Below are 52,340 nucleotides of genomic sequence, written 5' to 3' on the forward strand. Positions count from 1 at the left end.
GCAAATCTTAGAACCAAGGAAACCATCTTAAGGGCAGTTAGGGGGAAGAGATTCCTTACGTACAGAGGGAGGAACATCAGAATAACGTCAGACCTATCCACAGAGACCTGGCAAGCCAGAAAGGCCTGGCAAGACATATTCAGGGTACTAAATGAGAAGAACATGCAGCCAAGAATACTTTATCTGGTAAGGCTTTCATTTAGAATGGATGGAGAGATGCAGAGCTTCTACAACCGGCAGAAACTGAAAGAATATGTGACCACTAAGCTGGCCCTGCAAGAAATATTAAGGGGGGTTCTATAAAAGGAGAAAGACCCCAAGAGTGACATACAGCAGAAATTTACAGGGATAATCTATAAAAACAACGTCTTCACAGGCAACATGATGACAATTAATTCATCTCTTTCAATAATCACTCTCAACGTGAATGGCCTAAATGCTCCCATAAAAGAGCACAGGGTTGCAGATTGGACAAAAAAACAGGACCCATCCATATGCTGCCTACAAGAGACTCATTCTGAACCTACAGATACATCCAGACTGAAAGTGAAGGGATGCAGATCCATCTTCCAGGCCAGCGGACCTCAAAAGGAAGCTGGGGTAGCAATTCTTATATCAGACAAATTAGATTTTAAACTAAAGTCTGTAATTAGAGACACAGAAGGACACTATATCATTCTTAAAGGGTCTATCCAACAAGAAGATCTAACAATTGTAAATATCTATGCCCCCAACATGGGAGCAGCCATCTACATAAGCCAACTGTTAACCAAAATAAAGAGTCATATTGATAATGATACGTTAATTGTAGGAGACCTCAATACTCCACTCTCAGCAATGGACAGATCATCTAAGCAGAAAATCAACAAGGAAACAAGAGCTTTGAATGATACATTGGACCAGATGGACCTTAGATATTTACAGAACATTCCACCCTAAAACAACAGAATACTCATTCTTCTTGAGCACACATGGAACTTTCTTCAGAATAGCCCACATACTGGGTCACAAATCAGGTCTCAACTGATACCAGAAGATTGAGATTATTCCCTGCATATTCTCAAACCACAATGCTTTAAAACTGGAGCTCAATCACAAGAAAAAAATTGGCAGAAATTCAAACACTTGGAAGCTAAAGACCATTCTGCTCAAGAATGTTTGGGTCAACCAGGAAATCAAAGAAGAACTTAAACAATTCATGGAAATCAATGAGAACGAAAACACATCGGTCCAAAACCTATGGGATACTGCAAAGGCAGTCCTAAGGGGGAAATACATAGCCATCCAAGCCTCACTCAAAAAAATAGAAAAATCCCAAATTCACCAACTAACTCTACACCTTAAAGAACTAGGGAAAAAGCAACAAACGATGCCTAAGCCATGCATTAGAAGAGAAATAATTAAAATTAAAGCAGAGATCAATGAATTAGAAACCAGAAACACAGTAGATCAGATTAACGAAACTACAGGTTGGTTCTTTGAAAGAAGTAATAAGATCGATAAACCACTGGCCAGACTTATCCAAAAGAAAAGAGAAAGGACCCAAATTAATAAAATTATGGATGAAAGGGGAGAGACCACGACTAACCCCAAGGAAATAGAAACAACTATTGGAAATTATTATCAACAACTATATGCCAAGAAACTGAGCAACCTGGATGAAATGGAGGCCTTCCTGGAAACCTATAAGCTGCCAAGAGTGAAACAGGAAGAAATTGACAACCTGAATAGGCCAATAACCAGTAACGAGATTGAAGCAGTGATCCAAAACCTCCCAAAAAACAAGAGTCCAGGGCCTGATGGATTCCCTGGGGAATTCTACCAAACATTCACAGAAGAAATAATACCTATTCTACTGAAGTTGTTTCAAAAAATAGAAACAGAAGGAAAACTTCCAAACTCATTCTATGAGGCCAGCATTACCTTAATCCCCAAACCAGGCAAAGACCCCATCAAAAAGGAGAATTTCAGACTGATATCCCTGATGAATATGGATTCCAAAATCCTCAACAAAATCCTAGCTAATAGGATCCAACAATACATTAAAAGGATCATCCACCATGACCAAGTGAGATTTATCCCCGGGATGCAAGGGTGGTTCAACATTCGCAAATCAATCAGTGTGATAGAACACATTAATAAGAGGAGGGAGAAGAACCATATGGTCCTCTCAATTGATGCAGAAAAAGCATTTGACAAAATACAACATCCTTTCCTGATTAAAACTCCTCAGAGTATAGGGATAGAGGGAACATTCCTCAAGTTCATAAAATCCATCTATGAAAAACACACAGTGAATATCATCCTCAATGGGGAAAAGCTGAGAGCCTTTCCCTTAAGATCAGGAACACGTCAAGGATGCCCACTCTCGCCACTATTGTTCAACATAGTGCTAGAAGTCCTAGCAACAGCAATCAGACAACAAAAAGAAATAAAAGGTATTCAAATTGGCAAAAAAGAAGTCAAATTCTCTCTTTTCGCAGATGACATGATACTTTATGTGGAAAACCCAAAAGACTCCACCCCCAAATTACTAGCACTCATACAGCAATTCAATAATGTGGCAGATACAAAATCAATGCACAGAAATCAGTTGCTCTCTTATACACTAACAATGCAACTGTAGAAAGAGAAATTAGAGAAACGATTCCATTTACAAAAGCACCAAAAACCATAAGATACCTCGGAATAGAGGTAAAGGATCTATACTCTAGGAAGTACAAAAGACTCATGAAAGAAATTGAAGAAGACACAAAAAGATGGAAAAATATTCCATGCTCATGGATCGGAAGAATAAACATTGTTAAAATGTCTATGCTACCCAGAGCAATCTATACCTTCAATGCCATCCCGATCAAAATTCCAATGACATTTTTCAAAGTGCTGGAACAAACAATCCTAAAATTTGTATGGAATCAGAAAAGACCCCGAATCGCCAAGGAGATGTTGAAAAAGAAAAACAAAGCTGGGGGCATCATGTTGCCCAATTTCAAGCTATATTACAAAGCTGTGATCACCAAGACAGCATGGTACTGGCACAAAAACAGACATATAGACCAATGGACCAGACTAGAGAGCCCAGATATGGACCCTCAACTCTATGGTCAAATAATCTTTGACAAAACAGGAAGAAACATGCAATGGAAAAAAGACAGTCTCTTCAATAAATGGTGCTGGGAAAATTGGACAGCCACATGCAGAAGAATGAAACTCGACCATTCCCTAACTCCATTCACAAAGATAAACTCAAAGTGGATGAAAGACCTCAATGTGAGACAGGACTCCATCAAAATCCTAGAGGAGAACATAGGCAGTAACCTCTTTGACATCGCCCACAGCAACTTCTTTCATGATACCTCTCCAAAAGCTAGTGAAACAAAAGCAAAAATGAACTTTGGGACTTCATCAAGATAAAAAGTTTCTGCACAGCAAAGGAAACAGTCAACAAAACAAAGAGGAAACCCACAGAATGGGAGAAGATATTTGCAAATGACACCACAGATAAAGGGCTGGTATCCAAGATCTATAAAGAACTTCTCAAACTCAACACCCAAAAAACAAATAATCAAGTCAGAAAGTGGGCAGAAGATATGAAAAGACACTTCTCTGAAGAAGACATACAAATGGCTAACAGACACATGAAAAAATGTTCATCATCATTAGCCATCAGGGAAATCCAAATCAAAACCACATTGAGATACCACCTCATACCAGTTAGAATGGCCAAAATGGACAGGGAAAGAAACAACAAATGTTGGAGAGGTTGTGGAGAAAGGGGAACCCTCTTACACTGTTGGTGGGAATGCAAGTTGGTATAGCCACTTTGGAAAACATTGTGGAGGTTCCTCAAAAATTTAAAAATAGAGCTACCCTATGACCCAGCAATTGCACTCCTGGGTATTTACCCCAAAGACACAGATGTAGTGAAAAGAAGGGCCATATGCACCCCAATGTTCATAGCAGCAATGTCTGCAATAGCCAAACTGTGGAAAGAGCCGAGATGCCCTCCAACAGATGAATGGATAAAGAAGGTGTGGTCCATATATACAATGGAATATTACTCAGCCATCAGAAAGGATGAATACCCAACTTTTACATCAACATGGATGGGACTGGAGGAGATTATGCTAAGTGAAAGAAGTCAAGCAGAGAAAGTCAATCATCATATGGTTTCACTTATTTGTGGAACATAAGGAATAGCGTGGAGGACATTAGGAGAAGGAAGGGAAAAATGAAGGGGGGGGAATCGGAGGGGGAGACGAACCATGAGAGACTATGGACTCTGAGAAGCAAACAGGGTTTTAGAGGGGAGGGGGGAGGGGGGATTGGTTAGCTCGGTGATGGGTATTAAGGAGGGCACGTAGTGCATGGAGCACTGGGTGTTATACGAAAACAATGGATCGTGGATCACCACATCAAAAACCAATGATGTATTGTATGGTGACTAACATAACATAATAAAATTAAAAAAAAAAAAAAGGAGAAGAAGATGCTTTGGAAATTTCTTACAAAACAAAACATACCCTTACCTTTGATCCAGAAATCACAGCCCTAGGTATTTACCCAAATGAAATGAAAACTTATGTTCAAGCAAAAACTTGCAGATGAGTGTTTTTAGCAGATTTATTCATAATTGTCAAAAAGTGGAAGTAACCAAAATGTGCTTCGATTGGTGACTGGATAAACAAAGTGGTACATCTATAAAATGGTATTTAGCAATAAAAAGAAATGAGCTATCAAGCCATGAAAAACATGTGGAAACCTTAATAATACATAGCATTAGGTGAAAGAAGCATACAATAAAGTCTACAGACTGTGTGAGTCTAACTATAGGATGTCCTGGAAAAGGCAAAACTATAGAGACAATAAAAAGATGAATGATTGCCATAGGTCTCTGATGAGAGGAGGGATAAATAAGTAGAACACTGGGACTTTTTAGACAGTGAAATTATCCCATATGATACTGTAGTGGTGGATTCATTACATGCAGGTGTCAAAACCCATAGAACTATATGACAAAGAATGAACTCTAATGTAAACTACCAGCTTCAGTTAATACCGTGTCAATATTATTTCATCACTTGTAACAAATGTACCACAGTAATGCAAGAATGTAAGGGGAAATTGTGTGAGGGAGAACATGGTGCCTATGAATTCATTTATTAATTTACCTGTAAACTCAAATTGTTCTTTAAAAATAATGTTTATTGATAATAATGATAATAAAAAAGAAAGGATGCGACCCTGTCAAATCAAAGTGTTCCTGGCATGCTGTAATGATGTGGTTAATTACTGAGCATTGAGGTTCACTAACCTAGAGTCTGACCAGTTGGCGATTTTGATGCCTGTGCCTTCAGCCTCTGGCCCCCGCAGTTCTCCTGGAATCCAGATGTCAGATCAGATAGGTCAAGGTGGCCTTTGTGCTCTAGATGGCGCAGAGGGACCAGCGGCATCTGATAAGGATGGAGAGAAACCATCGGACAGGGCAGAACTAGGTGAATTCAGAGACTCCCCTGCCGCCTCCCTCGCACCCGCAAATCAAAATGCGGGGGAGGTGGGGGGACTGAGCAGCTGGGTGAGATCTCGGCCTGAAAGATAAAAGCTGCCGGAGAAGCTTTGCTCAATTTTGAGAATCTGAAAGCCAGAAAATGTGTTTAAGTAAAGACTAGAACTTCGGACGATGGGCTTGAACCATAATCTTTCCACTGACAGCCATAGGCGTTGATGACACGACTGAGACCAGGTTATTACAAAATCTCAGTGTTGCCGTGGGTGAGAACCTCCTGCCCAACCCCTGCATCCTCTGCTTAAAACACATTCAAAACCCGCTGGCGCTGGAGACATTGAGTCTTTTCTTTTTTTAATATTTTATTTATTTATTTGACAGAGAGAGAACACAAGCAGGGGGGGGTGGGGGAGGGAGAAGCAGGCTTCCCGCTGAGCGGGGAACCCAATGCGGGGCTCGATCCCAGGTCCCCGGGATCATGACCTGAGCCGAAGGCAGCCGCTTAACCGACTGAGCCACCCAGGCGCCCCTGGAGACATTGAGTCTTGATGTTGGGCACAGTTTGGGGCATCGATACTAGCAAGTGAGCACTTGATGCCCCATGACAGGCCCAGGGGCCTCCCCTCACAGCCTCCCCGCTCTAGGTGACGACCACAGGCTCATAGGCTGAAGTCATCCATTTGCCATTCTTCCCTGAGCGGCACCCGTCCCGCTCACCGCGAATTCCACAGCCAGGATGGGCGCCGTGGGAAGGACACGAACCGGCTGTGTCCCCCAACTGCTGCCTGCTCTCGGTGCCTCCAGAGGAGGGCTCCACCAGGCAGGACCTGGGGTCTACTCACCATGCAGCCCCTGTGCACAGCAGGGCCTAGCACCCAGTAGGCACCCAGTAGATGCTCGGTGAAGGATGCATTCCGCTGCATGGTGCTGGGAGGGACCAAAAATTTCACTGTGGCCTATTAGATTTTAGTCCTAGAAAAACCCCAGAATGGGAGGATGTGAAACTTTCAAAACTGGTTGTTTTTTAAAATTGGCAGTTGAATCACGTTAATGTCCCGATTGTGGAAACGTCTAGAGGGCACCACCTGGAATTGCACTGAGCTCTCCACCCAGGACCTTGCGGCAGCCTCAGCCTGTGGGGACGCCAGCGGGCGAAAGGGTGGAGAGAAAGGTGAGGGTGGGACAACCAGGTGAGAAGAGAAAAAACGAGAGAGAGAGAGAGAGAGATGCAGATACAGCCACCGAGGAAAAACCCCAGGAGAAAATGCTGTCACCTACTTACACCTGACCACACCACCGCAGGTCCTGGGTGGCGAGCCTTGCTCATGGGGTGGGGTATAGGGGCCGTGACAGCTTCCGTTCGAATCCGATTCATAATAGGGAGAGGACTCTCTGTCCTGGATTGAAGCCGGCAAGGCCGTCTGATTTTACTCTTCGGACCGGGAGCTCTCCCTGGGGCGAGGCTGCGTTGGACGCACCTAAAAAGGACGATGAAGTGTGGCGAGGCGCTGAGACTCAGCCCGAAATCCTCGCATAGGGACTCGGCAGCGCCCCTAAGAAGGAGGCGCAGAGGGCGCGGCTCCCGGGCTCCCGACAGCGCCAGGAGGACAGGCGGGACAATTTCTTCGTAAGCGCCTGGGTTCGAGTGGACCTTCGTCTAACTGGGAAGTTGGATTGGTTTTCTGAGGACACGACTTTGCAGCATCCTAGGTGATGCGGACGCCAAGACGCCGTCCCTGAGGGGACCACAAGGAGGCGCCGTGGTCCTTCCACTTAAAAACGCCTTGCAAAGGACGAGATAGCCCGCGGGTCTCAATTCCGAGGGCCTTTGCCGGTCAGATTTAGCTTGCGGAACGCGACGTAACCTGTTTTGGGTCGCCCCAGGGACCGAGTCGCCTTGGAGCAGCCCGTCCTGCCCAGACCTTGGGGACTGGATGTGGACCCTCAGCCATTCCGCTGGGGCCACCTCACTCCGCCTCCTCAGCATGGACCCCCAAAGTGTCCTGACCAGAGAGAAACGTCTTCCGATGATCGTCCTCTCGGACTGGGTAGCCCATTCCTCCGCTGGCCTGGAGAGCGGTGGTTTGAAGAACCGGGAGCGAAGAGAAGGAAAAGGAGCAGTAGCCACGAAGGAAGGAAAGGAAGAGATTCAGGGAGCTAGAAAAAATGGGGGGTGAGGAAGACAGCAAGAAAGACGGGAAGGAAATAGGATCCGGGAATGGAATGGGAGGGGGTGGAATCCCGGCAAGTCCCAAGTCCCGTTCTGAGGATCACCGGAGCTCCCAGGGCAGTGGGAAGAGGACAGGTGCGAAGGGAAGGAAGGAACACTTGTTTGGGGTTGGTTGGTTGGTTCTGGCAGGAATTCTACCGCGGGGCAGGAAACTAGTCATCCAGGCAGAGCAGGTACACCTGGGGGAGGCCTAAAAAGCCCGTCCCTGTGGCTAACCCGCAAACGGACTTGATCTCGTTCCCCGACACGCGAGCCCAGCGAGCGGCAGGGAGAACGTGAGGCCCGGCGACTCCTGGCGGGTGGAGGAGCCGAGCTCCAACCCCGGAGGCGAGAAGAACCCGGCGGGAGGCGCGTCCCGGGCACGTCCGGCGGAGGAGGGCGGTGTGTGCACACCTCCGAGAGTCAGGGCGCCCTGCCCCGGGTGGTTCCATGGTGTAATGGTGAGCACTCTGGACTCTGAATCCAGCGATCCGAGTTCAAGTCTCGGTGGAACCTTCCCCTGTGGGCCAAGCCGCAGCCACCTTTTACTCTCCTTTCCAATACCCAGCGAGTGGCACGTGCCTTCCCGCTCCCGCTGGTCCCCGTCCCGGGGAGGGAAACTCCGGGGGCGTCGCGCGCCCCTCCCGCCCCCCGGTGGGCGCCTCGCAGCCGCGTCCCCCGCGCTCCGCCGCCGCCTCCTCCTCAGGAACCGGGGAACGAGAAGCCCGCGTGTCAGAGTGGCGGCCCCCCTCCCCGGCCCCGACACTGCGGCCACAGCCGGGGCACCGGGCCAGTGCCGCCGCTCGTCGGGGTCCCCCTCGGGCCTCGGGGTGAGAGGCGGCGGCTGCGGCCACTACATCCTGCACCGCGAGGGGCGTCCCGCCGCGCGTCCTGTAACTGCACGCATCAGCCTGCACGGGTAGAAAACGCTGTCAATGCGAAACAGCGTTTCGTACCTCCGTCGTGCGGCGGCGAGACTGACGTTTCGGGTCCTGGGTCCAAGCACAAGGTTGGGTGCCTTTCATTTCATTTTCCTCGGATCCTTTCCCACCAGCTGTCAGAAGAATCCCGAGTCTCTGTTCAGGCCAGTAGGGGTCGCAGTTGTCCTAAACTTTGTACTTCAGTGTGGGGCGTCTCGGGAAACGCTAAACCGCGGGAAAGAGAGATTCTGGCTGGGGATTCTCTGGGCCTCAACTGCGGCCGCCCTCGGGGCTCCTCCCGGGGCGAAGGTGACACGAGCCAGGGTAGCTCCGAGTCCTGAACCGCGCCCCCACCCCCACCCCTTCCCGGCGAAGCCGCCTTAGGACCGGACATGATGGAAACACGCTCGGGAGAAAAATTTGGTCACAAGTTCTGAAGGACCGCATAGCCAGTGAAAATGTTCGCCGCCAAATCTCTCTTAGTTTTGGAACTTCCACCGGTTTACAAAGGACTGTAAACTACAACTGGTTTTCAAGGGCTCCCTTTGAGGTTCTGAAAAGCAAGCGGGTGAGGGCCCGAAGGCGGGAGGGGAGAAACGGGAAAGCGGAGACTGGAGGAGAAAGGAGATGGGAAGGGGAAGGGGCGGGATCCGACGGCGGGGAGCCGGGCGTTCGCCGCTCCGGGTCAGTTGCCGCTTCTGGCTCACTCTGGAGCGCTCCTGCGTTTGGATTGAATCTCGTTGATCTCACCCCACCCCACCCCCCGAGAACTTTGAAGAACGTGTGTGCCTGGCGTTTTCAGTAATTGTGGAATCGGAGTAGGAGGGTAAATAGACCTGCAAGTTATTGGGAACCAAGTTAGGACCTTGTTGAATTCCTTGGCGTTAACTGGCAAGTAGCCTTTCCCTCCCTTCTCTCCCCTTGCAAGACGACTGCCGGCAGGACAGGCTTGGAGAGGGTCGAGGCACCTAGGACCATGAAGATTGCCAGGGACTAGTTCTTTGCTGGACATGTAGTGGCTGAGCAGACTGTGCCCTTCCAGAGCGTGGAGTCTGGGGGTCTGGCCAGGAGACTGAGCAAGGGGACCAGTCAGGGTTAATCAATAGGCTTTCTGCAAAGCATCGCAGACATTCCTTTTTGACCTCCGCCTTCTTTACTGGAGCGATTCTTTTAATGGAACTGCATTTATCCATAGATTTTAGTACCCTTATCTGGCCAACTATAGCCTCCTCACTCCCTACCAAGACCTGAGCTCCAGACTTTGCTTCAAGGAAAAGATACCCTTCTTTTATTTTCCCACCTGAACTGCTCTAGTTCAAGCCCACTGTCTGCCTGGTGACCAGGACAGTCCCTCACTGGTCCCCTCAGGTTAGGAAGGGCAGATGCTCCTCCACTCCCAGCCCCTCTGCAGCCCCATAGATATGTATGGCTTCAACCCATACAAGCATATCCAAGGCCTACATCTCTCAAAACTCCTTTCCCCTCACCCTGGATCCATACTCTACTACATACATCCATTGCAGAGTGATATAGTTTTCTTCTTGTCCTTCTTGTTGCTTCCTAGCACCCCAGCATTTTTCTTTTTTCTTTTTGGAATTATTGCTCCTTTCTTGGATAATGTCTTCTTTGTACTGTTCATGAAGGTGCTCTGCCCTCATTTGATCAAGGAGAGGGCATTGACCCAAGCTCAACCAATCACATCCAGTACTTCCCTGGAATATGAAAATAGAGGAGGGGGGATGACCAAAGAGTAAATAAACCTCAGATTTATCCACTTGAAAAAAGAGTCCCTGAAAACACTGGTCTTTTGTTCCTGCTATTTGTAACCTGTGTGGCCCAACTGTGAATATAGAGCTTACATCCTTAAAATAATATAACAATTGACCCATGCAATTATGATACAAATATACTGGAGGATAAAGCAAGAGGAGGTGTGTTTGGGTGTGGGGGTGATAATAGAGGAGTATGTGAGAATAATGCCTACAATTTGAAAATCAAGGAGTAGTAAAGGGGGGGTTGCTGTTTTCCTAAATAAACTTATGAGTATATATAACTTTGATAAAAATTTGTCCCAAATACAAAATAATTCCTTTGCATATATGTACATATTATAAATTTAAAGTTTATTGTTTGTATATTGAATATAAATTTTTATGTAGTCATATTATTGGCTCTTTTCATGGAAGAATTCTGGGTTTGGTGTCTTGCACAGAACATTTTCCCACTGTAGTTCTATAAAAATGTTAGCAAAAATAGGTTCAAACGAAATGGTAGGGAAGTACTATCCAATTTTGGCAAAACATTGGAGAAAAGAAGATTCTCATAAAATGCGGGGAATACGACCTGCTACATTTTCTTTTCAGGGTAATTAGGCAGGAATTAGCAAAATTTGATCTGACAATTCCATTTTCAGGACTCTGGAGAGGAGACGAGTGATGACAGATATCTGTATAAGGCTGTTCCCTGCAGTAGTATGTGTGATAATAAATACTGGAGCCAACTGCATGACCATCAATTAGAGACTGTTTGAATAATGACTCATGTATATCAAGAAGGATCTTAACTAAAAATAACAAAGCAGGTAATGAAAATGCTGATGGCAATGGACTGGTAAGAGCTAATGTGTATTGAACATTTGCTTTGTGAGAGTCATTGGCTACATGCTTTCCCTACACATCTCATTTAAACTTTGGACAACCCAAATACTCCATTTTACTAATCTTACATATAAAATTGGAAGAAAAGTCTATAACTTTTTCGGACTGATTAAGTTTCCCACCCAGAGCCTGTGCCTTCATCGTGGGCGTGACCGGGGTTCTCTTGTTTTCCATTTTAGGGATTTACAATGTTCCGAATTCGCTAAACTGTAAACCAGCCTCTGAAAAGTAGGGGAAGATGTAAGGGCGGGTGTAGATTAGGTATGCTCTGGAGCTCCAAAACTTTTTCCTCAAAAGGGCACTCGATGCTGGTGGTGCCTGGGAAATAAAAGCATAAATTTGGTATTCCAAAGAGATATAGACTTTGAAAGCCAGCTTTGCCAGAAAAACAAGCGTCCCTGGGTGGGCTTGAACCACCAACCTTTCGGTTAACAGCCGAACGCGCTAACCGATTGCGCCACAGAGACACTCGGCAAAGCAGTCTGTAAGCTGTTGGTCAATTGTATTATATACGTAATGGTTTCATGTTCCTCAAAATCTAGTTATAATAGAAATGAATACTGGGGATATAAGGCACAACATGAGGGCTATAGTTAACCCTGCTGTATATATACTATATACTATAGTATATTTAAAAGTTGTTAGGTAGTTGTTATGAGTCATCAAAAGGAAAAAATACATTTTAAAATGTTTTTATCTATATGAGGTGATGGATGTTCACCAAACTTGTGGTAATCATTTCACAATGTATGTAAGTCAAGTCATTACGCTGTGTATCTTATATAACGTTATAACTTATAAAGTTAAAACTTATTTCAATCTCAATAAAACTGGGGGTGGGGGAAGTATATTATACATAATGGTCTCATTGTACAGAGGTACAGAGAAGTGTTCTTTGTGCCCAAGCTAGGCACCCTCAACTCTTCTGTTTTGCCTAACCTCCCTCCCCGCTCCAGAAGCCTGAAGGCGCGGGAGACATTTGAGGCCAAGAGTCGTGTGGTTACCTAAATTTGGGCGATGACTTGGAGCCCGAATAAGCGGAGAACTCCCAGGATCAAACATCAGGTGCCCGGGTGACAACCGCAGCCTCTCGGTTTGAAGTCATCCATTTCCAGTTCTTTGCTCCACTTCCCCTGTCCTGCTCCTCGCGAGTCCCTCCAGATCTCGGGGCGGGCGGCCGGGCTGGCGCGCGCGCGCGTGAAGAACCAGAATCAGCTGTGCCTCCACCGCGCTAACCCCCTGGATGCCTCTAGATGTGATAACTCCATGGGGTCAGGGACCTTGGGTTTCCTCACAATGCAGCTCCCTCGCTTACAATATTGCCTGGCACTTAGTAGGCTCCCAATAAATGCTCCGTGAAGGAGTCCATTCCGCCGCAAGGGCCTGGAGGGGACAGGAAAGGCACCAAGAATTTCACCTTGAACTATTAATTTTAGTTCTGGAGAATCCCCTGAATGGGAAAACGTGAAAGCCGGCCATTTCTAAATATCTTTATACTGGAAACTGATTTAGAACCAGGTCAAGGTCCGGATCGTGGAAACATCTAGAGGACAGACACCACTTAGAACGTCACTGAGCTCCCCACCCAGGACAGTGAGGCGGCCTCAGCGTAGGGGACGCGGGTGGGCGCAGGGAGAAAGGTGACGAGGAGAGCTGAAGAGGAGAAGGAAGTGGGTGGGAGTGAGGGCATTCTGGAGTATGAGAAAGAAAGAGCAAAGGGAGGAGGAGTGAAAAGAAAGCTGAGAGACACCAACACTAACCACTGAAAGAAAAAACAGTTAAAAACGTTGAGGCTATTTAGGTCAGTTAATAGGTCTCAACCACAGCGCAGCAGGTTGTGGTTGGCCTGCGGTGATGGTACAGTGGTTAGTAGTCCGCGTTGCGACCCTAGTAACCTTGGCCTTAATACGACTTATGACGTTATCCAACTCGCTATTTTTCTCTTTAAACAACCCCCGACCCCAGTAAAGCCGGCGGTATGGTGCGATTTCCCGCTATGAAACTGGAGACTGCGAACAGTTGAATCAGGCTCTCGAGCTTCCACGTGGCGGAACTCCCAGCTTCAGCTCACGACAGGCAGCAGAGGCCTGCCTAACTTGGGGGAAAGGCCGAAATTCGCCCTGAGGCTAGGTCTGCTGCGCACGCAGTGCCCACCCTCACCCCCGCCCCGAGAGGCGAGGCAGACCCGCTTTGAGGAAGGAAAGAGCGTACACCCGGAACCACTCACTTTAATTTATGGGTAAGACTGAAGAAAAGCACCCAGCATTGTCTTGGAAAGCTATTAGGTAGAAGACAAAAATCCCAGCTTTCACATCTAGCTTGTTCAGTCTGTAGTGTATGACTTCCGCTGATGTCTTAATTATCGTAGTGAAATGGACCTTTTCTTTTGGTACAAATTTTCCATAAATTTTAACGTATATGTAGATTTGTGTAGTCACCACCATAATTAGAATACATACAGTTTCATCTCACCAAAAACTTCTTTGTGCTATCTTGTTACTGTTAGAACTCGCAGCAAACATAAGCCCTTGCAATCACTGATCTGTTCACTATCTGAGAATGTCACAAGAAGCATATAGTAGGCAGCCTTTTCAGACTGGCTTCTTTTACTCCGAATGGTGAAGCTGGGATTCCTTTAAGTTGTTGTGTACATCAACAGTTCCTTTTTATTGCAGAGTATTCCATCCAGTGGGTATACCACTGTTTTGTCTATCAGTTAACCCTTTGAACCATATTTGATGATTGTAGCTTCTGCTCTTACAAATATAGCAGCTATGAACATTCCTGTAGAGATTTTTGTATGAACATTAGTTTTCATTTCTTTAAGGCAAATTCCTGGCAACCCAAGTATGCTAGATCATATAGTACTTGTATGCTTAACTTTATGAGAAACTGCCTGGTTACTCCTTATCCCAGACACTTGGTACTGTCATTCTAGTAGGTGTGTAATGGTATTTCATTATGGTTTCAATTTGCATTTCCCTAATGTCTAATGATGTTCATATGCTTATATCCTCTAGGGAAGTCTGTTCATGTCTTTTGTCTATTTTTTCATTATTGTTTGTTTCTTTATTGTTAATTTGAGATTTCTTTATATATTCTTGTCACCAGCCTTTTGTCATATTTGTGATTTGTTCATTTTTTTCTCAATCTGTAACTTTTCATTCTCTTAGCTGTTTTTTTGAAAACATTTTTAATTTCAATGAAGTATAATTTATTTATTTATTTTTCTTTTTTTCTGGGTAGAACTTTTGGTGACTTACCTAAGAACACTGCCTAACCCCATGTCATGAAGATTTTCTTCTATAAAACATTTAGTCTGTGCTCCATTTTGAGTTCATTTTTGTATAAACTGTATGGTTTAGGTGAAATTTTTCCTCACGTAGATGTCCAATTATGCCAACACAATTTGTTGAAAAGAAAAAAGTCTTTCTTCACTGAATTGCTTTTACACCTTTATCAATTATCAATTGGACATATTTCTGTAGTCCGATTTCTGGACCCTCTGCTCTGTTTCATTGGTTTGTGTGTCTATCCCTTTGCTTATCCACAATATCTTGTTATCTGAAGCTTTATAGTAAGTCTTAAAAATGGGTAGTCTTATTCCTCTAACTTCATGGTACTTATACAAAGTATATTTAGTTCTTTTTAGGTCTCTATCTTTCTGCCATTCCAGACCAACAAAATGAGAATATGCTTTTATCTACAAACACTTGAAAATTATAAAGACTCTGTGAATAGAAGGAAAAATCATGGTCTTCTTTTCCTATGGTGCCTTCTTGGAGTAGATCCAGGCAGGAAGAAGGGGGAGCCCCGAGGGCGGCCGCAGTTGAGGCCCAGAGAATCCCCAGCCAGAATCTCTCTTTCCCGCGGTTTAGCGTTTCCCGAGACGCCCCACACTGAAGTACAAAGTTTAGGACAACTGCGACCCCTACTGGCCTGAACAGAGACTCGGGATTCTTCTGACAGCTGGTGGGAAAGGATCCGAGGAAAATGAAATGAAAGGCACCCAACCTTGTGCTTGGACCCAGGACCCGAAACGTCAGTCTCGCCGCCGCACGACGGAGGTACGAAACGCTGTTTCGCATTGACAGCGTTTTCTACCCGTGCAGGCTGATGCGTGCAGTTACAGGACGCGCGGCGGGACGCCCCTCGCGGTGCAGGATGTAGTGGCCGCAGCCGCCGCCTCTCACCCCGAGGCCCGAGGGGGACCCCGACGAGCGGCGGCACTGGCCCGGTGCCCCGGCTGTGGCCGCAGTGTCGGGGCCGGGGAGGGGGGCCGCCACTCTGACACGCGGGCTTCTCGTTCCCCGGTTCCTGAGGAGGAGGCGGCGGCGGAGCGCGGGGGACGCGGCTGCGAGGCGCCCACCGGGGGGCGGGAGGGGCGCGCGACGCCCCCGGAGTTTCCCTCCCCGGGACGGGGACCAGCGGGAGCGGGAAGGCACGTGCCACTCGCTGGGTATTGGAAAGGAGAGTAAAAGGTGGCTGCGGCTTGGCCCACAGGGGAAGGTTCCACCGAGACTTGAACTCGGATCGCTGGATTCAGAGTCCAGAGTGCTCACCATTACACCATGGAACCACCCGGGGCAGGGCGCCCTGACTCTCGGAGGTGTGCACACACCGCCCTCCTCCGCCGGACGTGCCCGGGACGCGCCTCCCGCCGGGTTCTTCTCGCCTCCGGGGTTGGAGCTCGGCTCCTCCACCCGCCAGGAGTCGCCGGGCCTCACGTTCTCCCTGCCGCTCGCTGGGCTCGCGTGTCGGGGAACGAGATCAAGTCCGTTTGCGGGTTAGCCACAGGGACGGGCTTTTTAGGCCTCCCCCAGGTGTACCTGCTCTGCCTGGATGACTAGTTTCCTGCCCCGCGGTAGAATTCCTGCCAGAACCAACCAACCAACCCCAAACAAGTGTTCCTTCCTTCCCTTCGCACCTGTCCTCTTCCCACTGCCCTGGGAGCTCCGGTGATCCTCAGAACGGGACTTGGGACTTGCCGGGATTCCACCCCCTCCCATTCCATTCCCGGATCCTATTTCCTTCCCGTCTTTCTTGCTGTCTTCCTCACCCCCCATTTTCTCTAGCTGCGCGGGCCTTCAGTCGGCTCAGGACCATCCCGGGGCTGGGGCGACTCCAAAGTAGAGAACCGGGTTTGGCGCAGCTCAAGGCTGGCTGATCACATCCCGCCAAATTGAACCTCTAGCCAGGTTCTCTACTACCGGTGTGGGGGAATGCGATGCCTCCCGTTATCGCCCCCGCGTGGCCACGCCGCGTACAGCGCACAGAGCTCCGCGCAGGGCCGGAAGCTGCGGGGGCCAGAGATGCCAGAAAATTCACAGAACGCTGCACCATACTTAGGACCTTGAAATTAAAAGTCCGACAAACCACCGACTAAAACAGATGCATGGAAAAGAAAAAAGGTATGCTCCTGTCTCCTGGCTACGAGCGGGGGTTGGAAAAGCAATTGATATAGTGTTTTGGGATTCAGACTGGATAGTCTCCCAAATGTGAACCTGGGGATCTTTGCCAGGCAGAAGACTGAGTCATACATAGAACCCCAGCCTTCTGCAGCCAACTCTCTACTTTTTAAATTTCCAGTGACACAGAGAAGGCGAAAGCTGTCCTGCCACTATGTTTGCACAACCCAACATCTGAGCACCTGGACATTCCTAACTCTTGAGCGGCGAGGCAGGCGGGGCGGGGAGGTCTTGGACTCTTGGTGTGAGAAAGGAGGGAAAAGGTTTCGCCCCTTAGACTGAAAGAATTATGCTAGTCGGATTCAATAGGAAATTATCAATGACCCAGAGCTGTGGTTTATATCCTGTTAACAATGGTTACTCCTATGGAAATTAGTGTGGAGGAGAGGAATTTTCCCCCTATGCATTCTTTTATCATGTAACGTACAAAGAGAATATATCGATGTGTTCCTTAGGTTTAAAAAAAAAAAGGATGAAAATAAGAAAAAATGAAAGAAAGATGCTTTAGATGCCAGTGCGGAGGCAATTTAATTGGGGAGGGGAAAAGGAGAGCTTCTTTGGGGAGAGAACTCTGAGTGGGCGCCAGAGTTCTGAGAAGATCCTAGGGGACAAAGCTGGAGCTTCACTCTAGCCAGTTGGGGCAGAGGAAGGAGGTTGGCTGTTGGATTGAGCAGCATTCTCCTACAGGTGGGTTATTTGGGGATCTATCCCCAGCCTCTTACAGTCTGGGGGCGCCTGGGTGGCTCAGTTGGTTGAGTGTCTGGCTCTTGGTTTTGGCCATGATCTCAAGGGTCGTGAGATGGAGCCCCGTGTCAGGCACTGCTCTCAGTGGGGAGCCTGCTTGAAGATTCTCTCCCTCTGCCTTTCCCTCTACTCACTCTCTCTCTCTCAAATAAGTACATGAATCTTAAAAAAAAAAAAAAGAATACTAGATATAGTCTGTTACTGAGGTTCTTGATGTTTCTTTCAGAAGTCTCAATTTCTAGTTTGTAGAAGGGCCTTGTGTAAGGGAAACGCAGAATCACTGTGTAGGATAAGACTGAATGGCTCTGGATAATTCTCCATCATAACCAACAACCTCAGCATGGTCAAGAAATATCCACAAAACAGGGGCACCTGGATGGCTCAGTCAGTTAAGTGTCTGACTCTTGGTTTGAGTTCAGGTTATAATCTCAGAGTTGAGAGATCGAGCCCCTCTCTGGCCTCTCTGCTCAGCGGGGAGTCGGCTTGAGATTCTCTCTCTTCCCCTCCCTCTCCTTCACTTGTGTGCTCTCTCTCTCAAAGAAATGAATCTTAAAAGAAAAAGAAAAAGAAAAAAGAAATAGGGGCACCTGGATGGCTCAGTCAGTTAAGTGTCTGCCTTTGGATCAGGTCATGATCCCAGGGTCCTGGGATTGAGGCCCTCGTCGGGCTCCCTGCTCGGCTGGGAGTCTGCTTTTCCCTCTCCCTCTGCCCCTTCCCCTTGCCCTGCTGAGGCACTCTCTCTCACTCACTCTCTCTCAAATAAATAAAATTGTTTAAAAAAAGAAGTAAACACAAAACAAATGAATTTGATTAGTGATTACCCTGAGACTTTTTACCAGTTAAGCCATTAAGTTATAAGTCGTCCTTGCTAACATAGGGAGTTTGAAAGCATTCATCCTTGGGGTCACACAGATAAAATGGCATTAAATCATTTAGTGTCTCTCTCTCCCTCTTTCCCCACCCTTCTCTCTCATACCACACACACACACACACACACACGCGCGCGCGCGCGCAGGCCTGCACACACACAACTGCCTCATTGGCAGAGATTTAGTATAAATAGCATTAGGCATTTAGTAAGTTACAGGCCAATAAACTCCCACTAAGCAGTTGTCAAATCTAATGTGCACTAGCTTTTGAAACCTTAAGAATGAGTGATCCACAATGTTTCCAACATATCTTCAACTGGTTAAAGAGAGTACAGTTGATCCTTGAACAACACAGGTTTGAATTGCGTGGGTCCACTTATGTGTGATTTTTTTCAATACATACAGTACTATAAATGTATTTCCTTTTCCTTAAAAGAGTTTCTTAATAACATTTTATTTTCTCTAGCTTATTTTATTGTAAGACTACAGTATATACTACATTTAACATACAAAATATGTGTTACTTGACTATGTTACTGGTAAGGCTTTCCAGCCAATAGTCAGCCATTGGAAGTTAAGTTTTGGGGAGTCAAAGATTATATGCAGATTTTTGACTATGTGTGTGTGGCGGGGAGTCAATGCCCTAACCCCTGAGTTGTTCAAGAGTCAGCTGTATTTGATTTCCTTCTTATTTCAACCCTCACACTGATAAACTCTGTTATTTGATTAGCTGTTTAATGAACATATTTCATGTCATTCTTCTCCACTTTGTTCTTGCTTTGGGATCAGAAGCAATGTGATTTGCGTACACTTAAGCCCAAACAAAGTTTTCACATTTCTGTTGAATAGTTTCAATGCCTGTGCAAAATACTTCCCTGAAAGGTCAAGATTTTCTACTCTACCTTGGTTATATTTAACGTCAGTGTCCTGCTGACAACATCCCTAGATCTGACAGGGTAAGTGTTGGGTGAACTTGACACCATGAGGTCCTCTAAACAAAAGCTTGTCTGCATAGTTGTGTTCATTGATATACAGTTTTGCAAGTTCATGCCATGCTCCTTGGTTACCAAAAATTTGTTCTAAATACTCATTCATGGTAATCTTGAACAGCTTCTGTATTTCTTCTAGGGCTTTTTGAGTATCAATTTTGTGTTTTCTTGGCAGTAATTGGATCTTCTTATATTAGTTGGATCTTCTTATAAAATTGGGTTACATGGCTGTAGTATAACATCATTATATCTTTCCATGGCTTCAGATTTCGCTTATCTCTGTGACTGCCAGGAAAATTCAACACCTGAAGGTCAAAACAATGCCAAGCAGTATCTTGGGCTGCAATCATCACCTGTTCACATATAATCCAAATATCATCTCCAAGCTTAGAATCATAGTCATGGATTAACTCTTCAAATTCTACCATTGGAACATTGTTTTCAATAATTTTCTTCTCTTTTGCATTTTAGCTCACATTTCTTCCCAAGTGACATCATAAAGTTCTGAGACCTTTGCTGTCTTTCTAGAACCCAGAGGCAGCCAGGTGAGAGGATGAGGCAATTCATTTGTTCTTTCAGTGCTAGGGGCCAGATATTGAAAATTTAATCATTATGAAGATGACTTTTTGTTGGCACACAGCATTGGAGGTGCTCTAACCTCCACTTCATGCTCTCTTGTCTCACTGCCTGACATAAATTGTCTAAACTTCATCAAACCACAGGATAATTCTGGGTTAAAAGAAACTTAGAGGTCATCTACTTACTATCCTCTTTTTACAGCTGAGAAAATTGAAGTAAAGTGACTTCATCAAATTTGCACAATATTCTATGGCAGAAATAATGCTAGAACCCTGGATGCTCAGAGCACAAAGCTGACATCCCTTTCCCCTGTACCATGTGTTTTCTCTAGAGAATTTTAGAAATTATAATTTTGTGATCATTTTTTTCATGTCATAATTCCTAATGCCAGTCCTTTTATCCTGAATCGTCACAAAACGGCTTGCCTGGTGTAAGCTCTCAATAAACTTAGGTGTGTGATATTTTGGACAAGTAAAACACAGATTTGTTCCCACATTCAAACCTACAATTGAACCATAGCAAGATATTATTGTGGATTATTTTCTTTATTTTCCAGAGTTACTGACCTGAAGTGCCAATTAGTTTAATCTTTCCCATGGCCTTGAGAATCTCTGATAATGCAAAAGATAGAATCTTCCTAATGTACAGCCCTACCTGTCAAGGAGTTACTACTGAACCTTTCTTTTTATAGCCTGTGTCATGAAAATAGTGAGTTTTTTCCCCCTAAACTTAAAATTGTAATAATGAATATCCTTTCTCAAACAATACATGTACCTCTTTCTCTCCCTCCCCAATCCCCATATTATTTCAACAACTGTCCTTTTTTCTGTCTTACTGAGAAACCCTGTCCTAGTTATTCTCTTCCCCATTCTCATCTTCAAAGTATTTTTCCTTGATGTCGAAAATGGATTCACTGATCATCCAGGATGTGATTCTTCAGATTTTCAACTACCTATTTACTTCTTCAGTGACTGTATAAGAGTTACCTAGGAAATTTGTGTGGTGGGGGGTGGGGAGGGAAGGGGGATTCCTTTGCTTTATCCCTAAGCCCAGAGATTCTTAACAAGTTCTTCATGTGATTTTGGTGTAAGTGATCCCTAGATTTGAAGCCAATTGGAGAATGAGGGATTCACATTAATTGAGTGACTTCTCAGACACTGAAGTTAATCTCTCTCACACACACATAGACACACGCACACGCACACACACACGCACACACACACAAAGTCATCCAAAAGCTCTATATGTAATGTTATATTCTCCATTTTGTAAAATAAGATAATGAGGCTTCAAGAGATTAAAAAAGTTGTCTAGTGTTCCACATTAAGTAATTGGTGGATCTGGTATTCAAATCCAATAATGTCCTTTCCCAGGCCATGGTTTTATTGCTTCACTCCAGCCCCAGTAGAGGATTGAGTGGGGAATACACTTAGAATTAAGGAATATTGGTAAAAATTAGTTGTTTATAATGACTTCATTTATTTAACAAATATTTATTGACTATGTGGTGGGGACTTGTGTAGCGGGGGGACAAGACAGGTCCTACTCACATGAAGATTATCTTCCAGCAGCCAAACATTATACAGATCGTTACTAAAAACATTGTAATTGTGATGAATGTTAATTATTACTTATGTGTTCCTTGGTCCAATTTCATTAGCTAAGGATTGAAAGCTGACTGAGCATTAAAAGTAGACCTATAGAGTCCATGAGAAATATTTTTCCTGGGCAAGAATCTACTGATTTATTTGTCTTAAATGTGAGAAAACATTGTTTATTTCAGAGGCCTCTGACATTCTCATATGAAGTTGTGTGGCATGGTGCAGAGAACACTGGCCTGGGAGTCTTGAAGCTCCTGGGTTTATAAAGGTAGCTCTGCCACCAGCAAGCTATGGGAGCTCTTTGCAAGTGTCAGTTTGTTAATCTTTGCAAGTGTCAGTCAGTTTGTTAATCTTTGCAAGTGTCAGTTTTTTCACGTACAAAATTAGGTTAGTGTCCTTTATTTTTCTAGTTTTCCAAGTTTCTTATAGAGGAACAGCCCCACCCTGGAGACCTTGTGTGTATTCACATAGCCACACAGGCAAAGGCTTGAATTGCAGTTAATCTAAGTCTTGGTAGACTATCTCTTCATCCACTAGAACATGAGAGGATGGGAGGCTTGTAAGAAGTTACCCTGAAGATTCCACTCACCTCCCTGTTTCCCCTGATAGGCTATCAATACCTACCAAGTTTTGGTGAGATATGATGCTTTTTGCCTGCCCCCCTCAAGGTACAGTTGAGACTATAAAACCATTTAGCTGCAATCCAGAACTGCTTCCCTAGCCATGGGTATTCTGCAGCTCACACTGTCGTTATCAGCCCCTTTTGTTTTAGTGTTATATGTTTTGGTGTATAGGACAGTGGGCCAGGAAGCTGGCACATTTGGCTATTCTTCCTTTCACTATCTATGTAAGTAATAAACTGGATCTAAAAATGTCATTATATTTTTGTCAGCTGTATCAGTCAGGCCTTGGCCTCATCTTATGTGCTTGACAGTTCCTTTCTGCTCCAGTGTCCTCTGTGTCTATGATGAACTAAGGTGAATGTTAAAAAAGTCATTAGGAACTGCAACCAAGACCAGGCCATAGCCCCTGGTGTATGTATTTGCTGAATAAATGCTGTGCTTAGCCTATGCCCTGAGAACACAGAGCTGAAAGAGTAGTTAGAAGAAAGAGTATCTATAGGTTTAGAGAATGAGAACAGCATGCAGAAGGATGAGCTAATGGTGGTGTCTTGATAGTCAAAGGGGATAGGAATGAGGGCAGTCTTCAGGCTAGGATCAGAAAGCTTGAGGAGAAACTAAGGAATGCCTACAATAACATCCAGTACCTTAAGGAGGAGCCTGGGCTGAGCAGTGAGGACTGGAAGAGTAACTCACCCCACATTGAACTATGTACCTGGCCAAGGAGAACCACAGGTGGACTCAGGGTTCATCTAAACTGTTGGGAATAATCAACTCCAAGGGGAGGAGGATGTAACCATGAGACTCTGCTACATACCCTAGGACTTGACCTTTGAGCTGTCCTCACAGTGGATGCCCACCAAATAACTGTTGGATTAGCAGGAATGAAATGCTTGAAGAAGTGTTGGAGAATTTTATCTTAATGGTTCTTCTTTTTGGGATCAGGAGTGGCTAAGGAAAAAGGACCATTGCATGCAAATAAATAGTAATAATTATACTTTTCTGTACTTTCAGTTTACAAACGGTTTTATACACATTACATCATGGATATTTATTGAGTAATTACTTTTCCTGACACCATGCTGAGCCCTGGAGGCAAAGAGGTCAGTCACATTCTCTTTGAGGACTTCCAATTGGTAGGAAATAAATACTCCAAAACAGATAGTTTTATCAGAATGTGGCAACTGTCTTAACCTTTGGATATTATAACAGCATAGAAGAGGGGCATGTAGTTCAGGACCAGGACATCTCTTGCTAATGAGAAGGTGAAACAGTGAGAATTTTCAAGGACTGCCCCATTCTCATCAGAGCTCACCACAGGAGACTGTCCCAAAGAATAGATGGTATAAGGCAGGGTCTTCTATAAAGAAGGGTCTTTGCTGCCTCTTTGGAGAGATTCTTGGAATAAGAATGCAGGTAGCTAAAAGACATCCAAATTAGAAAGGAAGAATTAAAATTATCTCTGCTCACAAATGTCATGATCTTATATGTAGAAAACTCTAAAGATTTCACACAAAAAAGTCTGGTAGGACTAATAAATGAATTCAGCAAAGTAGCAGGATACAAAATCAATACACAAAAATCATTTGTGTTTCTATACCCTAACAATGAACAGTTGAAAAAGGAAATGAGGAAAACGATTCCATTTGCCTTGGAAAGAATAAAATACTTGGGAATTAACCAAGGAGGTGAAAGACTTGTACAGTGAAAACCACAAAACACTGCTGAAAGAAATTAAAGAAGACATAAATAAATAGAAAGACAGCTTGTGTTCATGGACTGGAAGACTTAATATTGCTAAGATGTCCATACTCTTCAAAATGATCTACAGATCCAACACAATCCCTATCAAAATCTCAAGAACACTTTTTGCAAAAATAGAAAAACACATCCTTAAATTCATATGGAATCTCAAGGGACCCCAAATAGCCAAAACAATCTTGGAAAAGAACAAAGCTGGAAGACTCCTCATGTTTTCTGCTTTCAAAACTTACTGCAAAGCTACAGTAATCAAACACGGTGTAGTACTGGCATAAAGACAGATATATAGACTGGTGGAATAGAATAGGGAACCCAGAAATAAACCCTCACATATATCGTCAAGCAATTTTCAGTAAGGGTGCCAAGACCATTCAGTGGATGAAAGGACAGTCTTTTCAACAAATGGTTCTAGGAAAAAATGGCTAGTCACCTGCAATAGAATGAAGTTGGACCCTTATTTAACACCATATACAAAAGGTAACTCAAAATGGATCAGAGACCTAAATGTAAGATGTGAAACTATAAAACTCCTAGAACAAAACATGGCAGGGGAAAGCTTCATGGGATATGACACCAAAGGCACAGTCAACAAAAGAATAAATAGATAAATTAGACTTCATCAAAATGAAAAACTTTGTGAATCAAAGGACTGTGTCATCAGAGTAAAAAGGGAACACAGAGGAAAGGAGGAAGTATTTGTAAATCATATATCTAATAAGGAATTAATATTCAGAAAATATAGAGAACTAAAACACGATAACAAAAAAAACCCACCCCATTTAAAAAATGGACAAAGGAGTTGAATAGACATTTCTCCAAAGAAGATATGGCCAATAAGCACATGAAAAGATGCTCAACATGACTGATCTTTAGGAAAATATAAATCAAAACCACAATGAGACACCACTTCTCACTCATTAGGCTGGCTATTATAAAAAATGTAAAACCTCCAAAACAAAAAACAAAACAGAAAATTCCCAGAAAATTACAAGTATTGATGAAGATGTGGAAAAATTGGAACCCTTGTGTGCTGTTGGTGGAAATCTAGAACAGTGTAGTCACTATGAAAAATAGTATGGGAGTTCTTCAAAAATTAAAAACAATTACAGTATAGTCCAGCAATTCCACTTCTGGGTATATACCTAAAAGAATCAAAAGCAGGAACACAAACAGATATTTGTACATCCATTTCTAGAGCAGCAATATACAGAATAGCCAAAAGACGGAAGCAACCTCAGTGCCCATTGATGGATGAGTGGATAAACGAAATATGGTATATACATACAATGGAAAATTATTCATCTTTAAAAAGTACATGTTATGTAAGATTCTATTTATACAAAGTTCAAATGCAGGAAGAAGTAATTTATGATGCCAAATGTTACCATAATGATTACCCTTGAAGAGGGGATAATGTCTGAAAGGGGACACCAGGGGCTCTTCTGAACTGCTATTAATGGTCTATTTGTTGGTGTGGGTAGTGTATTCCCTTTGTGAAAATTCATCAAGCTGCACACTGATAATTTGTGTAATTTCTTATCCAGGTTATTCTTTATTTTAAAAGAAATTTTTAAAGCTAGTCTCCTGGGGCGCCTGGGTGGCTCAGGCGGTTAGGCGGCTGCCTTCAGCTCAGATCATGATCCCAGGGTCCTGGGATTGAGCCCTGCCTCAGGCTCCCTGCTCAGCGGGGAGCCTGTTTCTCCCTCTCCTCCTCCCCGCCCCCTCCCCCGCTCATGCTCTCTCTCTCTCTCTCAAATAAATAAATAAAATCTCAAACAAATAAATAAGTAAAGCTAGTCTCCTAAGCAAATAAATAAATAAAATAAAAAGGAACAAAATTCTGATACATGCTACAATGTAGGTGAATATTGAAGACATTATGCTAAGTGAAATAAGCCAGTCACAAAGTACAAATACTGTATGATTCCACTTGTATGATGTATCTAGAGCAGTGAAATTCATAGAGAAGAGAATGGTGGTTAGGGGGTGGGGAAGGGGAGTTGGGGGAGGGGAAAATGAAGAGTTGCTTAATGGGAACGGAGTTTCAGTTTTGCAAGGTGAAAAAAGTTCTGGAGATGGATGGGGGTGATGATTGCACAACAGTGTGAATGTACTTTATGCCACTGAACTGTATGCTTAAAAATCATTAAAATGGTCAATTTTATGTTATGTGTAGTTGTTTAAGTGAATAATTTTAAAAAGTGGGGGGAAGTGAGTTATACCTTTCAAAATAAAACAAAAACAGGCATCTTTCCAGCTCTTGAGGCACCCTTTGTCTTGGAGTCATTATTTACCAAATAGCATGCGAAATGCTGTTACAGGAATGTGAATTAAAAAAAAAAAATGCAAAGTTTGAAAGAAGTGCCGAATGGGGGATGACATTTTTGACTCTCCTAATCTCTGTACCTGCTTCTTCTAACAGCTGAATGACTTGTCTCAGGCCAGGGACTCTGGGTCTCAGGCAGATTTCAGCCTCTCCAGATTCCCCCAACACCTGAGCTCCTGGCTGGCTCAGTGCAGACAGGACTGCCAAGATCTCCAGAAACTGCTGATATCAGAAGCTAATGTATCTGCCTTAGCCAATCAGCTGGAGGAAAAAAAAGAGGCATATTTAATTGAGTCATGTAATTTGAGCATTCCCAGGGTGATGAGTGATAATGTATCTTCTTCCTGAGAAACTAACTGCTTTCCAGATTTCACTCTGATATTCCCATCATCAAAGTAAATGCAGTCTTCATCATTTTCCTAAGACAGACCTCAGTTTTCAGTTTGAAAAAAAAGCCAGGGTTTGCAACAACGTGGATGGAGCTAGAGGGTATAATAATGCTAGGCAAAATAAGTCAGTCAGGGAAAGATGAATACCATATGATCTCACTCATATGTGGAATTTAAGAAACAAAACAAATGAGCAAAGGAAAAAAAAAAGAGAGAGAGACAAACCAAGACACAGACTCATAACTATAGAGAACTAATGGTTACCAGAGGGAGGGGGGCTAAGGGGTGGGTAAATAAGGGATGGGGATTAAAGAATACAATTATCAGGGTGCCTGGGTGGCTCAGTTGTTAAGCATCTGCCTTCGGCTCAGGTTGTGATCGCAGGGTCCTGGGATCGGGTCCTGGGATCGGGTCCTGGGATCGGGTCCCACATCAGGCTCCTCGCTCTGCACCTTCCCCTGCTCTTATTTCCTCCCTAGCTGTGTCTCTTTCTGTCAAATAAATAAATAAAATCTTTTTTAAAAAAATAAAGAATACAATTATCATGATGAAAAATAAAAATGAAATGAAAAGGAATAACAGTTAAACAATATTTTTTAAAAAGCCTGAGGTACGGGGGCACCTGGGTGGCTCAGTCGTTAAGCGTCTGCCTTTGGCTCAGGTCATGGTCCCAGGGTCCTGGGATCAAGCCCCATATCGGGCTCCCTGCTTGGCAGGAAGCCTGCTTCTCCCACTCCCACTCTCCCTGCTTGTGTCCCTCTCTCACTGTGCCTCTCTCTGTCAGATAAATAAATGAAATCTTAAAAATAAATAAAATAAAAAGCCTAAGGTACAGAGGAATAAAGTACTGTAGGGTAAAACAGGTCAAAATCCAAGGTTATTGATTTCTACTACAGACACTCAATAGCCTTGCCTCTCTAAGGAATTCGATAATCACTCTTCTTTCTGTTCTTCTATTTACTGCATCTGATTCTGCAAACAGCATCTTTGCTGGTCTAGGTATCTTGGGACTCTAACTTAGAACTCAATTCAGGCATTTACCGAGATCCAGTGGGTAAAGTGCTGTTCTAGTTACATTGGGGGACACAGAGGTGACCTTACACAATGTGTGACTTAAAGGACCTTAAAAGTGTTTTCAACTGAGTCTACCTGTTTATGAGAACAGCAGTATCAGGCAGAGATGGACTTATTCTGCTGGAGGGAAAACAAGATATCTGGAGAAAATTATCTCTTCTCTCACATAAATCCAGAATCTAACACTCTCTGTGTCTGACACTCACCTGTGTCCCAAATGGATCAGGATATGTGCTTCTGAGCTTGAGAATGTTGCTGGGAAAATCCAATACTCCATAATACCCCTTCTATCTCTTCCTGAGCATGTACGTGAAGCTATTTTCTTATAGAAGAGCCTTCAAATTAAACAAAAATCCTTATATTCTCAAGAACAGGGTTTTTTCTCAAGGACAGGGGTTTTTCTTACCTACTCTGCCAATCTTAATATTTTACTTGAAGTATTTTAGTTCGTTGAAATTGAATGTAATTACTGGCTCATGTGGTTATGGAAGCCAAGCAGAGTTTATAGCTACCACTTTATTACTTAGTTTGTCTATATACCATCTATTTTATGTTACCCTTTCTCTTCTTTCTTTGCTTTTTTTTGGGTTAGACAAATATTTTATGTTTTTCTATTAACTTGTTAATAGGAACATTTACCATTCTTTGAGACTTTACTTTAGAAATATCAACATGTATCCTTGATTTATTACATATATCTTTTTAAAGATTTATTTATTTATTTGAGAGAGAAAGAGCATGAGCAGGAGTGGCAAAGGGAGAGAGAAGTAGACTCCACACTGAATGTAGAGCCCAACACAGGGCTTGATCCCACGACCCTGAGATCATGACCTGAGCCGAAATCAAAAATTGAATGCTTAACCAACTGAGCCCCCCAGGTGCCCCGATTTATTATATTTTTATACAAATGATTACTTTCACAATACTGCTAGAATCCTAGAAAACTATAACTCCCTTTACCCACTTCTATCTTTTGCACTATTGTTAACAAACTATTGTTGTCAATTCCTGAAGTCATTAAATTTTTAATACCCATGTATCTACCTTTTCCAATATTATTCATTCCATTCTACATTGCTGTGTTTCCAAGTAGGATTTCATCTTTTCATTCATTCATAAAAATTACTTTTAATATATTTGTAACATCCTGTGCTGGTACTGAATTTCCTCAGTTTTTGTTTGTCTAAAAACATTATTTCACCATCATTTTTTGACTTTTTAACTTTTTTTCCACTTTATTGAGGTATAATTGACATATAATTAACTACATATATTTAAAGTACATACTTGATGTTTTGATGTATGTATATATATCTGTGAAGCATCACCATAATCAAGATAATGAACATAACTGTCTTCCTCCAAAGTTTCCTCTTGCTCTTTTGTACTCTCTCTCTCCTGTCTCTACCATTCACACCTTCTTCCCCAGGTAATCACTGATCTGATTTCTGGATCATAGGGTATATGCTCTTTTTCTGTTTGGCTTCTTTTGCTCAGCATAATGATTTTGAGATTTAACCATGTTATTATGTTGTGGTGGTTAATTTTATGTGTCAACTTGACTGGGCTAATGGATGCCCAAATAGCTGGTAAAACATTATTTTTGTGTGCGTCTGTGAGGGTCTTAGGGAAGAGATTATCATTTGATTCGGTAGACTGAGTAAAGACATCCACCCTCACCAATGTGGGTGGGTATCATCCAATCTTTTGATTGCCCAAATGGAACAAAAAGGCAAAAGAAGGGAGAATTCACTCTCTTCTTGGGCTAGGACATCCATCTTTTCCTGTCCTCAGGCATTGGAGCTCCTGGTTCTTGGGCATTTGGACTTGGACTGAATTATATCACTGGCTTTCCTGGCTTGGCTCTCCATCAAGCAGAGGGCATATTGTGGCACTTCTTGGCTTCCATAACCACATGAGCCAATTCCCATTTTATGTACATGTGTTTGTATACACACACACATATTTACGTTTACATTTATATTTCCTATTGGTTCCGTCTTTCTGGAGAATCCTGATTAATACCTGTATGTGTCAGAAGTTGTTTCTTTTTATTGCTGAGTAGTATTTCATTCTATGGATATGCCACAATTTTTTAATTCATTTACTTGTTGAGGGACATTTGATTTTTTTTCTGTTTGTAGCTATTACCAAAAAAGTTGCTGTGTATAAGTTTTTGTGTGAATATATGCTTTCATTTATCTTGAGTAAATAGGGAGTAGAGTAGCTGGCTCATATAATAGTTGAAATTTTAAAGAAATTACCAAACTGTTTTTCCAAAGTACGTATATCTATTACATTCTCACTAGCAGTATGTAAGAGTTCTAGTTGCTCCACATCCTCATCAGCACTTGATATGGTCATGTTTTTAAAATTTCAGCCATTCTAGTGGGCATGTACTGGTATGTCATTATGGTTCTAACTTCCATTTTCTTAATGACTAGTGATATTTAGCATCTTTCCACATACTTATTTCCCATTAATATACTTTCTTTGGTGAAACATTTGTTCAAATGTTTTGCCCTTTTTGTCTGTGTTATTTACATTATATTTTTTTAAAGATTATTTATATGAGAGGGAGAGAGAGAGAGAGAGCATGCGAGCAAGCAGGGGAAGGGCAGAGGGAAAGAAAGAATCTCTAGCAGACTCTGTGCTAAGCGCAGAGCCTGACTCGGGGCTCAATCCCACAAGCCCAAGATCATGACTTGAACCAAAATGAAGAGTTGGATGCTTAACTGACTGAGCCACCCAGGCACCCCATATTCCTGTAGGTATTCTTGAGTTTTATTTTCATATGCAGTTATTTGGAAACCACTTGACCCTTCAAGAGTTTTTATTATAGTTCTTTTGTGTCCCACCTCCACATCACTCCAATACTTGACAAATGTTTTGGGACCATGTGCTTCAGTAAAGCCCCCTTGCTATAATTTGTCTTTATCACCCCAGCACCATCAGACTTTGGGAGATTTCACTCTACCATTTATAAGCCTTTTGTGCTAGGTCTTAAGCATTCCATGCAAGTTCAGACCTCAGTAAGTATCCTTTGGGGAAAACTAACCATGCATCTGAAGCCCCTCAAGTTTTCAAGCCCTCCCTTTATCACCACGTGTCACCAAGAGCTTTGTTGGTGTTACTTTACCCCCTCAGATACCCTCTGCCTGGGCAAAGCTCAGTCTTCATTCCATGCACAGAATCAGCAAATGGCTACAGGAAATAAAATGACTAGTGATCTCTGTTCACTTGGACAGTTCTACCTTATTTTATGAACCTGAGTTCATCTAGACCTGGTTGCTGCTACAGTTCTCTATTATAGCTAAAAATTCTGAGCTCAGACTGGCTCTTTATCTGGTAGATCCCTGGATTGTCAAATTCCTCTACTCTGTCTGCAGATATCCTAACTCTAGGTCCTCTTCTAGACGACCTGTGAACCAAATCTGCTAATTGGGGGAGAAAAAGGAATTACCATCTTCGGGTTGGCAGAAATGTTTCCATTTGTGGATAAAACAGTGTCTGGGTGGGCTAGAAATCAAAAATATTTTCTGAGATCCAATTGAATGCAACATCCATCCCACTCCCTATCTCAACACCTAACTTCTAATTGTGACCCAGAACTATTGTAATCTATAACAAAGATCCCTGAAAACAAGAACTAAGCTAGGGTATAGGTCATGGTTTTGAGAAACAGCCTGGGGTTAAGACTTCCCCCAAGATCCAGATACACAGGTCTGCAGTAATCTTGATGGCTCTTTCAGGTGCTCAGTATTCTTACCTGATGTTTTTATCATAATCTATCACTAGCAGGTGGGCTTTGGAAGCTGCAGTGAAGGGAATCTAGTTCATAAGTAGTAGAGAAGTTTGTGAAAACCTACTTTTGGTTTAAACATATCATACATCATATGGACCTTAGGTCTTCTGACCTCTGACAAGGAAACTTGCCCTCCTCCCTAGGAAGTCAATGAAAAGAGAAAACTCTCAAGACGGAAGTCTCCTTTGGAGCACAACTGAATGCCTGAAAGAATTCTAACTGGTAGGAGAGCATGGAGAAATTCATCTTTAGCCAGTGTAAGAGCACTGGAGCCAAGGAATGGGTTTAGGAAGAGGAGGTACTCCAGACTTGCAAATGTGCTGCTGGATGAACACTGGCCACGTAAGCCGGGGGGGAGGGGAGGGAAGAGGACAGATTCATGATGTCTTTGAACAATAATGTGTTATGAGTAACTGTTGGTGCAGAGGATGAGAGGGCTCTGGAAGGAATACAAGATCCCCAGACAGGTGGGCCAGAGAGAAATGCTTTAGGAAGCACACACCAATGCAAGTTTGGGCCTTGATAGAATTCTGGTGCCATGCTGTTTTAGCGACCATGGAGCATGATGTTGAGGAGAGCATTCTGTCAGAGGCTGAGTCCACATCAAATCTGACACTGTGCCTTGTCTGCAGTTAGTCTCTTGACCTGCTACTGGGGGTTGAGGTTAACTTTTGTTCTGTTTCTGCAATTACTGGTCTTCATCACCTGCCCCACTTCACCCCTTCACTTCTCTCATCACCTCCCCTACTCTTTTCACCCTCTCTCCCAGTCACTCCCAGTGTCATTCTCTTGTTTCCCTTAAGGAAATTTAACTCACTTTAGGTGAGTTAAATTTAGATGCTATCGAGTGGCAAATATAGGGGAGCCTGGATGTGTTGTTTTAGGAGAAATCCAGAGGTCAATTATGTAAGAACCCTGTGAAATAAAGGGATGGAAGACAAAATTATCCTGTTACCATCATGAACAAAAAGCCATCTGAGGAGAGTGATTTGCTGTCAGAATGAAGCACATGATCTGCCTTCATGTATAATGAAGTATCTGTCTGACAGTAAAAGTAGAGAGGATCTGCATCCTTGGATGTGCATTAGAATCATCTGGAGACTCTAATACAGATGCCTGGATCCCATACCAGAGATTTTCATTTAATTAGGGATGGAGGTAATAGATGGGGCATCAATATTTTTACAGAACCTGCGTAGGTGGTATGAATGTACAGACAGGTGAAAACCCTTAGGGTAGGGCCTCAGCAAATCTAGCATAGGATAATAGTTAAGTATGCAGATTTGCAGAATGTGCCAAATTTCAAATCATTGAGTTCGCATTCCTCTAGTTAATGATGGCATAGCCTGGAAAAGAAGAAAAGTGGCAGATGGTTGGATGACATCACTTGTGTCCTACACCTACTTCTTTAATTCAAATGTGTTTGTGTGGCGATTTGCATTCTTTAGGTTCTGAGACTACCAAAGCAGATAGATCTTTATAATATAATCAGTGATCAATAAAGAACTCAAATATTATTGCTGTATAATACTTTTATTCAACAGTTTTATGGGAAAAACCTCACATTTCTGTATATGTAACATCACATAATTTTCAGACATGTCAAAGGCCAGTGACAAATTACATTGGGAAAAACTTTAAAATCTATTCTTACATGCCAATCCCTTGTGGAATACTGAAAAGCAGCCCGGTACCTCAGCACTAAAGGTTACAAAAAGCACCCTTTAAAGGAGGACTCACATATTTAATTCTCTTCCAAATTATACTCTTATTCCCCCTCTATGACAGAGCTGCATTCATTCAAAATGCTTCAGTGAAATAACAACAAGCATCCTTCAATTTACCAAAATTCAAACAAGTCTCACATATGGGGCCCAGTGTGGAGATTAGGACTAATGGACATCAGTGAGCTTTGGCTGTTCTAAAACCACAACCTAGGTAAGGTAAGTGTTCTGTGGATGGGAACAGAAAAGAAGATGATCAAATACATAATATAATACTTATGGTAGGTAACTTGACTACAAAATCCAGAGTGGCATTTCACAGCAATGTTACTGCAAAAGCACTGTGCTACAATGCAATTAGTTCAACTACTGTTGGAACTAATAAAAAAATTAATTTTTAATGAAACTTAATCACTTCAAAGCACAATAGAGAAAAGCAAATCAAGACAAAGTCCACATTTGAATTCTAGAGGGATTCCATTGCTAAGAATTGGGATTTCATAAGTAACAGACTCTTGAGACTTCTCTTTCTTTCTTCTTATAGTTTAAAAAACAGAGTTGGCCTTTTTACTCCAGAAGTTTGGGTTCACTGCAGAAATAATAGCCCTTCAACCTTCCACTGTGATGGGCGCTTAAGGAGAGACAAATGCCTAGGATCCAGAGTCTTCCTGACCCCTAGCCCTCCCAGGTGCTCTATTCCATGGGTAACTGGAGCTAGCAGTCCCTGGTAGAAGACAGCAAGGACTTGGTTTTATTGATGAGTCAGAATAATGTGTGAACAAACTGTGTATCTGCTTGTAAGCCTATGCCCCAAATCACCAGAACATGAGGACTCAGAAATCTCTTGAGAATAGAATATTTTTCAAACACACACAACATAGACTATATTGCATATCATTTTTAGTTGAGGTCAAAATTTTAAAAGCCCTATTTCCCCAATTAGAAGCAGGGGAATTCTATCATTAGTATGTCTCCTTCATTTATACCCAGATTAATATAAGCACAGTGTGGAGGTAACACTTCTTTCCAAACTTAACTTCATTTTAGCAGCATACACGGAGTACTGACACTTTGCAAAAAAAGTTTTATCTCAGATCCATTAGGTCAGTAAGAGACAAATAATTGGAGGCCTGGGTTTGTATGATCCTCTCAGAATCTTCTCTTGGACTCTTACAGGGTTTCTCTACCATATTAGCATTGTTTAAAAAAAAAAAAAGCCAACACACTTGAGGCCAGGTATGCTCATAGGGGGGTTTTACCTACAGTGACCAAATACCATTCAAACCTAAGCTTAATGAAAGCTAATAACCATGACCAGACCAGCAAGATGACTAATATTTGTTTTAGGTAACATTTGACCCGAGGCTCTGGTAATGTCAGCTTGACAAATGAAGGTAAAGCAGAATATAAAAGAAAGGGTAGAGAAAAGGAACAAGAGACACAGGAATGTTTTATAGAGTAGGTTCTGTACAATGAGATCCAAAGGTTACCAGTATATTATGTCTCATTTAATTAACAACCACAACAAAAAGGCTATTTTTAGTCTGAGTTACTTAAGCCTTTAATTTGTATCCTCCTCAGCTCAGTCACTCTTCCTTTTCCCCACAACCCCCAAACCATGATGCAGTTCTTGAAGGGTTAGCACTCCTAAAGAGTGATTTTCTAACTTTTCTAACTTTGACTCTGTGAAACTCCTAGAAGCGAAAAAAAAAACAAAAACCCAAAAAAATAACAACAAACAAAAACAGCCATGTTTTTTAAAAGCTAAAAGTGGTTTTTTTTTCTGCCTTTATTCATTTTCAAAATCTGCCAAGCTCTTCTACAGAAAATAACTATCCCTTTAACCAACACAAAAGAATGAGTGGGTTGTACTCTGGGCTACCTTCCTCCTTCCCTCTCTCCCTTCTAGAACAGTTTCTTGGGGATAGCCTGTGTGTGATAGGCTGCTCAGGGCCATGGGGTGTATTAGCAGTGCAGAGAAGGAACGGTGCTGAACGAGGCATCACCCAGTTCCCCATGCCTGTCCTTTTCCATACCAGCTGGTCGGCTCTCAGTTCACATTTGGCTGGGATTACCTAAGAACACAGGAAACGGACACTTTCTGCACATACCCAGATTAGGAAGATCTGAAGGCCACCAGCACTAAACCTAGTGTCACTGGAGCCAAAGCCAGTCCACAGAGGCCACTGGCCTGAGAAACTGAAGGAATCTCTTTTCTTGCCCCACTCTACTGATACATCTGTGTAAAATTTTTAATACACAAACACATAGGCAATTACACTTCAATACTGTTGATAAGAAATAGTAGTGTAACAAAATCCTCCAATAACCAAGAATTTGAATCCTCCTATGTGGCCCACTTATTTAATGGTCATTGGAAAAAAACAAGAGTATAACTGAAGACAATGTAGATCCTGAGAGTTGGTTATAATAGGATTTGGCCTGGATTTTTTAAATGACACACCACTCAAAAAGTGGCTGGGACCATAAATGGTTTCCTACAAAAGCCTTTTGCTGCAGAAGGGGTCCTTGAGTGGCTAAAGCAGTATTTACTCTCAGCAAGTAACCACCAAAGCACTTAGCAATTTGCATTCCCAGCAAAACCACCCCAATGCCCTACTGCCTCACTCCCAGGATCTGAGGTCTACATACCCAAAGACAACTGTGTCATCAGCTTTGAACAGGAAAGACAGGAGGTAGCTAAACTGACCTATGGGTGCCCTTTCAGTGTGGCTGGGCACATCCTAACAGTCAAGGCGTCTCTCAAGCATCAAGTTTGGCTTCCTTCAGTGTTCAATGTTTTGACTTGCATTTATCCTTAATGGAAGAGCCACAGATCTCGGAAAAGTATGTTTTATCTCTGAACCCCAAGAGTGGATTGGATAGCTCCTTTTCATTCCACAAATGAGAATCACTGACCCCATTTCTTCACTGAACACTTTTTAAAAAGAGAGAAACAAAACGGTCCTGTTTGTACTTGGTGCAGGGAAGCAATACTATCCATGGTTAGGAACCCCAGGGGTATTTTCTTGCTTCTTGGCCTACTGAGTCTTTAAGTTGAAGGACCTTTTTAGGTGCACCAAATGAACCTGAATTTGTTTCTAGAACAGTGTTTAGTGTAGTGATGTGCACAGGGTTGGCCACATTAATATAAGATCGTAGAGGGCTAGAATACTTGTTGAACAAAATCTTGGGAACCATTTATCAAGAGCTTAAAATTCTCCTATTCAGTCTCTTAAGAACAATGAAAAAACATTTTTTAATTAAAGAATAATGTAGGCACATAAAAATCTCCCAAAGATGAAGGACATTAAAGTTTTCCCTGGTTCCACTCGCACCTTCAAAGCTGTCTGCTCTGCAAAAGAAAATACGGAAGCAGGGCCAGGCCAGGTGGGACAACCTATGGAAATATGCCGAGACAGCCTAAGCTGTGGCACTAAACACAAACGAGAAAGTAGACCTTCTGCACTCTGCCCTTCTTATAATGCTGAGACCTATTTTCTTTAGTAGGAGTGAAAACTAGTGGTAACAAAGTGGCCTGGGCCTGTGCTGGGCTGAAAAGGAGACTTTCTGGCAGCCCCAGTCTGTGTTAGTGGGTCAGGTCTCACACAGCCTTTGAAAGGGTCACTTGCCAGTGAGTTTTGTGTTAGGGATGGGTCAGGTATAGGATCTGAAGGAGGTTATCAAAGCAAGAATGTGAAATGAGAAGAGAAAGGGTTCCTGTAGGGCATCTGGTATCATAAAAAGCACAGACTGTGCCACATACTCTAGGAATACAGAGAACCCATGCAAGAAAAGCTGCCCCTGCAGGAGGCAACTGTAAGTAGGGCAGAAGTCTGGCACAAGCCCATCCCTTGGAGAGCCAAGGTAGCAGTGGTAGAATCTCTACCCAACAAGGATCCTGAGAGTTGGCTCTTCACCCATTTTAGGAAAAAAGCTTCCTGTAATGGTTCTTCCTGCAGCTCCCCCAAACTGGTCTTGGTGAGTCCCCACAGGCAGAGAGAACACATCTAGCTAGGAGGCTTCCATTAACCTTTCTCTCATATATGTGTGTGTGTGTGTGTGTATAGATACACATACACCCACACATATATATATAAAATTTTTTTCTTAAAATAAATTCCATGAACTCATAAAGCTCCCACCTGCAATCGAATGCAAAAGCAGAGCATCCTACTCAAAGGCTCTGAAACATACATATCAGCCTCAAAGCAAATTAGCCTTCCAGTCTTAGGTTAAGACTGGTCCAGTCCAGAAAGGCAAGGGAGATGCTTCTCTTAAATCCTGGGAGGCAGGAAGGGATCCCTTCAGATGGGCTTATACAGCAGAGTAGTGACATACTTCTTCTTGTAGCGATGGGTTGCGCTAAGGACCATCACACTGTCCTGCAAGGGAAAGAAACATGCAGCTAGTTAGTTAGTTCAGACGACAGGTGGCTCTTCCAGCCATCAGTCCTTCATAGTCGCTCACTTTTAACAGAGATAGTTGATATTATATAAACAGGCTGGTTCAATTCAACTTAAATTCTAATCCTGACTTCTACTGTTACTCTATTTGTGGCCTGAGTAATCTACTTGATGCCTCTAAGCCTTTTTTCTCATCATGACAAAGGATAACACCTACCCCATGAAGGTGGTTTTGATGATTATATGAGAATATCTGAGACATAATAGGTGCTGAAGAAATCGTAGTTTCCTACCTTCTTACTCCTTTCCCCACCTCAAATGTGAATATTGGGTTTAAAACTAGCATGGAAAAAAAAAATATCCTGACATTCATTTTTTTAAAATTTATTTTTAATTAATTATTTTTTAAAATGTTTTGTTTATCTGACAGAGAGAGACACAGCAAGCGAGGGAACACAAGCAGGGGGAGTGGGAGAGGGAGAAGCAGGCTTCCCGCTGAGCAGGGAGCCCGATGCGGGGCTCGATCCCAGAACCCTGGGATCATGACCTGAGTCGAAGGCAGACGCTTCACGACTGAGCCACCCAGGCGCCCCCTGACATTCATTTTTAGAAGGAAGTCTAAAATGCAGTGAGAAGAAAGGAGGGTGATTTCCCCCCCCCCATTTCCAAGCCCAAAGCAGGTCTAATTTAGATTTAATGACAGGGATGAACTTAAAAAGTTCGTTCTAATCAAGAGGAGAGTCAGGAATCCCTCTCTATCCTTGAACAAAGTAGACCCCAAAATCTTCCTTGGAAAGACACTCAATCTAATGGGTCAACTCCAAACAACCTAAACAATCTGAGAGAACCAGGAGTGGGTCAAGGCCAAGCTGAATCGCAGTAATCAAGACCCTGATCTGGGTTAGAACCAATATGACAAGGAAGAGGTACTCTTTCCCTGGCTGTGTTACAGCTCAAGGGTATGCCATAGGAGGAGACCGTAGGCCCATGAGCATCAGTTGATAGCCAAGGAGCAGTTATAGGAGGCAAAATTCAGTCTGATCCAAAGAACCCAAGCAAATCCAACTGAGAAACCAGTGCATCTTCCCTTTTTCCCATATGCTGTGCTATCTACAATGAATGCTTCTCAGATTAACATTCTGTGACCAGAGTATGCTGATCACAGCCTAAATATGACAGAAGCTAGGAAGGTAAAAAATTCAGCGCCAGGAAGGGTTTGGTAGAAACGAAGAGCAGGTGACAGAAAAATCTACTTGGAAAGACCTGGTGCCGTGATCTCTAGGAAATAACATGGAATGAGGACGGGAGGACCTCAGCCCTCTCTCTGGTACTTACTGGCATTATGACCTTCTCTGAGCCTTAGTTTCTTTATCTATAAAACAGGGTTAAAATTAAATTCAATAATATATATTTAAAAAGTACGACATAATCTGTTAAAGATAGCTGTGTCAGTGATTTCCCTAATGTGGCTGCACATCTAGAAGCAGCTTAAAAAATAATTACTGAGGGTCCATTCTAGATGCACTTATTCAGAATCTCTGGGGATGGAGGCTTTGAAACTGTATTTTTACAAATTTCCCCAAGTGATTCTGATGATGATCACCCTAGTCTGGTAACTACAGAACCATATAAAACTTCATTCCAATAGCCAAACCACAAAGACATGACAAGACTGAAAGGGTATTTTCTTTTTTTTTTTTTAATTTTTTATTGTTATGTTAATCACCATACATTACATCATTAGTTTTTGATGTAGTGTTCCATGATTCATTGTTTGTGTATAACACCCAGTGCTCCATGCAGAATATGCCCTCTTTGATACCCATCACCAGGCTAACCCATCCTCCCACCCCCCTCCCCTCTAGAACCCTCAGTTTGTTTTTCAGAGTCCATCATCTCTCATGGTTTGTCTCCCCCTCAGATTTCCCCCCCTTCATTCTTCTCCTCCTGCTATCTTCTTTTTTTTTTTCTTAACATATATTGCATTATTTGTTTCAGACGTACAGATCTGTGATTCAACAGTCTTGCACAATTCACAGCGCTCACCATAGCACATACCCTCCCCAATGTCTATCACCCAGCCACCCCATCCCTCACACCCCACCCCCCCCACTCCAGGAACCCTCAGTTTGTTTCCTGAGATTAAGAATTCCTCATATCATTGAGGTCATATGATACATGTCTTTCTCTGATTGACTTATTTCGCTCAGCATAACACCCTCCAGCTCCATCCACGTCGTTGCAAATGGCAAGATCTCATTCTGAAAAGGTATTTTCAACCCAGACTCTAATGCAGCAGAGAAACTAAGGACTCTAGAATTGGAGGGGACAGAGCATATCTGGTCACATTTCTCCTTTTCCTAGTGTAATGGAGAGATGCAACCAGTGGGTGTATATGACCGAAGCACTCAGAAGCAGCTCCCATCCACCTTTAAAAAGCAAAAGCCTTAATCACATTCAAGCATTCTCTGAACTGGAAGATAAACTTGCTTTGCCTGCAAATGAAATCCTAGTGCTGTGAACTCCAATTCAATTAAGTAGGTGGTACAAAGGTTATGGCGATCCAAAAAGAAACCAGGAAGCAGAAAAGTCATTTAATCACAGGGCAATTCAGCTAGCCAGAACATAGGGATAGGGACTAAGATTAAAAACAAACAAACAAACAAACAAAAAACCCACCTACTAGTTAAAAAAAAGAAAGTTCTTCTCCTATAATTTGATCCTTATGGCCAGCTTTAGCCTCACTGAGGTGGCAGGGCAAGAAACCACATGTTACCCCTGCCCTCCCATTTTGGGGAAGAGCCAGGCCCGCCACTTACCTTAATGGATAATGCATAGAGATGGTTCAGCATAACATGATTGGGCTCAGGAAGCAAGGCTGGGTCACACTAAGAAAGAAAAAAAAAAAAATCACTAAATGGGGTTAAGTGCACAGTTTTCAACCAAACAGTTTACTCTTCCTTAGAGCTCTTTGAATCTGTTGATTCAAACTAGATTCAACACATGCTAAACTAGAATGTGTGTTTTTTCAAAATAATACACTCACCTTAGTATATAGCAATCTTTATGTTCTCATTACAGAGAATTAGGAAAATTCTGAGTCCAGGACAGAAACTCTAAGCCTTAGCATCTATTTATCTCCCTTAATAGAGCTAAAACAAAAATCTTGACCACAACACATACAGAAAATTTGTGTTAAGAGGCAAAAATAATCTTGGTGGGAATCAGGTGAATTGACTAGAGATGTAAATTATATGGAAAAAAAAAAAAAACCAACAACAACCCAAACCCCTTATACTCCCCTTTTGTATATCCCCAAATGATAAGTAGGTCTTATCTTGTGTTGGACTGAAGTCCCAGAAATTGGTTCTAGCAATCCATGGCTCTGGGACCAGAAGATAACTATGAATTTTGATATCAGTACCTGGAAAAGTAATACCTCAGCCGTGGAAAAAGGAATCTGTAATGCTATTGATAGGTATATGATTTACATTCTCACACAGCTTTGTAATAATCCCAACCTCTAGGATTACTAACTTTGGCTCAAATGGTCCTAGTAACACCCAGATGCCCCAGCAATTCTCTCAGGATACTCACAGAAATATTAGTGTCCTTGTTAAGAATAACTTGAAGAAGGTGAGGAGGTAGGATGGGTGGGGATTTGAATCTCTCCTCAGATCGAAACACATACATTTCTTGACCATAAGGCCCAGGGGGAGAGCTGGAAAGGTCTGGAAGAGATTTATCCAAATATAAGGGAAACTTGGAGAGCTAGTAAAAATGCATGAAAAGGGCGCCTGGGTGGCTCAGTTGGTTAAGCAACTGCCTTCGGCTCAGTTCGTGATCCTGGAGTCCCGGGATCGAGTCCCGCATCGGGCTCCCTGCTCGGCGAGGAGCCCGCTTCTCCCTCTGACCCTCCCCCCTCTCATGTACTCTCTCTCATTCTCGCTCTCTCAAATGAATAAATAAATCTTTAAAAAAAAAATGCATGAAAAAACTGTCAATAGATGGCAGCTAATATTAAATGTGGTAGACGTCATAGATCATAAACTTGTAACCTGTTGGGTCTACAATTGTAAGGCAAAGAAAGAGTCTGAGTCATCCTGAACATGAACCCTGAAATTCCTCAACATGGCAACATGATGTGGAGGACAGAGGAGAGGATGAGGAGTGGAAGACATAGGTACAGAGAAGAGCTACTCTATTTATCAGTTGTATGACCTAGAACAAATCCTTCTATTATGGTCAGTTTCTTCATTCATAAACTGAAAGATAATAATCTCTACCCTATTTCACAATGTTTTTACAGGAATGAAAGGAGGTAACAGATATGACGATGCCCTGTAAACTGTCAACCAATGTGAAAAAATTAGATTTTTTCTTTCTTCCACGCAAGCAATAGATAACAAGGTTATAAACTCTAAGACTGCTGATAGTACAATGATTGCAACAATGAGGACAAGATTACTAACGATGTAGTAGGTGTCAGGGAAATGTAAATCAAATACCACCTCACACTCATTAAGATGACTATAATAAAAACACACACAATAATAATTGTTGGTGAGGATATGGAAAAATTGGAACTTTTGTACGATCCCCATAAAATGGTGCAGCAGCTTTGGAGAACGGTTGGGCAATTCTTCCAAAAGTTAAACTTTAAATTGGCATATGACCCAACAATTATACTCCTGGGAAATGAAAACATACGTCCACACCAAGACTTGAGCACAAATGTTCAGAACAACATTGTTTATAATAGACAAAAAGTGGAAACGATCCAAATGTCCATTGGCTAATGAATCCATACAATGGAATTTTATTCACTCATAAAAAGGAGTGAAGTACTGAGACATATAACATGGATGAACCCTGAAAACATCCTAAGTGAAAGAAGCCAAACACCAAAGACCACATATTGTGTTATCCCATTTATATGAAAGGTCCAAAATAGGCAAATCCATACAGACACAAAGTAGATCAGGAAATTGGGTGAAAGAGGGAAGACAGAGATATCGAAAGTATGCTAGCCCTCTTTCTATATAATTATGATTCCATGTCTATTGTTCATCGGTTGCTTCTCCAGAATCATATAATGCAAAAATGTAGAGTTGCAAGTGCCCTCATCACTTAATTCAATATAATTAAACCCTTGTTAATCACTGCCCCACCAGTCAAGAAGAAGGTTCACCTTTACTTACTGGGCTTATATAATAAAAACTATTTTTACGATTTTCATAAACAATTATTATACTATTGATTAGTCTTTTAGAAGCTACATAAGCCACCTTTGTGCCCTGAGATTCTAATACGCTCCACTTAAGGTTGTGTCTCCTCAGATGAGAATCACTGAGATTCTAAGCCTCTGATTTTAGTGATAGGGAACTGAGAACCAGAAAGGTTGAAGGACCTGTCCATGACTTCAAAGCTAGTGAGTAGCAGCGGCAGGCTTTGAACTCACAAGGGAAAAGTGTACTCACTGGGAACAGTGTGCACAATTCTTTAGACAGTTACAGCCTTTAATGTAATGTACTAAAATGGTAATTGTGAGCGCGGTTAGCAAATCACTCTTCTGATGTTGTAGCAAATGTGATAAAAGCCATGGAAAAAAGTAATATGGGAGAAACTAAAGGATACAGGTCTTTTCCTCTAACAAGGAACTTTTTTTTAACCAAAAACTTATAAAACTTCAGTTAACATACATACACACAAAAGAGTTGTGGGGGTTTTGTAACCCTTTCTCCCCAAAGACGGCCATAGTTGGAGGGCCATATAAAAATGTAGAACTGCCAGCCAAGCTATCAAACTGGCAGGATTAAGCTAATGCAGATGCAGCTAAACAAGGCAAACCAGACAGAACTGGTCTCGGCTGGGTGGTACTGTCAAAAGGTCAATGAAATATTACTAGAAATAGCTTTTTAAACTACAGGCTGTAGCCCATTAGTGGCTCATGAAAGAAAGGATAAAATAGAAAATAGAGTGTATCACATGTAACAAAGACACACATTCTGCTGAGACTTGTGTTACAGGTGCATGTGTGTGTGTGTCAGAGGGAGGGAGAAAGATGGGGAGAGGGAGAGAGATGGGGAGAGAGAGAATGAGTTACAAAGTAAAACAAATGTCTTGCTGTGATCTTGGTCGAAAAGTTTGAAATCAAATACACTAGACTGAGATTTTTTTTCTCTCAGACAAGATCTAAATGTTTAGAGGACAAACATATATAGACAAAAAAATATATATACTAATAAGTTATAATTTGTGTGTGTGTGTGTATATATAAACACATATATGATTCAGAAGATTCCTGAGGAGAAAATGAAAAACAAAAACCACTCTTGGGAAGAAACAGGCATTATAAGAAAAACACATCAAGAAAAAGCAAATACTACAAAATTACCTCGACAAGATGTCTCCGAGCTTTCCATTGAATCTAGCTTTAAAGCATCAAACACCTCAAAGTCAGATTTCTTGACATGGATCAAATTGTTAATCGTGCCAAGCTGACTGGTAACCACAGGCTGAAACAATGAATGGAAAATATTCATATACCCTGTTTTAAATACATCTCTTCCATCTAACTCTCCTATTTTAAAAAATGATCATACTTGGCACCTCCATCTTTAATCAAGAGAGAAATCCTCCAGTGTAGGAGCCCATCAGTCCTGACAGCAATGACGTTGGACACCAAGGGGAATAATAGGCAAAAGGACACAGTTAATGGTTACCCTTGGAGATCAAGGCCTTACCTCTGATGGATCATGAACCCACTGTCCATCCACAAAGAACTTGTACTGGTGCTCTCCCTCAGGGAGGTCTAAGATGGCAACAAAGTCATTATGGCTACAGAAGAAAACAGAAGGTTAAACAGGCCAAGTTCCTGTTAGAAGACAGAATGTAAATGTAAAAACCATGAGACATTCACAACATCATACCAGTGATCTCCCATATTCCTAAGCAACTGTCTCCCCTGGAATAAAAAATAATTTATAGACCCATTCCCCTTTTCTGTATCACCTTGAGCACATATTTGCCAGCCCCTCCCAATAACTTTAGTTCTTAATATCTGGAAAAGAATAATAGATGTTAATCCCCCAAAATGGTTCACCTTAGTACAACTAATTTGCTTCAGCAAGAATAGATTCCTTCACAAGTGTAAAGATAGCAGTAGCTTCAGAATATAGAAGTGCCTCAAGTTACCCTTTCCATATTTTGGTGAGCATTTTCTGAAAAATGACCTACTTATAAAGGGCCATTCTGATTACCAAATAATTCATTATTGCTCTTCAAGCAACAACTCACATTACTACCTAGTACATCAGTTGTGTTTTGTTTTAGTGCAGAAGTCAGAACAAGTGGACTTAGCCAGTTACAGATGACTTCCCACAAGCATAGACAGGACTTGTGTTAACACAGTCCTAAAGAATGTACCCACAAAACTGTATGGTAAGTTCCTCTGAGGCAATGATATTCTAACTGGTTAAACATTTCTGACTCACTAAGAGATTAAAAAAAAAAAAAAAGCCACAGATGCAGTCATTGGTCACAGAAAATGTTCTAGATAGAGTCCCTATTGGGTGGAGAGGAGCAGTCCAGACAGGTCTCTCCCCTGAGAAGGGAAATCAGGTCTCTACTCCTGGATCCTATAGACTCAACCAAGACACTTGTCTTCACCTCTTAATCAGTGGAATCTTGGTGCTCCAATTGTTGAAGGACCCAGAGATGAAGACCTCCTTGCCTCCTTCAGACCAGCGGATAACAGTGGGCCGGGCCTGCTGTGTAGGCTTTACGGAGTCCTCCAAATCCTGCTGCCATGATACAAACTCCTTGTCCCCAGGGAGCTGTAAGAAGGATTAGGTCATCCCTAAATTGTGACCCAGGAATTTTTAAAAGGTCACTCTCCTCCCTAGGGCAGAGAGGGGTGCTAGGTGTCTGGTAAGGAGCAATAAGCCTTGAAATTAGCAACTGAATCAGATATTGAACAAACTATAGAAAAATAACGCATCTAGGACCAAAATGGTCAAATGGCTCATGCTCAAGGGTTGCCCAAATCACAGCCTAACTTCAGACTTTGCATATTATCACTCACCCTTTCAGAGCCTTAAGATCTCCCTTTCAAAAAAAGAGGTGGAGGGAAGCTTACTTACTACTCCCTGTTACCAGATTAACTCACAGGCAGGCAATTATGCTTCTGAGTACCTCTTAAGAGAAAAAATATGAAAAAAAAGTATGCTTCCATAAAAAGCAATAAAGTTAGCCATGTATTTTTCACATAAATATGAACAGTTCTGAATTATCAGTTGTAATGCAAGTTAGAGATACTGAAATTCATAAATAATTCATAAACTTCATTTTGGCTAATAGGTTACAAAAGGACATTAAAAGTATAGAAAAATCATATCATTGGTTTCTTAATTTTTGAGAAGTGGTTATGAAATCTTACTTGCTCACTTCTGCCAGGTATATACTAATTATTTCAGGAGTGGGGATGAAAATTCTGGAGCCTCAAGGAACATCAGATCAAAAACACAGCTTCCTTTTACAAAAGCAGTTCCAATATCAAATGAGGTCTGTAGGATTCTAAAAAAAAAAAAATTGACTTCTTACTCAGTTTATTTTCATTACCATCCTTTAGAACAACAGTTGGCAGACTCTGGCCAGGGAGCCAGATGCTTTTATAAATAAACTTTTATTGGAAAATAGCCATGCTCATTCATTTACATATGATCTACAGCTGCTTTCATGCTAAGCAAAACTGAATAGTTGTGACAGAGACTGTATAGTCCACGGTCTAAAATATTTACTGTCTGGTCCCTTACAGAAAAAGTTTGCTGGTCCCCACTTCAGAATGGTTTAAATGACTTTGGTAAATAGGTAAATAGGACTGTACTGTATCAAGTAAAAACATCACTTGGGTTAAAAAAAAAGGATTAACTTATTCATTTGGGCTTTACTTTGAAAATGGCTAAGGTAGTCTACCTTCCATACAGTCTCTCAATATTCCTCAAAACTATACTATGAGACACCAGTAGCAGCATAAACTCAAGTAAACAGAGAAACAGAATTGAAGGGACTTTAACATTACATAAGGAAGTGTCTTAAGTGAAAACCTTTATCTCCTTATTCTTAAAGCAATGCACTCTTGCCTGACTGGCTGCATTAAAATTACAGAAATTTTTACATATGCCTAAGAATAACTCTCAGATTCTGATTTAGATATAGGGCCTAGGAATCTGTTTTTAAAAAGCTTCACAGAGAATAATAATACTGTGATTGTTAAAATAAAGAAAAAAAACCTCATCTCTACAGATACATCCTAAAATATTTACAGATAAAATAATATTTGATAGGATGTCTGGAATTTGCTTCAAAATAATTGCTGGGGGGAGTTGGGGTATAGAGGATATAAATTTGTTCACAATTTGATCATTGTTTAAACTGGGTGATGGGTATATAGGAGTTCATTATACTACTTTGTTCTCCCTACTCTGAAACATGGAAAATGTTTCCAAATTTCCATATAGTGTTTAAACAAATTTCAAGTGATTCTAATGTGCAAATAGGATTGAGAACCACTGAACTAGTCCATTGAAGAGGACTGGCATTTGAAGCAATGTAGGCCCCACTGCCACTGTTTCTATGAGTTACTTTCATGATTTAATATTTTCAGTTTAGAATTTGAAAGCTACAAACTATTAATATGCCTAGCTTTGGAAGAAAGCCCTTCCACATATGACATGACATTTCTGTGGCAGGCCTGAGTGCAGCTGACTAGCAGAAAGACCATTTACTCCAAGTTAAATCATCAGCAAAATCACAGGAAAAGAGGAAAAACAATAAGAACTACAGTTTGAAAATGTTTAAGTAAAACATTGAAGGAAGAAGTAAAGACAGTAGATTAAGAAGTATAAAATTTTAGACGTAGAATAGACCTTAGGAATTATCTGAAACAGTTTTCTTATTCACAAATGACTGAGGTTAAGGAAAGAATGAACCAAAATAGGCTCCATTTCAGATGGAGCAAGCTGGCTTTTATTCAGCACACCGATTATTGCAGTCACAGTTTGACAATACACTGTACTTAAATCCTGAGTCATCGATGTAGGAAAAGGGTAAAATCACGAGGTGGATCACCTTGAGAAAGCTTTGAAGAAGTAAATTCAAATGACTTGGTAGATGGCCCAAATGTTGAGGAAGAAGTTCTGAAGTGGGAGAAGGAAGGAAGGAATGGAGAAGAAACCCCAAGAAGTGGTTCTTTTAATCATCTTCACTTCTTTTTCTGTAGTTATGTTCTCAATTGGGATTCAAGAAAATAAACAGTCGAATCCAAATTTCATGTGCTACCCATGGGGCAAATCATTTGTTACTCTCTAAAACCCCAATCTGGTGGAAGGGTTGAAGTGATAAGAAACATCAAATACACCCGAATCTCCTCAATCCCCCCATTTTTCTACTTTATCCCACTCGCACTGCCTGGAGGGATTACTGTATTTCGTTCTGACAGCTCTAAATGTGACTAGAAACATTCGGATGGTAATCAGATTGCTGTTAGCTCCATCTAACACTTCTATGGGTGAACACAAGTTGCCACTTTTCTGAAAGTCCTTGGATTTGAGAGCAAGGTCTTCCAGGCAGCTGTGCGTTGTCCTTTTTTCAGCGATGGTAACATCATGAACTACTACTGGAAGTGGAAAAATCCTGGAAACATTTGCTCTCCCACTTGAGGATGTAGCTGGGCGTGAAAGAAGCACCTCAGCCACCACAATATAAAGTATGAAATAAAAATTGAGCAACCAAAGGAGGTCCTTTATTGACCCCCAAGACTAGGAGAAAAGTATCAAATAAGCAAGTGGTTGCTGCTCACAATCATGCCAAAGGGTGAGAGGATCAGAAGCGCTGAGTTCTCAGAAGGGCAAAAATGATACTGACACACAGAAATTGTCAGGAAAAAGAAATTCATTTACCCACCTTAGGGTAAATTTGAGAAACTGCCGCCGATGATCAACTCAGGCAACCTACCATCTTAAGTTTTCTACCAGGGTTTACAACCTATAAACTCATCAGTACTCTAAAAGAGGGCACCTGCCTGTTAGGAAAACCAGGGATGGAGTGGGGGTGCGGGTCTACAATCCCCATCGTAAAAATATGGCCAACAAATTAATCGAGAAACAAAAACTCCGCCTCTATCCTATTTTGAGGCAGCACCGCCGGAGTAATTAACCTCCAACATCTCCGTCCCCCCCAAATCCCTTTATGTCAGAAAACCGTAACCCAGGTCAATGTGATAAGAACCAGGAAAGGGAGGAGGAGCTCTGACCCCCAGCCTGCTGCAGCTGCGCCCACTGGGGGCGTGGGGACGCTCACCTTGGAGTCTGGCAGGCTGAAGACGCTAGGGTCGTCCGTACTCCCCACCATGATCTTATGCTCCTTGCCCGGCGCATGGCCGCCGGCGCCCTCGGCGCGTGAAGCCTTGGCGCCGTGGCGCTCGCCAGCCACCCGGTCGCTGGTGGTGTTTCCCATGGCCGCAGCTCCAGTCGGGGGCCACCTGCCGTGGGGAACAACACGGCACTAGGAACACCCCCGCGGCCGCGTCAGGGGCGCCCCCGGCTCCGCCCCTGCGCCTGGGGATCCGGGCAAGGGAATCCCCGCCCCAGGGAAGCCGTGCCCGGGGTCCCCTCCTTCCCCGGCCTCCAGGAGCGCCCGGAACCCCCCCAAACCCCTCTCGATACCCACTGCTCAGGAAACCCACTTTCGGGAACACCCCGCATCCCCGCGCTCACTGCCTGAGGGCGTTCCCGACCCCAGTCACCTCCCGCGATGCTCTCCCTCCTCCCCTAGCCACTAGTGCGATGGCTGTTCTGCGGATAAGGCCACCAATAAAGTTATTGAAATTGAAGCCGCGCCCGGGGCTAGCGATCCGGGTTTCCTCCTAAAATGGCTACAAGGCCGCTGGCGCGAGTCCGACCCCGCGCGCGTTCCCTACGGCCGCGCGGCGACGGCTCCCGGAGCTCGCTGGCCCCTCTAGCCGCCGTCGCCTCTATGGTGGGCAGCCTCCTTCGCCAGGCGGGGGCGCCAGCTCTGCAGTTAGCCTCGGGGAAACGCCCGCCCCGTGGCCCTGGACCAGGAATCGTTGGTGCGGTCGTCCCCAGGGCCTACCTTCCGGAGGAGACGGTCGCTAGATGATAATTAGGGCCACCTCCCTGGGCTCAGGTGCTCCGTACCCGGAGAAGCGGCGCTACTTTCTTCCCGGCCGCCTCACCTGGCTTCAGGTTAGCCAAAACGTTTTCTCGGCAGCGTTTTTATGGGAGGCAACCCAGAGAGGTGGGTTCCTATAGGGAATTAAAAAACCGGACTTCCTACTGGAGTCAGAAGGAAGTAGTGGCAATTGTTTGAGGTTCAGCCTAACTGCTGTGGGGAGCAGTCAGCCCCGACTGGGGCCCCAGGGAAGAAGGGGTGATGAGGAGATAAACGTTGACAAATTAGTGAAACAGTCTGAAGACGAGAAAGCTATTCTAAGCTAAGAAACAGCATATGCAATGAGCAACCCGAAAAGAAATACAGTTTGAGAGAGCAACAACCAAAACATCAGAAGGAACACTGAAAGCAGAAAAGGACAAAGATTGTCCTCGGGTTGGGACAGATTTAGGTTTTTACTGATAATTGATGGAACTTAAATGGTATTTACTAATTCTTACTTTGTATTATAATCATGTGCATATCTAATTCCCAACTAGAAACCCTAATCACTCGGTGTGTTGCACAGACCAGCCGCACTGGCATCACCTGGGGGCTTGTTAGAAGTGTAGCATCTGAGGCTCTATCCTACAGAACTCAGAATCTGCATTTTAACAAGATCCTCCGGGGAACGTGTATACATATTAAAGTGTAAGAAGCCCTGTTTTGACAGCTGGCAGAGAGCAAATCTAGATTTGATTACTCTTCATATTCTGCATGCATCTTGTACCGAGTAAGCTTTTAATGAACATTTGCCCAATGAAGGGTACATGAATACTGTTTATTTCTAACGAGATAATACCACTTAAATAGCCAGTGATGGGGAACCCCAAGTGTACAAGGCCACCCTTCCTGACTGAGCAGCTCTGTTTGTTGAAAAGTTTATTTTTAATTGAAAACCCATTCACTTGAGTTCGACATATCCACTTCTCTGCCTTTTGTCTTTCCTCTGCCCCTAGTAAACTCAGTTATTCTCTGGCTCTTAACCAAAGGCAGTTTGCAGAAAAAAGGTACATTTTTACTGCAACCTTTTGTTGGTCCCTCCAAAGTCTCCACTATCTGGTTACCTCCTCTTTGGTCCCTACCCTTCCCCTCCCCACCAGTTCCTTTCATTCTTTCCATGGGATTCTGAAGCAAGGCCCTTGAAGGAGTAATACATTAAATCTTAACTTGTGTACTATTCAGCTCTCTAACCGCAGGGTGGTTTCTCTATGCCAAATAATATGTCCCTGGTGTATACCTTACAATAGTCAGATCAGCATAGAAGTACACCAGGTATTACATTGGCCAATGGAAAACTTACTAAGAAAAGAAATAAACTTCTTTTTTTTTAAGATTTTATTTATTTATTTGACAGAGAGAGACACAGCAAGAGAGGGAACACAAGCAGGCGGAGTGGGAGAGGGAGAAGCAGGCTTCCCGCTGAACAGTGAGCCCGATGTGGGGCTCGATTCCAGGACCCTGGGATCATGACCTGAGCTGAAGGCAGACACTTAATGACTGAGCCACCCATGCGCCCCAAGAAATAAACTTCTTGTAAAAGTAAATAGTAGTGCTTTTGGGGTTATCTCCTTTACGGGATTACCCATGACACTGTTTTGCTCTAATAGCATAAGTTAGTCAATAGTTAATATAAGTCAGCTTTGCATATTGCATATTCAGACACAGGAGAAAAGTAATTAACACTGTAGGATGGATTAATTGCTTCTTTCTAGTCCCAAGTTTGGTTGTTTGTCGCCACCCCAATGTTCTCTCTCTCCTTACAGAGGGAAAGAAAAAGAGGTAATAGGTAATGTAATTGGTGGGGGTTCTCTTGACGTTACTGTGTCTCAGATGTCATTGCCACTGATCTCAGATCAGCCATTCTGCCTGATAAAGAGAGGAAAATAACAGAGAGCATGGGAAGCCTCATAGCACAGTAAGGTTTTATGTACACTGCTAAAGGTGTCCTTCTTCTGAGAGGTGAAGATGTGGGAATGGGAGAAGAGTATATTGATTTTACAGAACTCGATGGCAGGTTAGATTGGGCATCTGGAGGTTTACATTCCCATCTCCCCTCCCATTTGTGGTCAGGGATGGGTAGGACAGGACATCTCATCTTGCTGATTTACATTTCAAAAAACAATCTGATATTTTTTTTTATAAAGTTAAATATTCTCGTAACATGTAGTTTAATAATCCTACTCCTAGGTATTTATCCAGGTGAAATAAAGATGGGTTCACACAATATTATGCAGCCATCAAAAGGAACGAGATCTTGCCATTTGCAACGACGTGGATGGAACTGGAGGGTATTATGTTGAGTGAAATAAGTCAATCAGAGAAAGACAAGTATCATATGATCTCACTGATATGAGGAATTCTTAATCTCAGGAAACAAACTGAGGGTTGCTGGAGTGGGGGGTGGGGTGGGAAGGATGGGGTGACTGGGTGATAGACACTGGGGAGGGTATGTGCTCTGG

General features: G+C 42.8%; 1 protein-coding gene, 3 non-coding genes and 1 pseudogene across 5 annotated transcripts; 1 reads left to right on the plus strand and 4 right to left on the minus strand.

Moving 5' to 3' along the window:
• The first annotated feature begins 8,159 nt into the window (after positions 1-8,159).
• TRNAQ-CUG lies at positions 8,160-8,231 on the plus strand. The gene has a single exon. It is a non-coding gene; the product is annotated as a tRNA-Gln (tRNA).
• A 3,454-nt stretch (positions 8,232-11,685) lies between these two features.
• TRNAN-GUU lies at positions 11,686-11,759 on the minus strand. Its single transcript has one exon. It is a non-coding gene; the product is annotated as a tRNA-Asn (tRNA).
• A 4,040-nt stretch (positions 11,760-15,799) lies between these two features.
• TRNAQ-CUG lies at positions 15,800-15,871 on the minus strand. The gene has a single exon. It is a non-coding gene; the product is annotated as a tRNA-Gln (tRNA).
• Positions 15,872-19,107: 3,236 nt separating this feature from the next.
• Positions 19,108-20,458, minus strand: LOC110578483 (annotated as a pseudogene).
• Positions 20,459-36,719: 16,261 nt separating this feature from the next.
• Positions 36,720-49,551, minus strand: PRKAB2 (protein kinase AMP-activated non-catalytic subunit beta 2). Of its 2 annotated transcripts, XM_044914122.1 has the most exons (8): positions 49,394-49,551; positions 49,009-49,189; positions 45,319-45,485; positions 44,394-44,487; positions 44,045-44,165; positions 41,245-41,378; positions 40,467-40,535; positions 36,720-37,626 (listed from the first exon to the last, which is right to left on the minus strand). In XM_044914122.1, exons 2-8 carry the CDS (start codon positions 49,162-49,164, stop codon positions 37,549-37,551), a joined length of 819 nt encoding a protein of 272 aa, XP_044770057.1. In that variant the 5' UTR covers positions 49,165-49,189; positions 49,394-49,551; the 3' UTR covers positions 36,720-37,548. The 2 variants fall into 2 exon arrangements, with proteins under 2 accessions (XP_044770057.1, XP_021543773.1); XM_021688098.1 differs by lacking the exon at positions 49,394-49,551 and having other exon boundaries at positions 49,009-49,211.
• Between the last annotated feature and the right edge of the window lie 2,789 nt (positions 49,552-52,340).

The sequence above is a fragment of the Neomonachus schauinslandi genome, chromosome 4 (genome assembly GCF_002201575.2).
Source record: "Neomonachus schauinslandi chromosome 4, ASM220157v2, whole genome shotgun sequence".
Classification (NCBI taxonomy): domain Eukaryota; kingdom Metazoa; phylum Chordata; class Mammalia; order Carnivora; family Phocidae; genus Neomonachus; species Neomonachus schauinslandi.

Bases quoted from the DNA above. Each gene is read 5' to 3' on its own strand.
- PRKAB2 (XM_044914122.1), bottom strand. From the start codon at position 49,164: ATGGGAAACACCACCAGCGACCGGGTGGCTGGCGAGCGCCACGGCGCC. The intron at 44,166-44,393 runs GTAAGGCCTTGA...TCATTGTTTCAG, and splicing joins GGGTTCATGATCCATCAGAG to CCTGTGGTTACCAGTCAGCT. The intron at 41,379-44,044 runs GTAATTTTGTAG...AATCTCTTCCAG, and splicing joins CTCGGAGACATCTTGTCGAG to ACCTTTCCAGCTCTCCCCCT.